General features: G+C 40.3%; 3 protein-coding genes across 4 annotated transcripts in view; 2 read left to right on the top strand and 1 right to left on the bottom strand.

Annotated features, from left to right (window-relative positions):
• Positions 1-21,574: 21,574 nt before the first annotated feature.
• LOC113009308 (E3 SUMO-protein ligase ZBED1-like) lies at positions 21,575-23,528 on the top strand. The gene is made up of 3 exons (XM_026147562.2): positions 21,575-22,202; positions 22,480-22,630; positions 22,736-23,528. The coding sequence occupies exons 1-3, from the start codon at positions 21,646-21,648 to the stop codon at positions 23,180-23,182; spliced, it is 1,155 nt and encodes a 384-aa protein (XP_026003347.1). The 5' UTR covers positions 21,575-21,645; the 3' UTR covers positions 23,183-23,528.
• Positions 23,529-50,532: 27,004 nt separating this feature from the next.
• On the top strand, positions 50,533-57,419 carry ctsd (cathepsin D). Its single transcript, XM_026147463.2, has 9 exons — positions 50,533-50,726; positions 53,043-53,199; positions 54,374-54,497; positions 54,641-54,759; positions 54,833-55,032; positions 55,414-55,536; positions 56,254-56,398; positions 56,513-56,611; positions 56,879-57,419. Exons 1-9 carry the CDS (start codon positions 50,665-50,667, stop codon positions 57,038-57,040), a joined length of 1,191 nt encoding a protein of 396 aa, XP_026003248.1. The 5' UTR covers positions 50,533-50,664; the 3' UTR covers positions 57,041-57,419.
• A 1,016-nt stretch (positions 57,420-58,435) lies between these two features.
• cdhr5a (cadherin-related family member 5a) overlaps positions 58,436-72,089 on the bottom strand; it is a 17,527-nt gene continuing 3,873 nt past the window's right edge. The window contains exons 4-15 of one of the 2 annotated variants that reach the window (XR_003270132.2): positions 70,986-71,075; positions 70,821-70,907; positions 70,404-70,508; positions 70,139-70,324; positions 68,797-68,887; positions 67,662-67,759; positions 67,371-67,577; positions 66,372-66,485; positions 66,216-66,282; positions 65,614-65,774; positions 63,586-64,342; positions 58,436-59,862 (exon numbers count right to left, since the gene is read on the bottom strand). Coding sequence is in view for 1 of the 2 variants with exons in the window: in XM_026147311.2 (XP_026003096.1) it covers positions 63,761-64,342; positions 65,614-65,774; positions 66,216-66,282; positions 66,372-66,485; positions 67,371-67,577; positions 67,662-67,759; positions 68,797-68,887; positions 70,139-70,324; positions 70,404-70,508; positions 70,821-70,907; positions 70,986-71,075 (1,788 nt within the window). In the remaining variant the exon portion in view is untranslated. Of the gene's footprint in view, positions 64,343-65,613; positions 65,775-66,215; positions 66,283-66,371; positions 66,486-67,370; positions 67,578-67,661; positions 67,760-68,796; positions 68,888-70,138; positions 70,325-70,403; positions 70,509-70,820; positions 70,908-70,985; positions 71,076-72,089 lie in introns of both variants that reach the window. The other variant, XM_026147311.2, reaches the window with a different exon arrangement.

The following is a 72,089-nucleotide window of genomic DNA, read 5'->3' as shown; positions in this document are numbered from 1 at the left end:
CTTACTGTTTTATCCATTTGTCCTTGTCTTTGGTATATTTGTCATTTTCAGTTTCCTTTCCCAGAGCTTTCTATCATTAATCTTTCCCCCGTCACCTGTGATGGGCTAAAGCATTAAAAACAATCAAACTCTGCCATAAAACAATCTTTATAGCATATAAAAGGCCAGTGATTCCATACTAATTATACATGTGGCTTAAATGTAGCAGAAACTTAACAAACCAGTACAAATGGCTCTTAACTGATAGGATTCTGTTTCTATTCTTCTTCTATTGTACTTTTATTGTGCACTTCCTTCCTTTTACTGTATCAACCAGCTGCATAGGTACTACACCTTATTAATGCTGTTACATTATTTCTTCAATCTAGACTGTGGTTCTTTGTGCTCCAAACTTTTTGTTGTTGTTGTCTGCTAACCAACTTCCTTTCCACTCTTCATCCTCTTCATAGCTGCTTTCACTTCCTCCTTGTTAATCCTCTTCACATTCTTCATTTTTTGCCTCCACCTTCACAGCACACACTCCTCACTCATTAGTGCATTAGCATTTCTCCCCCAGTCATTCTAACCTGCTGCACATCCTTTCTAGCGCCATCACTCTGTCTGGCCAATCAATACAAGTCAATTTCTGCTTCTTTAGTGTTCAGCCTCACAGCTCACTGCAAGCATTTTCCTTTTCCTTTGCTTTTGCATAAAAAAACTGTAATTTAGACCTTCCTCAATCATGAACCAGTCAGCACTCCAAGCAGAGCAGCAGTGTGAACATGATTGCTCTTATCACACAGCTCAGTCATAGCTGAGTTTCTTAACACACTCGGCAGCACTCACCACCACTTCCAACCCTGTTAACAGAACCATGTCCTCTACAGGCAAAAGTCTGTGAGGAGCGTTTAACAACAACACACAGAACATGAAGGCAGGCTCAGAAACTCCCTGAAAAAGCCCCGCAGCATCCATCATTATAGCCCTGTAATGGACTAGCACCCTGTCCAGGTTTACCAACTCTCTTGGCCAGTGTCAAAGCTAGGCTGGCACACACACTGAGCAACACTTCTGTGAGCATGCTTTATGGCTGCAGAACTGGTGAGGTGGAAGGAACATCCTGGTATCTCATGTATGAATCATTGAGCTTTTTTGTGGAATTGAATGATGCAGCATCTTGTAATCATTCATTTTTAATGCATTTTTGCTAATGCAGATCTCTTATGCAGTTAGCAAAGTGGCTGTGTAAAGTCCCTTTCACATAGATTACAAACTAAATCCTTAAAATAATCAATGGTGATGATGGAAAGAACAAGCTTACAATTCTTAACCTTAAGACATATATTAATGTCTACAAACTAAAAGAAGAGAGCGCACAGAAAAGTAAGAGCGAGAGAGAGACAGGTCATAAAAGCGGGAATTGTGGCTGTTTGAAAGAAAAACCCAAAGCGTTTTGCACTGCCACGAAGCAAAGGTTCTTCCATCTTTACTTCACAATAACTTGAAGGTCTCTTCATTTTAAAAGCCTTAAATTATTCATACAGGCCGTCGTGGGGAGAAGCTGACAGATGAACAGTCGTAAATGCTTTTAAAATCAAAATAATTCAAGTGGATTTGATTTTTATCATCAGACCTTGCAGGACCGGATATACTATACTACTATATAAATATAGTCTATAACTCTATTTTCTTTAGCCCAGATAATTAAACGTTTCAGTTACATAAAACATGTGAAATCTGATTTTATGTACTGCATAGCCTGATAATATGATATAGTATGATAAGAATGTAGCCCAATAAGTATAAAATCCAGGAAGTTGTACAACATGGGGCGCTTCATTTGGTTAAAGTTTCATGCTCGTTTTATTAATTAGAAATAATTAAATTGTTGCTTAAATTGACAGAAAATGCCAGAAAACTGTCATGAAACATTTTTCACCAAAAATTTAAACCTAATTTTTCCTGATTTTTGGTGCTTGCGCTCTTTTTTTTGCCCTGCCCTGTTTGGTATCATTCTTTTCAGCACAATCTCACATATCTGAATTTAAAGTTAGTTTTTCGTTTTCATACACTGTATTAACACAGTTGATCTGGAATCACATACAAACCGAGTAGGTCAGTTTTACTGTGAAAACCACAAACACACTCAGGGAATTGTTTTCATACCTTGAAATGCAAATATCAATGATACATTTTAAAAACTTACGGACAAATTTTGTAAACAATAAAGTCATATACAACTATTTACCTAAAAACACAGCTACTGCATCTGCTGTTTTTTGAGAATAAAACTACAATTAGAGAACAATAGGGCGTCACAATGAGATGCCACATGCATTATTTGTGCCAGTGCAAAACATAGTTTGTCCATCACAGAGGAGAACACCACAGGCCTGACAGCAGGAGGCGTATCTGCTTTTTCCACCTGGAGACAGCGTTTACATTGCAAGCTGCCTTTGGTGGCTTTTTTGGTGACACCCACCACTGCCCTCACTGTTATGACATATTATATAATATATTATGTTATGGCACACAAAACAAAACAAACGACTGCACAACACAACACAGTAACTACACACTCCAAACACGCTAAACACCACAGATCTCTCACATCTCAAACCTCCCTGCCGATATCGCTCTCTCCTGCCGTCACTACCAAAACTTTCCCCTCTTCCTAAATGACCAAAACCCGAAATCATTTTTATTGGTTGACACAATGCACGTTTACACCAATAGGGGGGGTGGCTGTAGAGCAGGTCATCTACTGATCAGAAGGTTGGTGGTTCGATTCCTGGCTTCCCCTAGTCTGCATGCCAAATATCCTTGGGCAAGATACTAACCCCAAATTGCTCTCCGATGCATCCATCAGAGTATGAAAAAGTGCTTGGGTGAACGCACAAGTTGTGTAAAGCGCTTTGAGTGCTCAGAAGAGTAGAAAAAACAGTCCATTTACCATTCTTTTTTTCACGCTGTCCTTAGAAAACACAGTTTTTAACGTTTTCACTGCACTAAACGTGACGATTCAAAAAACAAGCATCGTGTATATTTTTGTGGTCATAACTCTGGTTTTAGTGGCTCATCAATAAAATTTAAAAACTGGGGTTGATAATTTGCAGTCCAAACTTTCAATGTTGAAATAGAGACTCAGCGTGGCTGCAGCTTGCTGCTATGAAATCTTAACTCGGTCACATGATTTGGAGGTGCGGCGTGTTAGTAACACTCACCTTCATTCCATTTCCAGACTCACAATCAACTACCTGCATTGAAATCTAAAAATGCTCATGGTGTTGATTCAAAATGTGCTCTGGCACAATCATAAGCATTGGTTGCTATGGACAACAAGAAATAAAAGTGGTCCGCACCATGGGCTGGACCATTTGTTAGTGGTGGAGGGCGGTGGGGGGGGGGGGGGGATAACACTATGTGATATATTCAGTTTTAGAATTTAGTTTCAATGTTAATTGTTGCTAGGCTCAAAGTGTTAATGCTAGCTTATTTTAATAAACAACATTGTCATATGCAAAACTAGGGTGGCCCTGGGGGTGACCACCCCTGTGAGGTGTGCTGCATGTCCTCTTATGGCTCTGACTGTGTTCAGAGTGGTGATTGTAAGCACAGCAGCACATTAGCATTTAGCATAGAGAGCTGAGGTGAAAGCACAAATATGCAATTAAAAAGTACTGTAAATGTGTTCAGTGCATCAATGTCGAAAATGTTGAAGGTTTGATGAAGTTAAATTATACAGATGGAAACTTCTCATCATCCTCGATTATCAGGAGAGCCTTTCTCTTTAAATTGAGAAAAGTTTTTGCTTTATTTAGTCAGAAATCTCCCGGGGTCGTACTCATAATGAATGAAGATCGGCCTGAACAGGTGCCCACGTGCATTTGAGATGTGCTGCTGAACCGCCTGGTCAGAGAGAAAGCTCTTCCTCTTGGATCACTCACACGACACCTGGTTCACTTGTGCATGCACTGGATGTGTGTATGCTTTCATCTGGCATGATGTACTGTTGTGAGCTGATGATAATCCAGATGATTTCTGACTACACCTGTAAGCATCAAAGATCATGAAAACTCTGAAGTTCTATACTAAGGTGATACGTTTGACTCCAGACTGACGGGCTGAGGACATTTGTGACATCTGAATAATTTGCATAAACTAATGCTCACTTAATTCTGTTGTCAGACAAAGGGCTGAATAAAGTTCAGCTGAAAATGTAAAATTAGACTAGGTTGCTTTGTATAAGCTAGTGTTGGAAAGTTCTAGGCCGGGCCCGGGAAGTGTGCAGAGTAGCAGAATTTTAAAAAATGGTTTGACAATACATGCATTGAATTGGGAATTTATGCAATTAGCTAAATTTAAAATTAAAATAAAAAATTATAAAACTGGGGAAAAAACTGTCTTACAGGAAGGGCACAGGTCAGGGGGCATCTTCTCCGCTTCTTTACTGCTAGTCCCAGATTTCCTCTTTTTCGGATTCTATATTCACATTTTCTTTAGTTCTATGCCTGCAATTCCCATGACTTCCTGTAACCTTGTAGTTACCTGCTTCCTTTTCATCTAAGTGAGACCCCATTTGCATTGGGTGATTGAAAGTGAGCAGCCAAGAAACACCCAAACACAGTAGGAAGAAAATTTAGATAATACAGACAGACACCAGGATCTGTGCAGACTGAGGGTGTTTACTTTTACGTTATATTGTCTTAAGAAAGTCCTGCATCGTGTATCTTTAGCGACTCAGCCTGATTTGGTCATTTCTCCACAGGTGGCAGGAACAGGCTGAGTCCAGTTTATCAAAGGCTACACTGAACACTTCCTGCCATATAAAACTGGCAAGTCATCACACTGATTTCAATTTGGGCTTTAATTAAGTAGATTTCTTCTAGCTAGATGGACAAGAGGCTTATTCACACTGCCTGGAATGAGCGTGTGGTATCTAATATCATGAAAGTTGGCATTATTATGTAGTAATAGTAATGTAATGTAGTAACGAAAAAAGCCTAAAATATAATTCAATTCAATTCAATTTTATTTATATAGCGCCAAATCACAACAAAAGTCGCCTCAAGGCGCTTCATAGATACAGAGAAAAACCCAACAATCATATGACCCCCTATGAGCAAGCACTTTGGCGACGGTGGGAAGGAAAAACTCCCTTTTAACAGGAAGAAACCTCCAGCAGAACCAGGCTCAGGGAGGGGCGGGGCCATCTGTTGTGATTGGTTGGGGTGAGAGAAGGAAGACAGGATAAAGACATGCTGTGGAAGAGAGACAGAGGTTAATAACAGATATGATTCAATGCAGAGAGGTCTGTTAATACATAGTGAGAGAAGAAGAAACACTCAATGCATCATGGGAATCCCCGGCAGCCTACGTCTATTGCAGCATAACTAAGGGAGGATTCAGGGTCACCTGGTCCAGCCCTAACTATATGCTTTAGCAAAAAGGAAAGTTTGAAGCCTAATCTTAAAAGTAGAGATAGTGTCTGTCTCCTGAATCCAAACTGGAAGCTGGTTCCACAGAAGAGGGGCCTGAAAACTGAAGGCTCTGCCTCCCATTCTACTTTTAAATACTCTGGGAAATATAAGTAACAGCTCTCAACCACCTCTATAGACTCTGCGAGCAGGAGGTTCTTATTCGCAGCACATCTGAAAATTTAATAATTTCGAGGGCAAAGCAGATCACCAGCTGCCCCTGCACCACATCGCCTTATGGCCAACTTCACATACACATTAAGCAACAAAAAGTAATGACCAGAATAATTATTTCTCAATCTCCATCGAATTTAATAAGGCAGCCCGATGTCTTGTTCATTTGAAAAACAGTTCCCAGGGATGCACACCGGCTCACTGGGCACGGAGCAAATCGATGACGCCAAGGAGGAATTCAGCTGTAAGGATAAATTTGACCCTGACGGACTCGTCGCAGCTGACTAGCAGTTATCCATCTCTCACATGTAAATAATGCAACTTTTTTTTAATTAGTTGAAAAGTGGGAAAATAAAAAACAGCATTTTTCCCACTATTGTTTGTGAACTGGGGATTTTCTGTGGGGGTCTGTGGTTGATGCTTATGTTAGAGAAAATGACGAGTTCACAATATTGACTTTTACACAACTTTGTTTACATCCATCACTGCGTTCTCATGACTGAACGTCTGGTTTCTGATGGGAGACTGAAGCAAGACTAGCGTGCTAGGCCAGCTAGCATCGGCTCTGATTTTAATGCTTTGAGATAAGTTAGCATCTCTTCTAGCATTAGCAAGCAAACAAAAGCACAGGTGATGCTTCCAGGGGCAGGCTCCACCAGCACTTTCAGATTAGCCTTTCTGAAAAATGTATTTTGCTAATACACCACCTTCATTTTTAGTTCCGTTATAGATACTGACAGGTAGCTGTGTCACACAGCCCTCGAGACCTGACGCGCTCCCAGACTTTGTAGTTGAGGTTGAATCAGGTGACCCCAAAACGTTATCAAAAGAGAAAGTCTGACGTCTAATCTGAAAAGTAGAGATGTCCGTCTTCTGAACCCAAACTTGGAGTAAAATATATTTTACTGAAATTGTCACTTCATGAAATGTGTGAGGTAAGCCTTTGAAGATAGTACGATTTGAAAAAACAAATTAAACATATACCAAGCCGTGCTCTCTTTACAGGAGTGCCCACGTCTGCTGCAGTCTGAGAAAGACTCAGACTCCGTTCTGAAAAGAACAATGATCTCGAGAAGGAATGAATGGAGAATGAATTTGCATTTTGATTGATCAAATCGGATTTCTGTCTGAAATCACACACACACACACACACACACACACACACACACACACACACACACACACACACACACACACACACACACAAATAACCATAGAGTTCAATATTTCCGGGCATGAAAAACACATGGCACCAATACAATGAAAGGCTAATGATAGTGAAGCACTATTCAGATTTCTGCAGCCTTCATTTAATATCTTTTTATGAGACAGGCTTCATAATTCAGCCCTCTGGGTTTCATGTTTCACTGTCCAGCACGCCAGCAGCAGTATTTAATGGAATTTCCAATTTAAGGCTATTTTTCATGGCCGTAATGGATTTTGTGAGAGAAACCTCAATAATAAGATACATTATGGTTGAGAACGGCGTGCTGCCAAGGTGAGCGCAGGCTCAGCTCTGGACTGCTGGCAGCCTCTGGGACCAAATTTACCGTCACACCGGCCTCGGTTATTAGCGCCACATTTATAACACAGTGGGAAACACTCTCATTTATGGTGGGCTCTTATTAAACTTAGATCCTTCTCCAGTAAAATACTTCTGTTACTATGCAGATGTGACTGAAGCAGTGTTATGAAAATTAGAAAACCACTATCAGTCCATAACGTAGGTATTTTGGGGTTTTTTGATCAGAGAAACTGAGGAAAAAAGGTTTGTGAACAGAGAACAATGTGAGCTCAAGGTGGAACAAAACAGTAGAGAGCATCATGAAAGGAGTAGGACGACAACAATAGATGTTCAGGACAGTATTCAGCACCGATTCTTTGGGCTTCAAAAGCACTTCTGCTTTATCAGAAGAAGAAGATAAAGGATCACACAAAGATTTTTTATTTGGTCAAACCTGATTGATGGAGTGTGTGAGTCTCACTGGTGAAAATTATTGGGTTTGGTGATAACACCTCTTTTTGTTGCTCATGAAACAGGGCCGGTTACGAATAACCCTGACTGAACAATCTACGTCCGGTTTTGTCATAATCACACAGTCGCCTCATTAAGCAAATGTTATGTAAACTCAGTTAGCTCTGACGTTGTCAAATGTCTGTTCTTGGGTTAGAGGCTTTGAAAGCATCTGATTGTAAAGTAATTCAATTTGACTAAATTCCAAGTGCTGGACGTCCGTGGATGTTGTTTCTAGGCTAATCTTGTTTGAGAAGTGAACGCTTTTCAATCTATTACAAAGACTGGGATACAACCTTATCCCACCCATCCCACTGTTCATGTTGAACATTTAGAGATGTCTAAATGTTAAAATGCCATCAAAGTTTGTTTAAATATGGTTCAAAGGTGAAAGTTTAGTAGACGAGATTCAACACGCAGAGCTTATTTGCAAGCTTCCAGTTCTGAAGCTTTAATCTCAGCCATCTGTAAAAGTCACATTTTGAAGGCTTTTTTTTGATGGGTTGAAAAACTGTTTCTAGCCACTGGATGCATCATTTTGCAGGATGAATTTGTCGCATTTATTTCTTGGATCAAACTTCAGTTTTTTGATTGCTCGCATGCAAATAAACAGATCTGACCAGTCAGACTACTGCATTTGGAAACAAATGAATATTCAATGATATGGAAATAGTAAAATAATACTATTTTACCTCAGACACAAAGCTAGGTGTTGCTCTGGGTCGGTCTCTGAAATTATTCATTCACCTACTCAGCTGTGGTCCCAGTTCTGCCATCAGGAGCTCAAACTGGCCCACTGACATCCTGCAATACAGTAGTGTGAAAATGTGTTGGTCCCCTTTCAGATTTCCCATATTTGTCACACTTACATGTTTCAGATCATCAAGCAAATTTTAATATTAGTGATTTTATTGATTAAAGGAGAAAGGTTCCAAACCTACCCAGTCTTCTGTGAAAAGTAATTGTCCCTCTTGTTAAGTGTGATCAACCACGTTTCCCTTGAAAGCTGTGTTTACTTTCACTAAACACACGCAGGCCTGATTACTGGCAGAGCTGTTGAATCAATAAATCACTTAAATAGAAACTGTCTGACAAAGTAAAGCAGGATAAAAGATCTCAAAAAGCAACACCTCACGCCACGATCTAAAGAAACACCTGAGAAACAAAGTCACTGACATCTATCAGTTTGGAAAGGGTTACTGAGCCCAACAGACACAACGGTGCAATAGAAAAGTGCAACAATGACAGTGGGTTAGTGCGAAAGACTGACCACTGTGCAAAAAGTAACTTGATGCACGAAGTTGTGTGTGTGTGAGTGTGTGTCAGTTACCGAGTGTTCAGGAGTCTGACGGCTTGGGAGAAGAAACCGTTCGACCCGAATGCTCCAATGCTTGCCAGAAGGCAGTAGGGTGAAGAGTGTGTGTGAGGGGTGTGTGGGGTACTCCACACCGCTGGTGGCTTTGCGGATGCAGTGGGTGCTATTGGTGTTGGTGATGGAGGGAAGAGAGGCTCCAGTTAAGGTCAAAGTTTATGATTCAACAATAAGAAAGAGACTGAAAAATGTCATCCATGGGAGAGCTCAAGAAGAAAACCACTGCTGAACAAAAGAACACAAAGTGTCATCTTGTGGACGTACGTAAGGACCCAGCGAGACCACCACATGATGGTATTTCATGTCGTCCGATGAAATGCCACAAAGTCCTTACGTACGTCCCGTTTGGTTCTTTTGCCATCAGAATTATTGTCTGAAGGCCAAGAAAGATACCGGATTTACTTTACCAAGTGGATCATCTTGCCGTACTGGTCCATTTGATTGACCTTTGTTTTTATTGATTATTTATTTTCTTTTATTTTCAGTTGTTACAGACAGGACAGACATGACTGGGGGAACGAAAGAGAGGGAGGGAAAGAAAAACAGCGGGGAAGAGGAACGGTGACAAAGGGGAGAAAACAAAAAGAAAAAAAAGGGGGGGGGGGCAAAAAATAGTGTGTGTGAGCACCCGTGTGTACACCTGTGAGCATGGACGCGCTTGTTTTTAAAAGGTTCCTTCATGTAATGATCTGCTAGAGGGTGTGGGGGGGCCACTGCCCCGTCCTCCAGGGCATGAAGCAGGTATGGAGGAGATCAAAACTCCAGACATCCAGAAGCCCCCAGAACACAAGAGACCAAGGAAGACCAACAGAGGGGCAGCCGCGCCGCTGTCCCAGAAAGAGCTGAGGAGAGTTCCAGATGAGGGGTCACTCAGCCGCGGAGCAGAAGCCAGGGGGAGTTGCAGTGACGCGCCCGTGAGCTCTGCCGGCAGCCAGCTGTGCCAGAGTGACCGAGCCCCAGGCCGAGAGGCTGAGGGCACCCCACCCCCTAAGGGGCCCGAGCGAGCCCCAGGCTCCAGGCCCCCGACAAGCAGCCACCAAGGAGTGAGCCGGCGTGTACCTGGACGCCCATCCCCGGACACAAAGACCCACCAACGCACCGATGTCTGAGGGCGTCTGCCACCGGCAGGGGAAGTGGTGGGGGGAGATAGGCGGCCATACCTTGGAGGGCCTGAGATGTCCCCAGAGAGGTGGCGTCTGATACCCGACCTGACATACAGACACAGACATACAGGCACACACAGATACAAACATCCATTCCCACCCTCATGCTCTCATATGCAATTACTCAACACTCACCCAACGTGGAGACAGACATAAATATACACTGTACACACGATCACACTCCCCAAGCGTACTCTAAGCCCCAGGTCTAGGTAACCTTGCCCCTAGAGGGGGAAACTGCACCCAGACCCAGGAGGTGTTACCCTTTCCCCTGTTGTGGGGACAAGCAGACCGCCCCGACTCCGCAGTAGCAGCATGTCCTGGGTGTGCCCCAGGGCCTCCTCCCAGGGCAGCCACCATGATAAGCATAGCATAGCATAGCATCTTTATTTATAACGCACTTTACATCCAACTATGTTGACCAAAGTGCTACAAATATAAAACAGAGAGGAAACAGTTTAAATTACATATAAAATATCTTAAAATTAAAAGTAATATAATTAATAAGAAACGTATTAAGAGACATCAACAAGTCCTGCTGTGCTAAAAGCCAAGGTAAATAAATATGTTTTAAGACGTGATTTAAAAACAGATAAGGAAGGTGCCTGTCTAACATGTAAAGGCAACTCATTCCACAATTTTGGTGCTGCCACAGCAAACGCCCGATCCCCTCTGAGCTTACGATTAGTCCTGGGCATACTCAGGAGGAGCTGGTCTGCCGACCTGAGGGACCGGGAAGGTATGTATGGATGAAGAAGCTCAGAGAGATACACAGGGGCAGCATTGGACAAACATTTAAAAACAAATAAAAGCAGCTTAAAATGGATCCTAAAATGCACGGGCAGCCAATGAAGTGAATATAAAACTGGGGTGATATGCTCGTATCTATGAGTGCCAGTTAAAAGGCGTGCAGCAGCATTCTGGACTAACTGCAGTCGAAAAACAGAAGATCGACTCACCCCAAAAGGACTCACCCACACAGGAAAACATTACAGCCACGTCATCCTTCTGTCTCTGCCACAGAGTCAGCTCAGTCCTGCTTATTCACAATAACATCTCTTGTCAATAAATATTTCATTTGCCAAGACTCTCTCATGGCTCACAATGTTGATTCATTTATTTTTATTAAAACAGACTCTTGGAGTAATCCTGATAAATGTGCTCCCCTCACCCTCCACCCACACTCACACACTGAGTATTTAATTCTTTACTAGCCATGAGTGATGGGACCCTGGGGATGACCTTGCACTGATACACAGGAATAATTGTGTCTGTTCCTCATACCTCACTTGGCTGTTTTCCCACATTTGAGTGTCTTTTATTTTTTAAAGACAACGTGTCAATCCTGATAAACCAGTCCTCTCAGCTTACGTCTGGTTTTTCAGTCCTTAATCTGATGTTATGTTAAAATGTGGTTTCTCATTCCGGGTGATTTAAATATCTGTGGTTGTTGCCTCCCTTCCTGCTCATTTACTTCAGATTCTATCAAACCTGCAAGCAACCCAATCATGACAGAGGACATGTACATACTTGACTTTGTGCTCCCCATGGTTTCTGTATGGATAATTTTAGTTCAATAAAAACACTCCACTCATCTCTGCTGACTTCCAAACCTCGGACACTGATCGCTCCGTTCCACTAAATTCACTCTCAGTTTTTGAACCACAAAGAAACTTCTTGATGTTTTGAATCACTCCAGCACAAAAACATGTAGATCCTGCAGCCAAAGTTTAATGAAGAATTAAGAAGTTTAAAGAGACAGCAAGAAAGCAGGAGGTAGAAAAAAGGACAAACTCCGTTAACTAATATAGTCTAATCAACATTCAGAAATCCATAAGCTATGCCACTGTTCCTCCACTTACCCTGCCATTTCAGTACAAACCAGAGAGATGTGAGGATTTTTAAAATGACTTTTGTAATAAAATAGCAGATTTAATTCCAAACTTAGGTACTTAGACTTGGTCTAGATAAACTCATTTTACTGGAAACTCTGTTAAAAATATGGACCAGGTGAGGATGGGGAAGCAGAGGCAGAAGAGCCATAAATGAGTATTCTTTCTAAAAGTCCAAAGGTGATGACTCCCCTGGCTGCAATAAGTCAACTGGTCACTGAATTTATAACCTGAGAATCAGTTTATGGTCTAGAGAGAAACTATAATTCAGGCCACCACTTTGTCTCCACCGAGTCAGCATCCACATCTGTACCAAAGTAGACTGTCATGGTTAGCTGCACCGATGGTGGACTAATCTTGCAGACCCAAGTATTTAATGCTGATTATTCAGGGGAATTTATAAAGTCCAAAAATTCAGAGTGAATAAAGAGGGAGTCAGTCCATATCAGAAGAATCCCTGGAAATACAGAGTGAGGGAACACAAAGCTTACACAGATGAGTCGACACGGAGCGAAGGAAGACTAACAAAATATCCCAGGAAGCGGATTCTGCATCAGGATACAGCATTTTCAGTGGGAGAAATGTTGCATCACTCAGTCAAATGACGGATAAACAAAATCATCTTCTGGAATTTCCTTACCCGGATGACTGAAAGTGGACAATATATACAAGATGTAGTGGCAAATTTCTGTCCCAAGCTTTGAAAAAATAATTCGTCCACTTCTTAATGTGAGCTGTCCAGATGTATTTCTGACTCGTACATACAAACAAACGATGTCAAAAAACTATTTGCTGCTACAGCGCACATTTCCATTGCTGTCCTGCTAACCTGCTACCACACGTGCTGTAATGTTTTCTTACCCGACACAAATTAAACGCGCAGCATTTATTCTCTAACAACATATTATATAAAATCAAACATGTAACATAATAACTGAAACAGTATCAAAAATATTTCTCTATAGATTGGCTCTAACACAAGAGGTAGAGAAGAAACAGATGGCAAACTGACATTAGACTTATACTTACCAAGGAGGACAAGACAAAGGAAGTAAAACCAAATACAAAGTACAAAACACTACCAAAATAAGCAACACGTTCTCACTCCTGAGGCGTAATATTTTACGCTAGTTGACAAATCGTCAACATGTTACGCTTCCGGGCACGAGGGAACATGAGAACTGTTTGGAAACAACACACACATGTTCGTTCATATTCCTGAAATCGCTTTGGAAAACACTATTTAACGTCATTAAAGTGCTGCCTAAGGTTAGGGATAAGGTTATGCTTAGGGCTGGAATACATGGCTGGAAAGCGTTCTACCGCGGGACCGTAATTCTACTCTATTTCACCCATAACCCAGCACGTACCATAAGAACACCGAAAGTCACCTTTCGCGTTCCTCAGGAACGCCGCAGGACGTGACAAATCGTCAGGATGTCACACCTCGGGAGTGAGAACGGGCTGAAATAAAACAGGAACTAACTCAACTAAACAGGGGAAACGGATTAACGTGATTCTCGGGAACACTGAAAGATGAAAAACAACACTAAGATGAGACTGGATCAGAATGCAACGCAAAAGGGAACTGATGAAACACAAGGGGGACCTAAAGAGAAATAACAAGTAAATAACAAGGCTAGAAAATCAACCATAATGAACCCATGCAAAACATGAGATCAAGAAGACTTTTAAACACATGAGTTTCCATGTTTCAATATTAAAAACTAAACAAGGCTACAAAACTCAAAAATCATTGATTCCCCAAAACAAAAAGGAATCATCACTTCACAAAATCTCAGAACACTGCTTCCAAGACCAGGGTTTTATCTGTAACACATGATTGGCATGAACATTTTTAAACCACAGTTATCTTCAGTACCAGACTAAAGCTCTATCCCCAACGAAGGGGTTGAGTTTGTTCATACAGACTGAAAGTTATCCAGATTATACATGTGTGGTAATCTGGTACTTCCCTTGTACTTGTTTTCGAATGTAGAACTCTAAAAGCTCAGAGGTAAATATAACTATAACTTACTTGGAATCACATATTCCAAGTTGCACTTTAATGCTCAGGTCACTAAAGTGATGCGTTCCCATTTTGACCATCTGCTCTGACAGTGCTTGACAGACAGACCAACACCAGGTTTCACAACCTGAGATGAGAATCTCAGTTAATTACAGCTGAAATATCTGAGTGGCTATTTTCATCAGGAGACAGACACAAGTTGTTATTAATCTCTGTCTCTCCTCCACAGCATGTCTTTATCCTGTCTTCCTTCTCTCACCCCAACCAATCACAGCAGATGGCCCCGCCCCTCCCTGAGCCTAGTTCTGCTGGAGGTTTCTTCCTGTTAAAAGGGAGTTTTTCCTTCCCACTGTCACCAAAGTGCTTTCTCATAGGGGGTCATATGATTGTTGGGTTTTTCTCTGTATGTATTATTGTAGGGTCTACGTTACAATATAAAGCACCTTGAGGCGACTGTTGTTGTGATTTGGTGCTGTATAAATAAAATTGAAATTGAAATGAATTGAAATCTGTTTGCATTTCAAAGAGCCACACACACACACACACACACACACACACACACACACACACACACACACACGCGCGCGCGCACACACACACACACACACACACACACACACACACCAGTCCAATTCAGAAGAGCTGACTGGTTTCAACTGGAAAAGAAATTTGATCTGAACAAGGATTGCTTTTCACTGGGTTGCCATGGAAACAAGGTATGGATTTTCGTGTCTGCATCTCCATTTGCAGCTTGTGTATAAATGTATACATACTGCGTTTCTACCAGTCACTTTCCAGTGTAATCCCTCAGCATTCTGATGAATTTACCAATTTACCCAGTCAGGGTGTAAAGCTGTTTCCCACTGCCTGCCTGTTTGTGCCGCAGAGCTGAAGAGTGTTTGGATTACTCAGCACCTCTTGTAGAAATGAGAGCTGACTCTTCACAGATGAGCTGCAGGTTGAAAGTTAATAAAAAAGCATCATGTTAAATAAATAGAATTTATCTTATTTATACACTCACTGTTTCCCAGCCGATATTCATTCAGGCTCCTCTTCATCTCTATGAAGAAAAATGTCTGGAAACTTTTTACATTTGACATAATCATTTCTGTAACCTGCTGTGTACATGTGGGTGTCTCAATCTGCAAACTTTATGAAGTCAATCATTATAGCCTAAGGCTCAGAGTTAGGATTTTTCACACTACGATATGATATCATAACACTTACAGGGAAATACCACTTAATTTATGAGATTCTCATAATCCCATTGGCTCCAGACTGTCATACTCAATAAAAGTTTGTGGAAAAAAACATCTTTATCGCAGTGAAACATCTGAGAACAAAGCCTTTTTCCATGATGTCATCAACTATTGGCAGAGACTAAACTGACTGATGTGATTTATCGCCTTTTGTATGATGAAATCTGGGGGAAGAACTACAGAAGGGCAGCAGTCTTTGCTTCTGCCAGTCTGCCATATACCATAATCCCAACTCCAGTGACTGGATTTTTAATGAAGCTGCAGAGAGATCCATCCATTCTGCACACAAGTCCATCTCTTGGATGAAGCCAGTAGTGATACACCGGGTTCAGTCAGTTGCTCTCTGACAGTAATGTTATCAGACAAAAGGTGACTCGTCTTGCTTCTTGTTACTTGTCTGCTGTGTGCAGCCACGGTGAAAAGAAAGCACACAGTCTGCCAATCCTGCGTTTCACATATCAGGAAATAACAGAAAACGATCTGATTACCAGGTAATAAAATGAAGGAAGAACAATTTCAGATGACCAAGACATATACTTTGTGCCATTATTTAACAAAAATGAATCCAAAGTGTGAAGCAGTGTGGAAACTAAATACGCTTTGAGAACCACCAGAAGGAAAAACTAAATTTTTCTGTGTGACTTTTCGCATCTTTGTTTGGGCCGACTCGTCTTTATAACGTTGCTTCAGCTCGTTGAGGTTTGCAGATTCATGCACAGCTTTCAGCACCCCGCAGCAACAGGCTGAAGTCTGAAGCTGCTGCATGACCCAGTTTCACTCAAGCTTTAGCTCGCAGGCAGATGGCGTTGCATTTGATTACATGTAGCCAAATGTTTGGTCTATATATTCAAGTTTTGTATTTAAATATGAATATACACGGTTTAAGAAACAGTAAAAGGGATTATAATAGATCACAAACCTTAATTATTTCTTTGATAATTAATGTATGAACACTAAGTAACCAACACATACATACTGGAAATAAAGAATTTTAAATTCCAAACATTTTGCCCCATATTTCTGTCTTTGCCACCGTCACCCAAACTACCAGCCTACTTCAGATTAATAATTTTGTTATAGTAATTACAAATGTTTTCTGTGTTTGGCCAGTCAAATAACTCTTGTAGATACGAGGTAGGGTGACTGTAGGTAGCACGCGTGCATAAATCAGAAGTCTGCTGGTTCATTTTCTTGGCTCTTTATCCATCAAGTCAGAGTGTGGATGTATGTGATTGTTAGATAGAAAGCACTTAAACACAGAACAAGAGCTCATGTGTCAGGAATAGCCAGAGCCTTGACTTTAACTCCATGCACTCTGTGTTTAAGACTTACGTTTTGTGTCTGCTGTGGACAAAACTATGTAAATATGTAACCAAATTACTTGTATAGGGCAAAGGTCAGTGTTGATAAAACCTTCAGTTTATGCAGTGCTTCGGGAGTCGTTTATGTTCTGTGTACAGTGTTGGGAAGGTTACTTTTAAAATGTATTCCACTACAGATTACAGATTACATGCCCCAAAATGTATTTTGTAACATATTCCGTTACGTTACTGAATGACAGTAACGTATTCTGAATACTTTGGATTACTTAATATATTATCATGCTTTTTACAACTACATGAATGTACTATTGCTGTGTGATTTATTACTATTACTGAAGGCTACTCGTCATACCAACTTGATGTTTAAATCTTAATATAAATGAGTAACAGTAGGTGGACATTAGGTAAAGCTGCACTTTCTGCAGCGATCTCGTATAGAAAACGATTCGTCGCGAATATAAAACAGGTCCGCGGCTCCGAACCGTAGTAAAGGGACCTCTGGCTAATACGTCGGGTTCGTGTCGGGCTCGTAGCTGAAAACTAGCTTTACTTTGTTGTCTGGGTCAACTTTGCTAGCGAGAGACAGAGAGAGGCTGAAAGGCTGCTCCAACTGAACTTATTGTTTCAGAGGAAAACACGAACACAGTGTACAGTCGAGTCTTAATAGCTTACTTACAGCTGGGCTCGTCAGGCTCTCTTTTTGGCTGCAGTGGTTATTATTATATTTACATGCTTCCAGCTCCCGTTTCTGCTCGGTGACAGCTCGTACTTTTCCTTTTTCTCCCTCCCTCGCTCACAGACACTTCACGGGTATGACAGTCCATTTTCGCTGCAGCACGGACTACACTGCCCATCAGGCTACATGCTTTAGGGCGATGCCTGTAACACTCTGCATGTTACCTTCATATTAAATAATTTTTGTGAATAATTTTTTTAAATATTTCTTCACATCATTATGCTGCTGCAAGTAGAGGTGACATGGGCCACGAGACTGAGACACAGACATCAGAGCCTCTTAATGCGTGTTTGTTTGGGTTTCCACCGGCGTGGAATTACCAAAAACAGAGAGCATAGCCGAACATATGAAACAGGAAAAGACCGCCGTGTAATCCATTTATTTCAACAAAGTAACTGTATTCTGAATACCACCTTTTTAAACGGTAACTGTAACAGAATACAGTTACTTATATTTTGTATTTTAAATATGTAACAGCGGTACATGTACTCTGTTAGTCCCCAACACTGTCTGTGTTTGACGTTAACATAACTTGACGAGTCGGGTCCAGGGATGGCTGCATGTTCTGCCAGTCTGGTTTCATATTTAGATTCGAGCTGTTTGAGAGTTCTGCCCTCCACAGTCAGGAGATAACGGCTTCCAGGATGAATTATGCAAGATTGAATTTAACATATTGTGACCACCAATCTACTGGGGCTGCTCAGAGCTGTATGAAATGGGTCTATAGAGAGGTAAGGCACATTATTGTACAGAGTTGGATATGAAAATAAACTAAATAAATAAATAAAAGAACAATGTGCTGGTAGATTGAGATGTTAATGGAAGGTTGTGTTTAAATGCAGAGACCTTAAAGTTGTTAGGTGGCACAATCAGTCTCACACAACTGTTATTAGGTTTTCGGGGAGGTCTGGGTACAATAACAATAAAGGAACCCACCATTTAAGAAGTGCTTTGCTGTCTTTACTCTGGTTATTCTTGTCTGATTCTGTTGTCTAATATTAAAATTTGTTTGATGATCTGAAAGTGAAAAATTTGCCAAAAAAGGAAAGAGAAATCAGGAAGGGTGCAAACACTTTTTTGCAGCCCTGCAAAAATGCAGTCAGGATGTTTGACTTCGATAAACAATACCCCTGTGCTTAGTTAACCTACCGCCCATGTATATACTGCATGCTACACAGAGCTGCATGCTACACAGAGCAGGAACAGGTTTAAAAGATGAAACACTTTCCCATCATCACTCTTACATCTCTATGTGTAAATAACATATTGTTATAATTACACAAAATGTGTTCTAGACCCCGAACCGTTCCTTTTCCTGACTCCTGACTGTTCATTATCAGTTAGAGCCCCTCCTCATTCTTCTTCTTTGGTGCAACCCTATAAATACGGGGTACCCCTTTGGCCCCTGTGGGAGAGGTTGGTGCCATTTCTTTTCCAGCACTGTACAACACAAATATACTGTATATTTAGCCACCATGATGATTTTGATTGTGTGTTTTCAGGTCAGTTATTGTCATCATGTCACGACCTGCGGGGTCGGCAAGGCACTGATCAGCAATCTCTCTCCCCCTCCCCTGTTTTGCCGGGGCGGAACTCATGGCGGGTTCACGCCCTCGGCCCACGTCCTCCCGGATCATGCACACCTGGGCATCATCAGACCAGCTGGTATATCAGAAGGAGGAGATCAGCTGTTCAACGCTGGATTGTTGTGAAGACTCCTGTCAGTACACGTCGAGCCCTAGTTTCCCACACTTCCGCCTCAGAAAGTAACATTTGTCTCTCTGTTCTAGATTCCCCGGACCCGTCCCCGTGTTTCCCCGTGTGGAGCGTGTAAGAGGTGGCTGGTCACTAGCGGAGAGAGATTTGCGTGAGCGTGTGTGTGATCCCCTTGTTTTCCCTGGAGCCCTGGAACCCGTCCTCGCACATCTTGTATATAGCACTGTCCTCGCACTGCCTGTAAATACACTTGTGAAGATTTTTGTGAATAAACTGTCTCTGTTACAACACACTCCGGAGTCCTGCGAGTGGATCCTCAGAGCAACCCGTGACACATCATTATGCTTGTCTTTGCTAGATGCCGTAACGGTGTGTTCACACCGAACGCGATAGACGCGACCAGAGCGTCAGGTTTACATGTAAAGTCAATGGAGGACCACGATGAAGCGCGACTGGGGTCCCGTGAAAATTCAGAAGCAGATTTGAAGCAGAAAGCAGAAAGCACTGATTACTATCAAATATTGTTCACAAATCTGTCTAAATCTGTGTTAGTGAGAACTTCTCCTTTGCCAAGATCATCCATCCCACCTCACAGGTGTGGCATATCAAGGTGCTGATTAGACAGCATGATTATTGCACAGGTGTGCCTTAGACTGCCCACAATAAAAGGCCACTCTGAAATATGCAGTTTGATCACACAGCAGAATGCTACAGATGTCACAAAACCACTCAGTATGTGGTGTGGCCACCATTTGCCTCACGCAGTGCAACACATCTCCACTGCATAGAGCTGATCAGGTTGTTGATTGTGGGCTGTGGAATATTGGTCCACTCTTCTTCTGTGCAAAATTGCTAAATATTGGCAGGAACTGGAACACACTGTCATATAAGCCGAGTGTCCCAAACATGCTCAATGGGTGACATGTCTGGTGAGTATGCTGGCGATGCAAGAACTAGGATGTTTTCAGCTTCCAGCTGTACAGATCCTTGCAATATGGGGCCGTGCATTATCATGCTGGAACATGAGGTTGTGGTCATGGATAAATGGCACAACAATGGTCCTCAGGATCTCAACACGGTATCTTCAAAATGCCAACAATAAAATGCACTCATGTCCTTAACCCCACTGCCACCATGGGCACTCAATCCACAACGTTGACGTCAGCAAACCGCTCATCCACACGACGCCACTGAACAGTAAAAACATCTGTCAACAGAACACCTCTCCAACGTGCCAGACGCCATCGAACATGAGCATTTGCCCACTGAAGTTGCTTACAACAACGAACTGCAGTCAGGTCCAGACCCCGATGAGGACAACGAGCATGCAGATGAGCTTCCTTGAGACGGTTTTTGACAGTTTTTGCAGAAATTCTTTGGTTATGCAAACCGACTGTTGCTGCAGCTGGTGGCTGGTCTCCACCTGGTCAACCATCCTGGAGGTGAACATGCTGGATGTGGAGGTCCTGGGCTGGTGTGGTTACATGTGGTCTGTGATTGTGAGGCCGGTTGGATGTACTGCCAAATTCTCTGAAGATGGCTTATGGCAGAGAAATGAACATTCATTTCACATCAACAGTTCCGGTAGACATTCCTGCAGTCAGCATGCCAATTAGGGGTGGGTTTAAAAAAATCGATTCATTGATTAAAATCGATTCTAACTGGAATAAAACGATATCGATTCATTAAATCCTGAAATCGATTTTTTTTTATACATATGTAGTTTGCCGCGTATGAAACAAGCGCTTAACATGAGGAAGTCACGCGAGAGTTAAGTGACCTGGACGCATGAACCATCATGGCTACTCCCGGGAATGTGCCACCGAGCCTAAAGGCAGATGTCTGGCAACACTTTGGATTTAAGAACTGTGAAGACAGTGAAGAGCCGGACAAAAGCAAAGCCGTATGTAAGATGTGCAAAATGGAGGTAAAGCACTGTGGAAATACCACAAATCTCAGAAATCATTTAACGAGGCATCATCCAGATATCCTGCTAGCAAAAACGGCCGACACCAAGCAACGCTCACTCGAAAAGGCATTTGCAGTGAAGTTTGAATCCACTTCTCCACGTGCCCAAAAGATAACCCAGTCTGTGGCAACTTTCATATGTAAAGATATACGTCCGTACAGCGTTGTTGAAAATGATGGCTTCCAAAACCTCATTAATACGCTAGAACCACGCTATGTTTTACCAACACGCAAACATTTGAGTGAAGTGGTAATCCCAAACATGTATGAAAAAGTGAAACACGATGTTACAGCCTCTCTCAAGTCAGCAGAGAGAGTCGCTATAACCTGTGACAGCTGGACATCCAGAGGAACAGATAACTACCTGACTATCACCTCACACCATATCGACCAGGAGTGGAGACTCGTGTCTCATGTCTTACAGACAAGAACGACTGAAGCAAGCCACACAGCAGCTAATTTATCTCAAATTATGTTCAAAGCAATCGAAGAATGGGAGCTTACAAACAAAAATCCAGTCATCGTAACTGACAATGCTGCAAATATGGTGCGAGCTGTGGAAATAACGGGCTGGTTGCACATTGGTTGTTTTGCCCACACACTCAATTTAGCTTCACAAGCAGGACTGAAAGTTCCAGCTGTTGCTCAGCTGCTTGGCCGAGTGAGACGCATAGCATCCTTTTTTCATCGCAGCACTGTTGCAAGTCGCAAGCTTAAAGAGAAGCAAAAGATACTGAATCTACCTGCCCATAAGCTGGTGAATGATGGGGTGACCAGATGGAACAGCACATTGGAGATGCTGGAACGCTTCCTAGAGCAACAACCAGCAATCTCTGCAGCTCTACTCTCACCTGAAGTGAGGAGAAATGACAGTAATCTCTGTAGTCTTACAGAGGCTGACATAACTGATGGAGAAGATATAGTGAAAGCTTTGAAGCCGCTGAAAGCAGCCACACTGGTTATGTCTGAAGAAAAGTCCCCGACCCTTTCCATCATTGCACCTCTGCATGCACAGCTGCTGGAGAAGATGATCAGTGTCTCTCACGACTCCTCACTGATTAAAGACCTCAAGACTGCTGTATACGACAACTTGAAGTCAAGGTATGTTTATGAATTGTGTGTATATGCCATGAATGAGTGTAACTGTATGGATGCATGTATTACATGAAAATTCTTATTATAGTGAAAAAATATATATATTATAAAAATGTTAGTTAAGCCCTCTTGTCTAGTAATAGGCCTTTTGATTTTATATCTATCTATCTATAGATGTTTATATATAAATTATGGAAACAAAGTCGTATATTAATGTTTCTGATCTTGCACATGTATATCCAACATAATAAACTGAGTTAAATGTGCAAAATCTCTTTTCAAGATATGTGGCCCTAAAGGACAAGCTGTACATTGCATCAGCATTAGATCCTCGCTTTAAGGCCCTGCCATTCTTGTCCAAAGAGACCTGTAACAACACATTCTCTCAGTTGGTGTTGGAAGCAGCAGGTTTGGAGAACGTGGACACAGCTATTGTGAGTTACAGAAACAAAAACAAAAAATTATTGGTTTTTTTGCACTACTCGAGTTAGAATATAAATAGTAATTTCTTTATTAATTAAGTTTTCATTTTTCTACAGCGACAGTCTGATGGTGACACATCTGAGGAAACTGTCCCTGACATCTCTCTTGGTGGTGTTGATGAAGTGGATTATGCCCCTCCAATTAAGAGGTCAAAGGACTCTGCATTAATTTTTCTCCTTGGGCCAGCCTACTCAACAAAAACCACAGCACCACAGAAAACACCAACTCAGAAGGCAAAGGAAGAAGTGAATCGATACAGGGACGTTGTGCCTGTTGCACTTTCTGAGGATCCTTTGATCTGGTGGAGGGACCATGAAAGGGAGTATCCTCTCTTGGCTCTACAAGCAAAGCAGTATCTTTCCATACCTGGGACCAGTGTTCCTTCTGAACGAGTGTTTTCAACTGCTGGTGACATTGTTACCGCACAAAGGAGCTGCCTGACTCCACAACATGTAGACCAGCTTCTCTTCTTGCAGAAAAACCTTACAGTCTCAAAGAAGTGAGAGGGTAGTTGTAAATAAGGCTAAATTGCATTAGTTTCACAGAGGTTTTACAATACTGTTCAGTATGTTTTCATTTTTTGAAGTATTTTAAAAGGCAGTTTTTCATTTTCTGATTGGTCAGTTTCTGTCAGTTCACTTGTACACGCTGTGTTATCCTGTGTGTCTCCAAAACACAATAGTGGATTTCAGAAAAGCTGTGTGAGACACTAACAGCAAAACTATTTCTCTGAGGTTTTACTGATGTTTACAAAAGATGTGTTCTATTTGCACTGGATCCCTGATCCACTTGAAATGTATGTATGAAAAAATATATATACTAATGTTAATTAAAAATTACATTATTTAACTGCTTTAGTATCTGTTCTTAGTTTTGAAATTTATGTAATTCATTCACAAGGCTTAGAGGGTTCTTTTGACAGTACATATACAAGGTGAATTATCATAATTTTATATATACCCATATGGAAAAGATATATATAAATCTTATAAAGTTTTTATCTGTCTTGTATGAAACTTGTATGAAAAGCATACAAGAGTGAAAACACATATATCCCTTGAAAAATTATATAATGAAACTTGTATGTTTTGTATACTTACTAAAAAATATATGAAAGTAATGAGAAAGTGGCCACTTTCATGAGTAAATCATGTATGTTTTTACTATTTCTTTTCCATATGGGTATTATGGTTCATATAATAATATTTCGGACTGATTCAAAATCGAATCGAATCGAATCGATTCGGGACCTTGTGAATCGGAATCGAATCGATTCTAGAAATCAGTGACGATACCCAGCCCTAATGCCAATTGCACGCTCCCTCAAAAGCTGCAACATCTGTAGCATTGGGCTGTGTGATCAAACTGCATATTTCAGAGTGGCCTTTTATTGTGGGCAGTCCAAGGCACACCTGTGCAATAATCATGCTGTCTAATCAGCACCTTGACATGCCACACCTGTGAGGTGGGATGGATGATCTCGGCAAAGGAGAAGTTCTCACTAACACAGATTTACACAGATTTGTGAACAATATTTGAGAGTAATGGGTCCTTTGTGTTTGTAGAAAATGTTTCAGATCTTTAAGTTCAGCTCATGAAAAATGGGAGCAAAAACAAAAGTGTTGAGTTTATATTTTTGTTCAGTGTATATTTCGACTTTAAGCTGGTTTCTCTGCACCTCTGCATATACTTTCAGTGTCTGCTGATATGATTTGAATCTGCACACATCAGCTTCATGGACTTCATGGAAGACAGTTTTTTGTGATGCATTTGCTTTATTTCCCTCTTGTTTTGAATGCTTCTATTTTTGTTTATTTTCAAGTTGGTTTACAAATGAGTCTTCATATGAAAACACAAATACTGTGTTTACAGTGAAACTGTTACTGGATGCTGTGTTTGTAGGAGCTTTCTTTATCTTTCCTTTAGGAATGGTAATGACTGTTAGTTCACCTGTTGCCTGCTGTCTGGTGGTCCTCTATATAAAGGTCATTATAGCTGGTAACACAACCCTAACACTACTACAACCATGGATTGTGGGCAAAAGCAAACAAAATCTTTTTTTTTTTGTTCTTTTAAATTGTGATATTTGCCCATTAGATTATTTTCTTTGTTTTCCGATTGCCAAGAATTAGAAGAACAATCAATAAAGAAAAAATAATTTGCCTATGATTGCTTATGTTTAATTCATTAATAATAACGGACTGGGCTTCTCCTGGATGAGACAAGCTGTCTGTCCTACTCTCACTATTCTGGATACAAGAGGACTGAAGGCAGCTTTAACAAAAATCTGTACCAAAGCAAAATGTGCTCGACTCACCCACAGGTGGACGGACTCACACAGTTTAAATTTACTTTGTTTTAATAATTCCTCGTAACTTGTTTTAGGAAAGTGAATATATGTACATGTGTCACAACATCCGTAATGTTATTAATTATTCATAATTTACACACAGTCACAGTTTTACAGTGGAACTATTTGTTACACAGTAGCAGATCTTCACACTTGTCAAGATAGTTTCATTTAAAACTTTAAGTCATTACTGAAGTCAAAAAAACTTTTCCTGTGAGGCTGGTGATGTAATCCAATTACAAAAACAGAGTTGAAACTGTAAAATGTGACTGAAAAAATTGAGAAAATAAGAAAAATATATGGAAAAAAATAAGTAAACGCTAACTTTAGTCTAAATGCTTACTTTGACACCTGCAACACGTTGGGAAAATAACGTCCCATTCTTATCTCATATTGATACCGTCCTGGATCTTCTATTTTCAATTTGAAATTTGCTCAAATTTTTCCAAATGTTTGGTCAAAGGTGTAGACCTGACACCAGCTGCTGGAATAACAGCGGTGTATAGTTTAGCAGTGTGTTGGTGAAGTATTCAAGGTCATCCCTGAAAAGGACATTATCTAGGTCCACATGTTGCTTTAAAAGCTGCATATGTCTTTCAAAATTAATGACGCCTTTCTAGATGTGCAAGGCTGCCATAGGCACTGATGCACAACCATAACATCAGAGCACTGGTAACAACCCAGATGGTCCTTCTCCTCATGGTCACATGTAGTTTTGATTTTCAGCCACAGACATTTCTCCAGATTTTCTGAAACTTTTCTGATCTTTTATATACTGTGGATAAAAAAGTATACAAATGCTTTACATACTTATTTATATACATATATATATTTAATGGTATACCTTGTGTTGTGTGTGTGTGGGGGGGGGGGGGGGGGGAGTTGTGTGTGTGTGTTTCTTGTCTTGTTTTTATGGACATGTAGTCTGCCAATAAAGATTGAATTGAATTGAATTGAATTGAATTGAATTGAATTACACTGTTTCTGAAATGTATATGATTGACAGAAACTTGTTTCAAAGTTTGTAGACAGTTTTGTTTTCCAAATTGATGAACCGCTGCTCGTCGATTTTTCAATAAGGAGAGATTATTAGAAGGAACTGACCATGATTTATTGATATACAGAATTCAGTTATGCTTAGACTGGCCCATCACAGCAGAACGGAAACCCTGCCGTGACAGAAATTCGCCCAGTACCCTCCAGAATCTAGATGCTGGTGGTGGAGAACGATGATTGGACTAGACCAGTGATGTCAGCCATGAGCTTGACAGTGTGGGAAAGTGGAAGTGATGTAAAGCTTAGATTAGCCAGCAAACACCTGGGAAGCAGACAGATGTGTGATTACAGATCTTCTTTATTAAGCGTCCTGTCTGAGATTCTCTTTCTTTAAGCAGTCATGTTACTGACCTGCAACCAGTTTAACCTAATGAACTGAAAAATGTTTCATTATACTTTTACAGCTTTTTTTATTTAAAGGGCCATTTCACCTGATTATATACTGGACGTTGACAGACTTCAAGTGACACATTATAATAACATGAGGTTCATTTGTCTCCACAGTTCAGTCACGATTGAGGTCAGTAATCAGCCAATATAAGATAACTTTGCACCAACGGTTGGTCATCTTCCTGTCACCAGCTCCCACTATAGGTACCAAAAAAAACTTCATTTCATTTCAAAAGTGCTAAAAATTGCTATAAAGCTGGTGATTTGTTCATACATCTTTAAAACTCTCCTTTTATGCACAACCTCTCAGATAAACACAGGAATAATAATTTATCTGTCCATCACATTTCCTCTCATGGGGATTATGCTGCTGTACTACTAAAAACACAAACTTTTAATCAACCCCAACATTTTTCCTCCACTGTGGATAATAAGGATGTCATCATTTGTATTTATCACAGTGTATCTTGTCAACTCACTCGGGAAATCAGACTCCTCGAGTACCCCTCCACATGTCCTTCTTAGCCATTAGGAATATGAGTCATCCATATAAATGGCCACCTAATAGACCGTCTTCTATTAAAAGGCAACAGAGCAAAGGTTGGGGGATAATCAGCCAAACATGCTGCTGCCAAACAGCGTCGTATTGCAAAGCCATTAAGGAGGAAACTAGCCCATCTGGGACATGGACACAGAGGCAGCTGTAGTTACCTTTGATTATTAGAATCACTGAACTGATGTTCTGCACTTTCCTTAGTTCTTTCTCAGAACACCTTGTTCAGTTTATTTGTTTGTTCAATGCACAGATACTATACGGCTCATCTGCCTCAGTGTGTGCTTCAGCACAGAGCACTCATACCCACTTTGGCTAAGAGAAACGTTTGGCCCTGATTTAAAAAGGCCAACTCTGCATTTTAAGTTCATTAGATTGAAGAGTTAGATTATATGCATGAGATATTTCTGCCTTCTCTTCTTTTTGTGTAAAACGTCACATTTTCCATGGTCGGCTGATCACGCAGATTTATAAATACTGAAATTCTTGCTCATTAGGCCTTTTGGTTTCTCTCACAAAAAACGGCACAAAACAGTTACATGTGGACAGAAAGCTTCTTCTTTTAAAGCTCAAACCAAAAATACTATTTTTAAGCTTTTATAACTCGAACAGAAGATGCAGTCAGATGTTATTTTTACCCCGTCTCTAAATGTAGCCAAAAAGCTGCTCATTTCCTTTCATCAGCTACAACTTGGAACAAAAATCATCAGTTCCAGGAAACTACAATGGGTGCTTCTACTCGGAGCTTATTCACTGCTGAAAAGATAATTTATTTACTTCTTACATCAAATGAAATGAGCCTGCAGACGCATGCCAAGCTTCACTGTTCTAACAGTAAATGTGTTATTTCCTGATTTAAAATGTGTAAGAATGTTTTAGTAATGGTGGTTAATTGTTCTACATCACAAAACTACCAGGAAGCACAGAACTGTGGCACAGAAGGGCTGCTGTGAAAACAACAGTATCTCTGGGGACTGAAAAACAAAGCAGTTCACGTGACGCTCGCGCCAGAAGTGAGTTAGTTCTTTTAAAACTGGATGACTAAACAGCATTAAAAAAAAAAAATTATAGCCTGGTACAAAGAACAGTTTTCCACTTTCATTCAACTCCACAAAGATTTAAATAACTAGCCCATCTGGGACATGGACACAGAGGCAGCTGTTGTTACCTTTGATTATTAGAATCACTGAACTGAGCTTCTCTGTTGTAAGCTACAAAAACATGTCCTGAAGACAGAAATTTGGTGAGTTTAGTTTGTTATTCAGCATTAATTACCCGTACAGTTTGCTAACCATGCCTGCTAGCATTAGCAGATAATATGGTCATTTCTGGATTCCAGGAGCTAGCATCGCTTAAAAATACCAGAACCATTGTGAGCATCACAGTGGCTCTATTCAGTCTACCTACAGTCTGTGGATGGCACTGAGTTGCTTTGTAGTGATGTGCGAATCATGAACAAATCGTTCAATTGACCCTGTGCACGAGAAAATGCTAACTTCCTGGTTTGAGACTGGATGTAGGGTTGTACATTTCCGGTAGCTTTACTTTGCGGTCAATCGCTACTGCGAAGATATGCTCCAAAATCATGTCCAAAACTCGAAAACGGAAAGATCACGTTAAGTTATAAAGAGCAGAAGGTGGGAACACTCACCACTGCTGTGTCATAAGAAATCTAATGATCAATTTTGACGTTTAAAGCGTTTAGATCGATCAGTTGTTTACATCACTCAACACAAGCAGAACTGCATCACTGCAGCAGAAGACACATCGTCCACATTCAGAAGTATCTCTGTATAGTGACTGGTCTTATGATTTAAGCAGGCAAATGTTCAGCATTCAAACTGCAGGTGAAGAATAGTCAAACCAGATGTTTCCCCTGTTATGTCGATATCAGCTAGTCAAGTACACACCTACACAGCATGTTAACAAACCGTGAAAAAAGCCACACAAAAAATGAATGATTGCTGGTAAGGGTTTCTATACATTAGTATTTACGAAGGGTATGTTGTGACTTACCTTCAAAATTACAGCGGTCCTTCATTATAACACGGTTCACCTTTCACCTCGCTGTTTCGCAGATTCTTTTAGTGCAGGTTTGCATGCTTTTTTTTTTTACGTCACATTGTGTCCTGCGTCCTGATCGCTGCAGACGATCTCCTCCGTCACGTCTCTCCTGTACAGTACAGAATCGCTGCATCGATCGTTAGCAGTGTGACTCTGAAGTGCAGTACTGTATGTCCACGATGTCCACGAAACGTTTTGCACCGTCAAAAAATAAAATTGGCTATTTGATTTCACCTATCGCTGGCTATTTTTAGAACATAACAACCGCAATAAACGAGGGACAGCTGAGAAATATAACATTTGAATCCCTTTTCTCTTTTGCTCTGAGGAAAAATATCGACAAGTCGATGAACATCATTTACAGATATATTGGGTAAATGCCCAAGACATCTATAGAAATGTAAATCGCCGCTTGATTCATTCATTTGCTTAACTTATTTTGGACGGTAAACAGAGCGTGAATAGGACACCGGAAACAAATCTCCCAACAGAAGTTTCCGCACCGGAAGTAGCATATGCTAACGTGCACGTAGTCAATACTTGAGAATCACTTTACTGACTCGTGAATCATGATTCACAAGCCCAACTGACTCACTGACTCATCACTGTTGCTGTTAGCAAACTAATTCCATTAGTAGAAATATATCTAGCTTATAATTAAAATTGTGTGGAAAAAAACAACAGCCAGTTTCTTAACAAAAACATTTCTGCTCTGAACTGGAAGAAAAAACCCTGAGTAGAAGCTCACATCAAGACAATAGCTCCTCAGTTCACAGTAGCATCGCTCTGCTAACATGTTAACAGCACATTTGAGTTACTCACCCCCTCCCATCCTGTGCTGAATCATAGCATAAACGAATGGCCCTTTCTCAATTCTCAAATACGTGAGTACGTACTCGCACGCACTCGCACACACGGGAGTACGGACTCGCCGAGAATGCGAGTACGGACTCGCGATTTGTACAATTGGAACACCAGCATACTTGATGATGTCACAGGTCCGGAGTTTTTACTGCCGTCCCCTCTTAATTTAACTGTGAGTAATATGTTATGAAGCTTAACTTTAATCACAGCCAAACAGGTTTACTCAGGAACAAATAAAACACTGAAATAAACCAAACATTAACATTTAGAAGTGATCTAAGTGACTTATATATCATGTTTAACCTCAGTAGTGAAATCTCTATTAATAAAAATAGTGTACATGTACATACGTGTACCTACCTTAATAAAAACAAGCAGGTGAGATTTTAGAACGCTTTTTATTTTTATTTTAGTGGACACTCCATACAATAGACAGCTACTGGGGTTTGGGGTTTGTTTAACTTGAGTAGCGAAAAGACTGCGGGGGGGTTGAAAACGATGTGCCGGGAGTCCGCTGTTCTCGCCGGCTCTAATAATCCTCGACCTCGCTGTCTGCTATTGGAGCTGGCGGGTCACAGACGTCTCCGAAAACATCGGAGCGCATTTGGAAATATATGATATCTTGATAAATCGAGCAGACATTTGAAGTTTACACAGCTACATTCTCGCTTGAAAATAACTTAAAAGTTTATTTTGTGACCCAGAAAGAGTAATATTTAAAAGTTTTTAGCCCCGCTCGTCCGCCATTGCCGCGTTTGAGTTTTGGACGAAATGCATTCTGGGATATTTAGCTGTCCCAAGTCCACACAAGTCACCACCGATATGCATCGGTGGTGACTTGTGTGGATTGTGCTCGATAAAACGGGCGGAGCAAGAACAGACTTTTTCGCGTTCTCGGCTTGATGCATACTTCGAATTGGAACAATACTTGGTCTCCAACTGATGACATATCACAAGTACACGAGAACGCAAGTACGCATATTGAGAAAGGCCTACTCACTCACCCCCTCACTCCTGGCGCACAGCTTCTTCTTCTTTTTCTTGGTTGGCAGCCAATGTTAAGGCGCATTACCGCCCCCTGGCTCACAGCTCAGTGGACATTTAAATATATTTGAGGAAAATACAAATAAGATAAAATAAAAATAAATAAAATTTTCCCTTTAGAAATCTTTTTTTTTTGCTCTTTTTTTGCTCTATAAAAATAGTTATTTTTCTTTTTCAATCACTCATCTTAGCAGTAGGATTTACATGAAAAGAGAAACAAATTAAGTTTGAGTGAAAATGTAAATTTTTTGCACTCTCTGGTCAACTGACTCAGTGAATCAAATGACTCAAAAAACCCGATTCACTTTGGTGAGTGACTCATTCAAACTCGATTTAGTAAAAAGAATCGAATTTACCATCACTATTGCTTTGAGCTAAAGGCTTTAACAGGAAAAGTTCACCTCATGTCTGTGGAACATTTTAGGATGTCAACATTTATTATCAGCCCATTTATTTACTTACTGATAAACAGTGTCATGTACAGATGTCTGACTGCTGTGTTGCTGTTGGCAACGTGTCTGATGATAAACAAATTTTCAACAAATTTGTGTTTTGACTAAATGCGCTAAACATTAATGTGATTAATGTTGTCATGAATCAATATTTTTACTAAACCATTCAACAGATGTTGGGATATTAGAAGGAGTCTCAGCCTGTAGGTCTAATGTTATTTATAGTTATTTATAAATAATGTTATTTAAAAAGTATTTTTTTTAATATATCCATCATAAATGTTTCAAACTAATTATACTGTTAGGCAAGGATAACCAGAGTAAATACAAAATGCAGTTTTTAACAATTATTTAAGGAAAGGAAAAACTGTTATCAAAACTTGGCATTTTTATTACAGCATAAAACAGCTGAACCTGTGCGTAGCTAGCAGAGTGGACCCAGGGTCCTATCCTATGAAGCAAGTTCAACATACACAGGCTCTGTCTGTTATAGTTATCATTTTGAAACATGAAATGTTTCTGTTGGTCCAATAACCCACAACGTGAAGCTTTCCATTTAACATCAGTTGTTTGGCAGTTCTAAGACTGCTTAATGGCAGAAACATCTCTGTTTAATGGCATTCCAAGCCTTCTCCAAATTAAGGCAATCTTCTGGGCAGATGGGTGTCTGAACCCTCATCTGTGTGTCTGAACCCTCATCTGTGTCTTCTTATGATCTATGAACTTGATGCATAAGGAGCAGCCAGCGGCTTGATGTTACCTTCATGCATTCTGTGTTTAAGACTCACATTTTGTGTCTTTTATGAACAAAAACATCCAAACATGTATCCAAATATCCTGGATAGGGTAAAGATTGGTGATGATAAAACTTTCAGTTTTTCCAACGTAATTTATCGTGTATAAAATTAGCATAACTTGATGACTGGGGTCCAGGGATGGCTGCATGTTCCGCCAGGCTGGTCTCTTATTTAGATTTGAGCTGTCTGAGCAGAGCGCTGCCCTCCACAGTCAGTAGATAACGGCTTCCAGGCAGAATTTAAAATACTGCGACCACCAATCTACTGGGGCTGCTCAGAGCTGTATGAAATTGGTCTATTGAGACGTGTATTCTAAGGCACATTAATGCCTTAGAATACATATAAAAAGTAGACTATAAATAAATAAAAGAACAATGTGCCTGCAGACTGAAATGTTAATGGGAGGTTGTCTTTAAATGCAGAGACCCACAGGGTCATAAATGTCCTTTAGTGTGTGCATCCCTGCTGCTGGATTGCTTTGTGCAAATGTGGCATAATTTTGTACTTTTATACCTTAACTGTCATTCAGACTGACCAACGATAACTATATCATGAAGCCATTACTCTGTATAAGACTAGTGAATATGTATTTTAGTATGCTGATAATCATCTTTCATTGTTGACGTCCCTCAGTCTCTTCCCCACCTGCTATGTATACAAAATTAAATCATCAATACAGCAAAGTATTCTTTCCTTTCTTCATTTTTTCTTCCTTTTTCACAATTAAACGTTTTAGAGTCGAGTTATTTATACTTTTTTTTATGAGACATTTCAAAGATTTCAATCCTGCTACATCTGCTGTAAAACTAAACTAACATTCAGTTACATCAAAGTTTAACATTAGAGAAAGAATGCAGTTTTGAAAAAAAATATTTATTAAGGGAAACAAAGTTATCCAAATCTACCTGCTCCTTTAATTAGAACATATTAAAAAAAAAGATTTTAAATATCTTGTCACATTGATGCTCCAACCTCTCCTTTAAGGTCAACAGCTGAAGGTCAAAGTGATAACAATGCTATGCAGAGCTATTTAAAACTACAGTATGTTTCTTACTGCCAACATATATGAGGAAAAATTATATGGGGATTTTAAATATCACATCTCACATCTTTTTCAAGGTCAAATTAGGTCAAATTCTCATAAAATTAATTTTATCTTTAAAAATATGATTAAAATTGTACTGCCTTTGTTTGTATTGGTATACAGGGATGGGGATTCTAAATATTAGCATCCAAATATCATTTCACATTTCAGCTTTGATATTACCGTATTTTCTGCACTACAAGGTACACTTAAAATCCTTTAATTTTCTTAAAAATGTGCAGTGTGCCTTATGTATGAATTCTGGTTGTGCTTACTGACCTCGAACTGATTTTATGTGCTACACGGCGCTCAAAAATCTGTCAATAATGTTTTAGTGTGACTTTGCTAAGCTACGAAGCCGCACCACCTGATGGATTGTTTGAGCATTACAGCTACCATAGTCAGGAGCCTCGCAGAGTAGTCTGGGTCCTAAACTCCGTCGGCTTCAGGTCCCAAAGTCAAACGAACACTGCAGCATCACTGAGAGTTAAAAACTGTCTAAATTCTTTCATCTTTAATAAAATGATCAGCGTTGCTGCTTTACCAGGTGTAACAATTAAGTTTAACATCCAGGCATCCATTAAAACAGGAGTTATTAAATTTAAAGGCGTTAGAAGTTAACAGGAAGTTAGCTCACTAGCTTCCACCTAAACATGATATAGCATGTTCTGACTGAGAGATTTCTGAAAAATTCAAACGTACAGCTCTGCTATCACTTCCAACATAAATGAAGACAGAAAACTAAATAGCAGTGATGTTTGTAGGGTTACTGAGGTTAGGCTAGCTGGTATATAATGATGTGCTAGCTACACAGCTATGTTAGCATAACATAAACAGTGAAGCTGGAGGATGAACAATTAATTTTTTTCCCCTTGATAAAAGTTAACGTGAGGGTTCCTGATGGTCAGAGACAAATGCAATCACATGGCAGGATGCTGTAAACAGTCCAAACTTCAGTCAAGAGAACAACTGAGATAATCCATCCACAATACGAGGTTAGTCATTAATATACTGCAACAACAGAATGAGTAAAGTTTAACTTATCTGACTGTTTTGTTTTGCTTATGGTCTGAAAAATACAGTACTGTTATATTTCACATCTGCCAATTATTTCAGGTCTATTAAAGCAGGTTTCAACGGGACAAACAACGAGTTTGCATTTTCCACTTGTTTTTCCTGCAAACGCCTTCAAGAACATTGAAAAAGAACAAAAAAAACAAAATGAAGATTTACAAAGTACGATTCCCTTAAAAGTAAATGCTGCCAGAGAATGAGCTGCCTTGGCAGAGGTTTGCACTCTCTGAGTACTTCTTGTTGCTCCTGAAATGCAGACATTAGAGAAAAAGGTCAGGCAGAGAAAGAAAAGGGGGCTGAACAAGTGGCAAATTGCACTGTGGCCTGTAACGTCGCCTCAAAGGAAACATCCTTCTGATTTCAGCTTTGTTTTAAAGCAGTTTCTGTTGTCAATATGGTCCCAGATTGAGAGTGAGATCCCATTGAGCCCATGCTTCTTATGGAATCGGTGAAAAGCAATTTAAGTCACATGCAAGACCAAAACAAGACAAATATGGTTTCAGTGCATTATAGAATGGTTGTCATGGAGACATTTAAAGAGAGAGAATGAACGACAGACATTTGTGAGTACACTTATACCATCATATTAAAGTTTGTTTTACTGGCCTTTATTAGTCGCTAAATGACTACACTACAGGTGTAACAGTGAGAGCAGGAGGCAAAGAAAGGTTTGTGTAAACCAAACAAACCAGACTTAAAACATGCACAGTCTCAAATAGCATCAAATAGACTGGAACATTTTCAAGTACCAGCTGTGGTGCTTTGCTTTGTGTTAAAGCAGATGCAGTCAGGAGAGGAGAATTTATAACCAGAGGGACAGAAAATGCACTTTAATTTAAACTGTTCACATGTAATCTTTCTGCTTTTAATGCTTCTCATGCATAATCTCGGAGTCTTAACTTTGAATCAGTGAGCGAGGGTGTTCAATCAGTCAGTGTGGAAAGTTCTGCACAATGTTCAGGACAACAACAGATCTACATCTAAATGCAATCCATTCTGTATGTACAGGGGAACCTGAGTGACAGAAACCATGGCTGAAATGCAAGAAGCTGTCAACATGTCAGAGAATCTCTCTGATCCAAAAGCAACAAGCAAAGCTACCACAGAAGGTGAGGGTCAGCTCACTTTGCACTAAGAAATCCAAATGTCACACCAAAGACAGACCAGCATGCACCAGAGTCTGCCCAAGAGTATTACAGTAATTCTCTGTGGACCAGGAGTCACTTCAGTCAGGTGGGAAAGGCGACAGTCACAGAGACACATTGTAACAATTCTTACTTTGTTACACATTAAATACATATCTATAAGTAATATTAATGCACGACTGTTAAATGCTTGGCTGGTCACGTCTTTTTGTACTCTCCAGGGTTCCTTTGCAGAGTCTGCGACTTGGGTGCTGTCAGCTGTAGCAGATTCCTGCCTCTATGGATCAGCCATTTCCTCCATTGGGCGTCATTACTGTTTTTAGAACAACTGACTGGAGCTTGAAACCTGGATGGGCATGCATTTTTACACTGTGTTTGTACATCCTCCAATAATGTCTCAAATAGCAACACATGTTTTACAGTAATAATTATCAACCAGTATTATCCTTATACTTTACCTGCATCTGGCACGTAGCTTAAAGAATATGCACATGTGCACCTTTATTGTTCGACATATCATAAATAAGCTGATTTCAGGCTTTTCACCAGAGCTTAACTGCAGGGCTTTGGCTCAGAAAAGCTACAAGAGCATTAAGTTGTCCGTATGTTCTGAATGATAGGCTTGTCCAGTGGACGCGTGGATGCTTTACTGAGCTGTCAGCCTGCAGAGGATTCAGATATCTGTGTTTACAATCCCCCCCTCTTCATTCTCGATCCGATAACAAATACGTTTTCAAGAAGAGATTTGGCCATCTGGAAATGTTGATAGCTGTATCTAGGAAGTCACAGCATTGATATAAAAAAAATAATAGTGCAATACTCTCTGACAACACATGTCACTCTTCCCTCCTGTAATACTATGAATCTTGTAATTGTGTGAATTAATTTTGTGGTTACATCGATGCCCTCAAAGCTCTTGGTTAAGAAACATGGCGTGTTTAGCGATCATGAGTTGATTGCTGATTTTGATAGAGAAAAACTCAAAAGTGACATAAAACGAAATCACTTTGTAGTTCACGTGTTTTTGATAAACTTTGACAGGGTCATTAATTGGTTTGCCTGGTGCTCTTAATCAAAGGGGGGGGGGGGGGGGGTGCACTTAAAGAAACTCGTCCTCATTATTAAGCAGTCAATATGCGATCATCGAACCATGAACGATTTGCGGCTGGATCTACTCAGTCAGATAAAAGCTTATTAAATTTCTGTCAGAAATTCAGCAAGTGATGCTGTTAAAAGGAGAGCTATTTGAAAAAGGCCGGTGTTGAGCAGCACATAGTAAAGCTGCTGCTGTATCTAGAAAAGAGTACCTATTGAAATATAACTGGTTTAATTCTTTTGGGGGGGGGGGGGGGGGTATCCTATCCATCATACCCCATGAAAGCTTTTATTCGAGCCATCCCAGTTTGTATAGCCATCCAAAGACCTGACTTGATAGTTTACTTCAGTCATATTGAACCTTTCCAGTCTTTGAATTGAGAACATTTCAAAGTGATGGATGTGTTCAGGTCAAGTTTTCTGTGCAGACCAAACTGTTCCAAATCAAAATGAGGTGCTGGTTATGTTTTCAGAGTAGGTTCAGACATTCTAGGTCATTTTGCTCCCCACGCCAGGGGCCACAGTTGAAGTCCTGCTTTCTTTCTTTTACATGTACGTTTTCTAATTTTTAATTCATTGTTTGAAACCAAAAGATGAGTGATTCATATGAACATTATCAAACCTTTTGATGAGGTCTGTGCAATTAAACGACTTGTTTGGGAATCAAAACAGGCTCTGATAGGTTTAGACACCAACTACTTCTTGGTTACATTTAAAAAATGACTCAGTTAGGTTTAGTCAGTTAAATCATTTGGATTGCTTGATTGATGGTGTTTAGGCTCCAGAAACCACTTACCTGGATTCATCCATTTTTTAAACTTCCAACTGAAATGCATTAGAGTTGACCTCAAAGACTTCTTCCAGCCAATCAACACAGATCAGGCTGCGTCACAGGTAGGGATGGGTATTGATAAGATTTTCACGATTCCAATTCCATTTTCGATTCTGTTTAACGATTCGATTCTTTATCGATTCTCTTATCAATTCTTTGTAAAAAAGGAGAACACTAAGTTCGATTATCTTAGAACTTTGTTTTATATCTGCTTTTTGAACAAGATAGAAATTTAGGAGTAACATGGCCTAACAAACCCAACAGTGAGATCTTAAGAGATCCACAGCCTACGGCTTTTCAATGGGGTGTCACAGGGTCCCCTGGAAAAGAAATTGTAAATGTAAAATAATAAAATAAATATTCTTCTGTAGCAATAACAAAGTATAGCATAAATTATTCTGTAGCAATTACACAAGAATATCCAGTAATGTCCCTGCCTACAATTAAACACATTCACTTACCGAAAATCGGGGGCATCTGCTGTGGCAAATGGGTTCAAGCCTTTTACCACAAACTTAGTCACTGCTCCGTGACATTCGTCTATCCTGGCCTGAAAGGAGACGCTACCGGTAGACTGCAGCAAGAACTGCCAGCATCTGAGCCAGACTCTGTCTGTCTCTCTCATCATGGTCACCTAAACGCACAGTAATGGCAGGTTTTGTAATAAAGCAGATCGCGCTAACATAATATGCACTGTTAGTTGATTATTTACCTGCTGCATTAACGGGAGAGGACGTGCAAATCAGGGGCAATTTTAGCCCATTTTCGGGGGTGCTTTGATTCATTTTGGGGGTGCTTCAGCACCCCCAAAGATTACTTACTTTTTTTGACAATATTTGCTGTTTGTGGGACACACTACTAAAAATATAAAAAACATACAGTACGTAATTGAGATGGAACATTTTAACAACAAAAGTATAGATAACCCCTCCCCCCCTCCCAAAGTGGTTTGTTCCAGCTCGCCTCTCCCCTACTCTGGCTCTAGCGCCCTTTCTGCCAGAGCTATAGTGGCTGAGACGCAGCAGAGCGGAGGTGTGAGCGGCTGCCTTAACCTTCAGTTACTCTTATATAGTTAGGTAGGAGTCAGGCCATGTTTCTTTTTAGCTGAAAAACATTACACCAGGTAACCTGCAGTGTTGAAAACTTGTTTCCCGACTATGTTTGCTACCCTACAATCCGTCCTGCTCTGTAGTAACATCAGCGACATTTGACCGTCCTGTTGCTCCCATTTAAATGTATACAGCCTATTTAAAATCTAAAACTTAACATTGTCTGTAGCCTGCTGTTGTTGCCACTGTCCTGTTTGAAATGGAAAGAGAGAAGCTGGTTATTTTGTCCTATTTGCCGATATTGAACCCAAGGTACTAACTAGCTAACTGGTTGGATGCCCATTAACCTTATAACTCCTGGTGTGTGTGTGTGTGTGTGTGTGTGTGTGTGTGTGTGTGTGTGTGTGTGTGTGTGTGCAGAGAGACAGCCAGGTTCATAATGGATATGAAGAAGTTTTTTCAATAAAAGAAGCCACATTTAGGTAAAAGTGTAAAATCAAATGATCCATCATTAAAGGATAATGTTGGATCACTGTTTCAATATTTATATCCTTTATTAGATGTAAATGTGGTTTGGTTATTTGCCTTTTGGTTGAAAGTACATTGAGAGAGGACTTTTTTTATTATTAATCTTAATAGTATTTTTTTATCTAATTGAATACAATCTATTTGTGTGCGATTGTCAGTCCAAAGAGGGAGAGAGGAAAGAGGGGAGCATGAGGAGAAAGTACAAGGTCAGGAAGAACCAGGTAAGAAAACAGACAGGGAGTACTATCAGGCACAACAGAAACTTTTAAACTGGCAAAGAAAAAAAACTAATTTTACTCGTACAATCTGGAGGTTGTGTTCTCCCTATATTAAAGCTGCTATACACAGTCTGCAAAACAAACTGGGTTGTCAGCCCTGGCACTGCATTACCATGTTGAGCTTCAGTCAGAGGAAGTCACGGTTGCCAAAGACTTTTTGAAGCTCAAGAGTGAGGCTGGTGCCATTCCAGATATGTTAACATTGTACAATCTTCTGGATAATTAGATCTTCCCCAAACTGAAAACTGTTATTCAGGTTGACCTAACAAACCCAGTTAGCAGCTGTAGCTGTGAAAGGTCTTTTAGTGTCTTTCATCAGCTCCATACCTGGCTGAGAAGGACAATGGGTGTTATGTGACGGCTGTGTGCAGGCAGGAGAAGGACCCAAAGTGCAGACTCCGGAGACAGAAGGTAACTCAAAACAGCAATCAGGGAATGGGTAACAGGAGGGAAACACAGCTGGGGCAAATCAGGCCTAACGAGACAAGGGGAAGCAAAACCAGATACATTAACCTCAGACAAGGACCTTCAAAATAAAACAGGAAACATGACACAGACTGAACTAAAGACACAGACTCGCACGCACTGCAACAGAGGGAACAGAGACGTGGGACCAGGGCAGACACAGACACTGACGGGGATATAGCAACTAAGGATACACAGAGACGCGAACTAGACAAGGGGATACAGGTGACAGGGGAGACAGAGCAACTAGAGAAGACAGAGACATAAACCATAAGACAGAACTCAAAGAATCCAAAGACTAGAAAGTATAAATAATATAATAAACTCAAAAACCCTGGGTCAACGACCCAGGCATCCTAACAATGGGTCAAAGCAGACTCCAGCACCTGGCTGTGATGTCAGTTGAGAAAGAGATGCTTGAGAGACTTGACCACCAAAAAGTGACAGACAGATTTGCCAACCTCAAGCTGAGGCGACATAGGATAAAAGAAAAAATCTGCAGAGCCATAGTAGTATGTGCAGTGAAGATCTTTTCATACATTGTACCATAGGCAAAGGTGTCTCAATGTTTTTTAATTTTGTAATAATATTTTGTACATTTCAAGGACTCTATTTTTGGAGTGTATTTTTATGTATCTGCATTATATTATACATACACATTAAAAGTGAATCTCTGTCCAAAAAATGCACTCAGTTTACTTTTTACTCACTATGAGCATCATTCATTATTCTCCCGCAGTAATTAAGGTTAGGATATGTATTTTTTTTTATTCCAATCCATTCTTCTTCTGCAGCATTTAAATAACCTTTATCAGATTTGATGGTTTTGTTACAGACTTTAAAAAACAGTGTTTTGCTTTTCTTTCACAAATATGGGATTAAATTGTGTTAAAATGTACAAAACAGTGATGTCATGTTTTGTGATGAGGACCCAGGCACAGAGAGACTTGATGAATTTAAGAATGTTATGATTTAATAAAGAAATTTGCAGACTTGCACAGAGATGGTAAAATGATGATGACTGATAATGGAGATGAAGACAACAGACGATGAGGACAGGGAGGAACAGGGGTTTAAATGCACCAAGGAGACAGTCAGAGGGAACTCAGGAGACATTTAAGGATGCAGGGACTGACAGAGACGGGGAAGAAGTCTCATCGTGACGAGTAAAGTTTATCTTGCCTGGCTGGGCAGCTCTCTGGGTGCTCAGCACCCCCAAAGCTCTGATCCTAGAATCGCCCCTGGTGCAAACGTTACCGCTGCTGCTGGGTTGAGATTCACGAGTCCGGAGCAGAATTAAAAACACGACATTCATTTAAGGTCATCGTGTGTTTTGTGAGCAAATGCTTTTGAATATTCGTAGTGTTTCCTCCCTTAAATGAAATATCTACTTTGCAAGTATTGCAAGTTGCCCTGTTGTCATCCGTTCTCGTAAAGTATAATCAAACTTTTGAGCGTTTGAGCCGCCATGTTTCCTGCCAGGTAAATGACGCTCCGCAATGTGGTGACGTCATTCGGGGCAACTGGAATCGATAAGGGAATCGGTTGCAAAAATGGCAAACAATTCCAAGGAATTCAAACAGTGCGAACGGTTCTCAACAAGAACCGGTTTTAAATACCCATCCCTAATCACAGGTAGGAACATCATTACATCTGACTAATCGGCCTCGGGCATTTTAAACTTTTGGGTTTTAGTGCAGTTTGGGAAATTGGGTTTTGAGCACTTACCTGCCCCAAGACTTACAGTCATAATATCCAAACTAACAATGATAACCTTATTCTGGGTGCCACTGTAGCTCAGTGCCTGAGTAGGCGACCCAAGTGCATCTGTCCAACCCTCAGCACTTATATTCTTTCTCTCTTCCTGCTCCACTGTCCATAAGAAATGTGTGGCATCATATTTGATCATACATAATGTTCACCTAAGTGATGGTGAGGGTTTTTTTTTAATATTTTTAGATGAGCTTGATGTACCCAGTAATGGGTAGTTCTGTTTTTCTTACAAATAGCATTTTATAATGTAAGACATTAGAATTGTGTAGTGCAGTGAATATTTCCACAGGATTGTGTAACATCATTAAGTCATGAATTCACCCATTTAAAGAGATTTTCAAGCTATAAATTGTAAAGATATGTGTCATTTTGGCCAGTTTTATAAATTTATAACAGTTTTTATTATACTTACATGACATATTTATTTTTAATGTAAATCTTATTACTGTTAAAGCTGGATTACTAATTCAATATTTGTGATTTACAGCTGTAATCAGTGCCACATTTTTTTTTACCACTTTTTATGTATTTCCTGTTTTTATGCCAGAATTTATATGCTTTGTCCTCAGTAGGTCTTAACTGTTACTGAGCTTACATTGTTGAAGCTAAGCATATATGTTTAGTCACTTTGTCTTGTTGGAGACTATTATTTTCTGAATCTTCAGTTATGCTGATGTTACAGCAGCACCACTGGATAAGTCTGACTGGACTGGACGTTGATAAGTGTTGCAGATTTATAATTGTATTTGTATCGAAGTGTCAGTCTCTGTACTTTGAATTAGAAATGTTTCCAAACAGATGTTCCTTTAAGTTTACATGTATTCGTCTTTTTATTTATTTATATATTTAAATATGATTTGAAAGACAAAAGTCCTGTAATGTCCTCCAATAAATGTTTAACCTCCTGAGGCCTAAGTGGCCATCTGTGACGACCCCGGCCTTCAAACTAGTTTTTTTCATTTTTGTGTTTATTATGCAAGATAGATATGCAAAACACGGATGACAGAAGTTTTCCAAAAATGGTCCTAAACAGACCCACCACATTTCAAAACATACTAATCATAGCCTAAACTTAGACTTAAACTCACTTAAAAAGGTTCACAAACAATCCAAAAAAGTCTAAAGTTTTGACCTTATGTCTGCATTATGGAGTCATTCTTGGATTACAGGAGACAGTGGGACGGCCTAAATCCACAACAGATGTGTCTTACTAGGTGTTGGAACAAGTTGTCTGCCAGATACCTCGAAGTATCCAGGAGCGCTGGTGCTGCTTTAAAGGCAAAAGATCTCTAGTCAAATATTAATTCCACAACGTTTTCTGTTTACTTCACAGTAAAAGATAATCCTTGCATTATTTATGAAAGCATTCTCACTTTTCTTTTAGTGCCTATAGCATTTTCACTGTGCAAACATTCTGTGTGTATTTATAGGTTGTTGTCCCAGATCCCAGCCACTGAATGTTTGACTCCACAGCCAAACTTCCTCTGTTCCACTCAGTTGTGCTTCATTACTCAGTCACTCCGTCTCTGGCCAGTTCACTTCGTTTTCTGCCCATCTGCTGGCAGATTTGTTTTTATGTGATGACTAAAATAAAGAATTGAGAGCTTGCCACTGTGAGACCCACTCATAGAACAGAGCCTTCTAGAAGCTGTTATCACATCTCTGTGAACTGTAACTACATGCTGCAGCATTAACACGTCTTTAAACTGGAGCAAAGCAGCCAACGCTCTGGTTTGGCTGCAGGCACCGAAGGCCTTGCCTTGGTAAAAAAGTTTGTTGATGTGTGAATCAGTTTGTGTGCACTCTGTGCGTACTTACTTTTACGTATTAGCCACAAGCAGAGTGACTCAGGTCAATCAGCAGTTAAGCACAAGCATGCTGTTGCAATCATGTTTGTTCACAGAGTCTCATGCATGTTGGTTAGTTTCAACTTAAGACCCACGTTCCTCTTTGTTGCTTTGTTTTATCACGTTTTCTCGTGATTTTCCAGACCTTTCCCTCAACCCTGAGAACAGGAAGTAATTTTTGCAGTTTGGAATCACATGATTTGCCTGCGTGGAACATTCAAAAATGCTGACAATATTAAACAGTCTTTGTTGCAAGTTTCAGTGATGACTCGTTCCATTTAAAAGGTTTCTCTTTGGTCTCTGTCTGACTTTGTCTACTTCACATATACAGTGGCTTGCAAAAGTATTCGACCCCCTTGAACTTTTCCATATTTTGTCACATTACAGCCACAAACATGAATCAACTTTATTGGAATTCCAGGTGAAAGACCAACACAAAGTGGTGCACACGGGAGAAGTGGAACAAAATCATACATGATTCCAAACATTTTTTACAAATAAATAACTGCAAAGTGGGGTGTGCGTAATTATTCAGCCCCCTGAGTCAATACTTTGTAGAACCACCTTTTGCTGCAATTCCAGCTGCCAGTCTTTTAGGGTCTGTCTCTACCAGCTTTGCACATCTACAGACTGAATCTTTGCCCATTCTTCTTTGCAAAACAGCTCCAGCTCAGTCAGATTAGATGTACAGCATTTGTGAACAGCAGTTTTCAGATCTTGCCACAGATTCTCGATTGGATTTAGATCTGGACTTTGACTGGGCCATTCTAACACATGGATGTGTTTTGTTTTAAACCATCCCATTGTTTCCTGGCTTTATGTTTAGGGTCGTTGTCCTGCTGGAAGGTGAACCTCCGCCCCAGTCTCAAGTCTTTTGCAGACTCCAAGAGGTTTTCTTCCAAGATTGCCCTGTATTTGGCTCCATCCATCTTCCCATCAACTCTGACCAGCTTCCCTGTCCCTGCTGAAGAGAAGCCCCCCCAGAGCATGATGCTGCCACCACCATATTTGACAGTGGGGATGGTGCGTTCAGAGTGATGTGCAGTGTTAGTTTTCCACCACACATAGCGTTTTGCATTTTAGCCAAAAAGTTCCATTTTGGTCTCATCTGACCAGAGCACCTTCTTCCACATGTTTGCTGTGTCCCCCACATGGTTTGTGGCAAACTGCAAACGGGACTTTTTATGGTTTTCTGTTAACAATGGCTTTCTTCTTGCCACTCTTCCATAAAGGCCAACTTTGTGCAGTGCACGACTAATAGTTGTCCTACGGACAGATTCCCCCACCTGAGCTGTAGATCTCTGCAGCTCGTCCAGAGTCACCATGGGCCTCTTGGCTGCATTTCTGATCAGCGCTCTCCCTGTTCGGCCTGTGAGTTTAGGTGGACGGCCTTGTCTTTGTAGATTTGCAGTTGTGCCAGACTCCTTCCATTTCTGAATGATTGCTTTTTGTAGCCTAAGCCTGCTTTAGATTTCTCAATAACTTTATCCCTGACCAGTCTGGTGTGTTCTTTGGACTTCATGGTGTTGTTGCTCCCAATATTCTCTTAGACAACCTCTGAGGCCGTCACAGAGCAGCTGTATCTGTACTGACATTAGGTTACACACAGGTGCACTCTATTTAGTCATTAGCACTCATCAGGCAACGTCTATGTGCAACTGACTGCACTCAGTCCAAAGGGGTTGAATAATTACGCACACCCCACTGTTAAGTTATTTATTTGTAAAAAAATGTTTGGAATCATGTATGATTTTCGTTCCACTTCTCACGTGTGCACCACTTTGTGTTGGTCTTTCACGTGGAATTCCAATAAAATTGATTCATGTTTGTGGCTGTAACGTGACAAAATGTGGAAAAGTTCAAGGGGGCCGAATACTTTTGTAAGCCACTGTATATGATGAACTCACCATTCCCAAAGTCAAGCGTGCTGCAGCCCACTTAAAGAACAGAACATCCCACAGGGCCCACCCAATCTTAAATCTTCAAGTTAAAGTGGGGTATTTCCCCATGCATTTTACTGAAAAAACACAAATAACACAGCCTGTTGGGTGTAAATGCGACCCCATGAAAGTGTTAAGGCCAATGTGTCAGCGAGTACATTTATCAGTCATGTTCAGTCATCACGATTATTATAGACATGCAGCTCCCCTGAAGTAACTCCACAATATCTTGGAAATAGATGCTGACATCTCGTGCTGATGCTGAAATCTGCAATCACAGTCAGTGTAGTAGAAACGTTTCTTTCACATTCTTGGAAGTGCCACTGTGTTTGAAGTTCCAAGAATTTAAAAAAAAAAAGTTTTAATGCTGTTTAACCACAAAGACAACACAAAAACTTGGCCTTGGCTCAGAAATACATAAACAGCATAATATTTACAATTGAGCAGTATGCTAAACATCAGCAGGAAGATGGCACTTGATAGTCTGGTGTAAATTATTGGATTGAGGACCCCTGCTGAGGGTGTCTTTATGGCATCTGGCAGACACTCGCTGCCATGACATTTAAAGAACAAAGTCTCCGATAGCAGATTGGTTTAATTCAGGAAAATGTCCATTGCTCTGGGTGAAAAACATCTGTTTTTAGACATGCTATAAAGAAGCAAAGGATCAAAATCAGAACCACTAAACCTCCGTTAGACTAGAGAAAATTGTATAACTACAGGTCTTAGGCTAAAGGGGGAAAAGGAGAGGTGTGCCAAGCAGGGTTTCCAAGAAGTGTGGAATCAGGGCCTGGATACTGCCAGCATTGCAAAATAGTATCAGCATAATTGACAAAAGGCTAGACCCATAACTGACTGCTACAGCAGAGACTACGTTCTGGCAAAGATGAGGCGGTGGGGCAGAACAATTCAAAGAGAATTGATTGTAAAAGTAGCTGCCACTGCTGCTGTTCAGGCTGTAGTGCACACCTACAATCCTGTAATCAAGCACAGACCAAGATAGAAAGAAAGAAAAGGAAACTGCAGGAACGGCACGAGAGGAGATATAAGAGTTATGCACCAGTGGTCTATTGTATTGTGAATGACTTCAGCCCAATCTAAATGATTGATATAGATTGAAAGCACAAAACCATAAGAGCTGAAACACTGAAGGATCCAGCTGTCATACAACAACACAGCAGCAGTACTTCCTTACTTTGTAACAACAGTGTTCATAGCAAAATGGTAACATGGTAACATTCCAAATAGAGACCAAAGCAGACGTACAGCACAACTGTTGTGCTGCTCTGACTGCACAACAGCTGTGCTGTTATTAAATGTTTACAGTATAATACCAGCGTAACGCTCTGCAGACTGTCGCATGCAAAATGCAAGACACATGCGCAGGACAACTCAGACTTGTGTCTGAATCCGTTTGTTTTTTTCAAACTCGGATAAAAAGTCATTTCAAAATGAAGTTTTACATTTGTTTATAAATGAAGGATTTGGTGTATAAAATGTTGGGAGTAATGCAGTTACAGTTTCTCTCAAGTGCTCTCCAGCTGCTCTAACAAATGAAGAAATCTTCATTTGTTAGAAATCGTCATCTTACTCTGGGGTGACATGCCACTGAAATCCTCCCATTTGAGAAGCGAGTCGTGTTATCAGTTAAAAATTATAGTTCACAGAATTTTTCGTTATTTCTGTTTGACCTTTAATATCATCTAACATTATTTACAGGAGTTCTGAAACATTCACAGATTTTATGTAGATTACATCTTGCATTGCAAAAGACTATTTTTCAATTCAGTTCAATTACATATAGACAGCGCCAACTCACAACAACAGTCGCCTCAAGGTGCTTTATATTGTAAGGGAGACCCTACAATAATAAGACTACTTCTTATAGTTGATGTAGTATGATAATGTCGTAAGATCTTCCTAGCAGCTTTATTAAATGAGAAGGACACAGTGTTGGTTATGATAAATAAGGCTCACTATGTGCTGTAACATTTTCTACATGTTGGATTTTCTTTGTTACTATGTGCTGCAACTATGTTAGACAAGAAGAAAGAGCCTGTCTGTGTCTGTGTGATCTTAAAATAGCTCATCAGCAAGGTTTGATTTCACACAGAGGGAGAGCAGACGCTGGATGGTCTGTGATTTGTGGGGAGAGGAAGCCACTAGCTGCCAAACGTCGGCATTACAGGAATCCCACTAAGCCCCTATTCTCCAGCTGACACAACAATGACCTTCAGTAAAGGATTTAATGTGTCACGTCTCAAGCTACAGACTGAGACCGAGGATAAAATGATTTGCAAGGCAGAAAAATGTATAAGTGTTTGTGCCAGTGTCCAATAGATTTCTATTATTACAAAAGAATAAATAAATTATAACAAAAGCCTTCAGAAATGTCAGTCCTGTAATAAACTATGAAAAAAATATTTCACTTTATTGTCCAGCTATAAATAAACTAAGAAATTAAAGAGAGTGATGCATTTGGAGATAAAATTGAGAAAAATTAATTTTTCCAATATATAATTTATTTGTGAAGGATTATTTGGGGTTGTGCAGAATGTAAAAATCTGATACCAGCGTAATTTACTTGTTGCCTGTCTGAACTGTAGTGAAAACAAAATACATTTACTATGATTAATATGACTATGAAATAATGTAAAAGTGATAAAAAAAACTTTGATGCTGCTTCATACTTTTATTACAGTATGATGATGTCAGCCTGTTATTGTGAAACTGTGATGTCGTAGGGAGTCATGCAGAAAAAATAAAAATTGTGTTGTACAGCCCGCTTCATGTTCTTTCATATGACATATTATTTAATAAGCTTTCTTGATTTTTTTTTCCAAGGTCAACTTTGACCCTGGGCACTAACAGTGAAGGTCAAGGTCAAATGCTTAGCCAGCCTGGGTACTTATGCCCCCCACGGCCTAGTATACTGTTTGAAGACAATTAATAACAAACTGTGGGTAACATAAAGTTTTTACTAATTTTCATATTTAATGTGACCTTGACCTCACCAGAATTAAATCAACTTGAGCTGTCATTGCTATTATTGTTGTTATCTGCTATCACACAAGATTTGAAATATCTTGAAAACTGGACACTGGATTGCTAACAAACAGACAAACATACGAAACCGATAACACACTCACACCCTTGGGAAAAATTCACTCATTTAAATCTTTATTGATGAAAGACTGGAAAAGAAAAACACATATGGTCAACTGTACAACTGATGGATGGAAATGATTCAATATGTGAATGGAATAATTAATTTGGAAAAAATGAACAACTTTGTTTCAGCAGGATCTTTGTTACAAACTTGTTGAATCTTTTCAGAAATTCTGCAAATAATTTTGTAAATGTTTTGTACAATTAGAAGACAGCCATGTGAAGTTGGCAATCCTGCATTGCATGTGCTGAACACTGCGTTTTAAATAGTATATTGTAATATGTAGTGTGTAAATGAATGCTCAGTAGTGTTAGTTTTACTAGCTGTGTGGAGGCAGTGACACCACCAAGTGCTTTTGAGCACAAAACAGTTTTGATTTGTTTTCAAAGGTTTTGCCAAAAGAGATTTTTTGTGATTGTAGATTGAAACAAAAAACTATTAGCATGTGACTTCCAAGAGTACTGTTCATATCACTTTTTATATAAAAGCACCTTAACACATTTTTGAGGGAAAAACAATGCCGACTCTACAACACATATGCAGAAGTGGTTTCATGTTGGGTCTTGTGACACGTTCCAACAGTCAGAGGACTGGTTCATGGTCTGATTGCTCAAAAAGCAGTGATTGACCATCAGCATTCACAAACTGTAAAACCTTTTGTTTGAAAGTAAAGGTCTGATTATTTCTTAATGTTTGAATGGCTTCTGTAAAGATGTGAACTGATATGCTTAAAAGGACTAGCACAATGTAAGGTTAAATTACAATTTTTTGTAAAATTGTGCTTAATGAGTAATTAACACCAAAAAGTCAATATATTACACTCGGCTAATCCTTTCAGTACTTACTAGTGATGTGTCGGTCGCGAACGAAACGGCTCTTAGAGCTGACTCTTTGAAGTGAATGACACGAGCCGGCTCCTTATCAAGAGCCATGGGGTTTTTTTTCTCTTTCTCTCACCCTCTCTCTCACTTTTTTCCCCGCTTCACTCCGCACGCGAGCCTTCTGCTTTGCGCTGAGCAGAGGGGGGAGGGGCGGTAGTTACACTCGCAGTAGCATAGGAACAGAGCGGGAGGGAGAGAGAGAGCCAGGGTCAACAATGTCACATTAGAAAGGTATAGTAATCATCCACAACTATTTTCAGTTGCAGATGATAAAGGATTCAGAAAGTTTATTCATGCAGGCCCATATGACAGAGAATGTGCATCTTCTTTTTGTTTTCATATTTTTTCATATTTATATTTAATTGTGTTCTGGTTTGCAGTGTTTTGTGTTGTTTCACTTTAAATTTGTTTAAAAGGAAAAAGCTGAAATTTTTAATACTTAAAAGTTGAACTGTGAATAGTTGGTTTTTGTATTATATGATTTATTTATTACATTTTATGTGGAGTGAATAAATAAAAGTATATTTACGGTGGCCCCTAGAGACAAAACACGTACAAACTCCGAAACACGTACAAACTCCAAAACACATACAAACTCCAAAACACGTACAAACTCCAAAACACGTAGTAACACAACAGAAGTGCAGGATGCTAGGGGCAGTTTTGAGCTTTTGTTACCTAGTGGCTACACAAGCCAGGACGTACCAACGACCGGATTTGGTGTGTGGTAATAACAGGTAAATGAACATTTACATTTTTTTTAATTATTTGAATATACATGAGTGCTTGTGTATAAATACACAAACAACACACATATGCTTCCAACTGTGTAATTTAAGGGATCTAGGCAGCTGTTTTGGAAGTTCAGTTAACACTAGAAATGTGTTTTTGAGTTTGTACGTGTTTTGTCTCTAGGGACCACTGTATATATTTAGATATAAACATATATAAATAAAACCACGGGTTTTTTTTTTACATTAGTAATTCCTTTTGTGCATAATTTTATATTATTGTTAATAATTAATTAATTAAAGCAACAAAACAACCTGAAGAGCCGGTTTGGAGCCGAAAGAGCCGGTTCTCTAAAAATTAAAACTTTCTACTTCCGCTGACAAGCCGGAAAAAAACCGGATGTGACTTCATTTTTGGACAGGTGACTACCGTCAGCTGATTAAAGTCGGCTGTTTGTGGTCAACAAGGCGAAGTGCTCAGTCATTGTTGTGGAGTGTGTTTCTGTGATTTTCCAGCCGTTACAATGAGGTCCTTATTCCTGTTTGTCATCGCAGCGTTAGCCTTGACTAACGACGCCTTGGTGCGGTAAGGGAAATATTCCGTTTGTTAGCCTCCTGTTATTTCGGCTGGACTCACTGCTAGCTCGTCTGTAATGCAACTTACCATGAATAACACTGCAATACGCGACAGTCAGGCTGTGCTTCATAGGAGCTGTTTTTGGTAGCAGGCAGCCAGCTTTATTCTTACATTTATTCAGCTTGTTTTAGCTAACAAGCCCGCATCGTCTCCCGTGTGCTCATGGTATTCTCTTTGTCTGTTGGTCTTGTGACTTGTGCCCCCCGTCGTCCAAACACACAGCTGTTTATCAGCGGAAAGCAAAGACGCTTCCAGAAAATCCAGACGTAATTAATCATTTATTATGGCTCACTTTCGTCGGGTAAAGTAAACTAGGTTGGCCGGTAGAACAACATGGCGTGTAGAAGGCTCTCAAATTGAAAACAGCTGTAATTAATACACCTGAGCTTTATCTGCACTAACATGTCAAAACGCCTACTGTGCGGACTGTGCCTGTTACAGGTGTTTTTCTTCCTGCCTGGGAGCCGTTAAAAGCGCCACAGTGAAGCTAAATGTCTTTGTGTTTACTTTGGGTCTAATAATAATAAGTGTATAAGTGCTGAACAGACATGCGCAGACAGACACGAAAACTATATTTATAACACAAACAGATCTATAGATGAATATATAGGGAGGGAGGTGCCGGTATGAAGGAATGCTGAAAGAAATATATTTACAATCCTATTCAGTAACAACTACTGCCATAAAATCATGATCCCAGACGTGAGTTGAAGAACAAAGTAAGCCCACTAGTTCAGTATTAAAACAGGTTTTGGTATTTATGAAAATCGAATTTCTCGGTCCCTCCTTTATACTTACTACCACATCTATTACTGCTACTAATATTAGTACCATTGTCGTTAATAGTAATAAATGTAGGAATAATAATAATAAGACATTATTACTGAGTGTGAATTTAGACCTAAATTAGGGCTAACATGGAAGAATTATATGTGATAGGTGAAGTCACATGTATTTAATACGTAGTATAAAGGAATATTTGGAATATTTAGATTGAGAAGAATGACTTTTATCCATTTTAAATTATACATTAAATTAAGCAGGGCTCAGATTCTGAGTAGAGTTAATCGACAGCCTGTTTTCTGACTTTCTCAGATTTTCTGTTGTTGGTAATTAATTGTCAGATGAACATTAAAAACTCAGTATGGGATTTTGTTGTACGTCTTGGTTTTAAGCGTAGCAGTAAGATGGTGATTAGTGTTTCCTGAAGCCTTTGGGTCACATGTTTGTTTCCTGCATAGCTACAGTAAAATAGAGGGACTTTCAGTAGAAGGGTTTACGCCTAGTTTACATTTACAGAAGCAATGAACCCTACTAGCATTTTCATTTCAAGAGGACAGAAGAAATATTTTTTTAAAGTTGATCATGTCATGCTTGCCTTATGGGTGGTGCACATTTTTGCAGCCCTGTTGCAGAACATTTTGTAGATAAGATGTGGCCCACTTGCTACTTCCTTATCTGCGAGGCGTTAGTATTAAAATGTGTTAATATTTCACAAAGGAAACTCAGTGGACTGAAGATTTTCTCTTTTTTTCCCCGTGGTTTAAACTTGATAGAAGACGTACTTTTAAAATTGTCACTGGGCAGGTTGTTTGTGGTTGTGCAGTGTGAGCAGAGAAGGTTGAGCTTCACTGTTAAAAGTGAACGCAACATCGACCTGAGGGTGGGGTCGATGTTGTGTTCGACCCCACACAACATCGACTGTACATCAGTACAGTCGTGTTGTACTGATGTAACTCTCTCTGGTAATTAACGCTAAGTAATGGATTAATAGTTGAACTAATATCGCTCACCAAAACTGAAGCACAGAGTTTCCATGAAAATGTAGAAAATACTCCAAGAGCACAAATACAGGCAACAGGTGCAGTTCAGGGGCTTGAATTTGCAGAGGTGAGGCCACAGCACACAGTTACTGGCTACAGCTTATAGTGCTGGCACTGGGGAAAGTGGCTTCACCCCTAATGTTAGTAATTAACAGAATCATAATGAGTGATTTATTCTTTTGATTTAAAAAAAGGAACTTATGTAAATCTTTTGTGAAGGCAGAAACTGGAGTTTTTCAGGAGGCCCAGGAGGTAGCTGCCTTCACGGCTAAGCTCACAGGGAGGCTAAAGCTTTGGTGTGCTTCTAAACGTGTCGCCACACTTTCTGAACCAACTGAACACGAAATGTTACATTTCTGCAGATCACAGATCTAGGCATTCAGACTTGTGTTATGTCACTGCAAATGAACAGAGCAGTCTAATTTTGTTTTCCTCTTTTCAGAATTCCCTTAAAGAAATTCCGTTCCATCAGACGTGAATTGACCGACTCGGGGAAAGGAATCAAGGAGCTTGTGGCTGACAAACACTCCCTTAAGTACAACTTTGGCTTCCCCTCGAGTAACGGACCCACTCCAGAAACCCTTAAGAACTACCTTGATGTAAGCGTCACTCTCCAACCTTAAAGTCTTCACTTTCCTTAATGCACTTTTCACAAGTTTAAAACCCTCGCAGGGAGAGCCACAACAAAGGTCTTCTTGTGCTGTGGCTGCCTCAGCCTTCCTCTGTAAATCCTCCAGCAGTTTGGAAAAATAGGCTCGTCTGTCAGGCAGAGTCATTCCCAGCAAACACATTATATTTTTTAACAAGGCTGATTCACAGTGAGAGACTGAGAGACACAAGAGGAACAGGGACTATCTGACAGCTGACTCATTGATCTGGAAGCTGCAGGATCCTAATGAGCCTACAGAAGACTGGTTAGCACTGTTTTACTCAACACATCGTGGAATCAGTTCTTTTGTCTTCAAATACTCAGTCAGCTTTTATAGGTTATAAAGAGACACAAAAACCAGACTTACAATTTTGAGTAGACCAAAAACATCAAGGTTTAAACAAAAACTAAAGCTAATAATAACCGTTATAACAGGACGAATCTATAACATGACAGTTGCTCTGTATTAGTTTCAGCCTAATCTACCCAGAAAACAGGGAGGTTTAAATGGTTTTTCTTTTATATAATCAAACCAAAAGTGAAATTATTAATTGTCTTCTTGTTATCTATCATAAGAAAACTGCTGCTTGCTGTCTGCTCATGAGTTTTAGTATTCCTGCTGCTTTTCCATCATAGTTTGACATTTGTGTCCCTGCAAGGCTGAAACGTGAGATTCTTCACAGACAAACCTAAACTGTGAACAGCCAAAATCAATCACTGGAGCAATCAAAGGAACGTGACTTCTACATTTTGCTCAGAAAAAGGAAGCGTTGTGTGACCGCAGTGACTGGGCAGAAATGTCGACACTATTTTGCAATGAAGGTTTCGATCTGAGAGATTTTGTGTCACATGAAATGGAAGTTTGCTTCATGTCCTGAATTTATGGGGTAGTCATTTCTTTTGTGTAGCAGCTGATTTACTGCTATGACTCACTTCTTATTTGACCTGCGTCCTAATAACATGTGCTGATACTGACAGACGTAAAAACAGGCTGGCTCACTTTTACATGTACGATGAGACTTTGTTGTAGACCTGGTCCTCTTTAGGTTACTATAACAGAAGATCAGCTGCGTAGTTCTTCTTTCAGCTCAGCTAACTGATCGATTTCTTCCTTTTCCATCCAGGCCCAGTATTATGGCGAGATTACCCTGGGAACGCCTCCTCAGAAGTTTACCGTGGTGTTTGACACGGGTTCCTCCAACCTATGGGTGCCCTCTGTTCACTGCTCTTTCTTCGACATAGCATGCTGTAAGTTATCAGCTCCAAAACACAAGGCGTTCATGGCGTTGCCGTGCAGAATCAGATTACCTGTGATCACACAAGAAGATTTGTTTGAACAAACAAAGCACAGATTACAGAGACGGATTAAAATGTGTGTTTTTGTTTCTCAGGGCTTCACCACAAATATAATTCTGCAAAATCCAGCACATATGTGAAGAATGGAACTTCCTTTGCCATTCAGTATGGATCTGGCAGTTTGTCGGGCTACCTCAGTCAGGATACATGCACTGTAAGTTTCAGCGGTCCCACATTAGTGTATAGTCGGAGTCAGTTCCTTCTAATTATTCGTCCTGCTCTTTCAGATTGGAGACATATCAATAGAAAAACAGATCTTTGGAGAGGCCATCAAGCAACCCGGCGTCGCTTTCATCGCAGCAAAGTTCGACGGGATCCTCGGCATGGCCTACCCGCGCATCTCCGTGGATGGGGTGGTTCCGGTGTTTGACAACATCATGAACCAGAAGAAGGTGGAGAAGAACGTCTTTTCCTTCTACCTGAACAGGTGAGAGCAGCCGTTTCTAAGCTCAAGCTCAGAGTGTTGGGCTGCAGAGTGACCTGCTCAGAGTTCATGTTTTCTAACCTTATGTTGACGTGTTGCTGGTTAGTGTGAACGGGACACAGCTGTAAAAGACCAAGATGGACAAACAAGTGTTTTTAGTGAAGCAGTGAGCCTTGTGGGTAATGTCAGTGCCAGGTTTTTGGTACTTTTGCTATTTGTTTTATATTTGCTGTGTTTAACTGAGTGTTTTGTATGCTGCTGAAGGTCTGAATGGATAATCTCTTACATAACAAGAAAATCACACGACTGTTTCTCCCTTTAAGATTAAGTGTTTTCAGACAAACACTTGGGCAGGTGCTAATATCAAAGCTTGCTGTTCATCAGGAACCCTGACACAGAACCTGGTGGTGAGCTGCTCCTGGGAGGGACCGACCCCAAATACTACGACGGTGACTTCCACTATGCCAACATCAGCCGGCAGGCCTACTGGCAGGTCCACATGGATGGGTAAAGGCTCAGATATCGTACTCATACGTGCTTAATTTCTGAAGCGATGCATAAAACATTCACCTGAAAAATGTTTATCGAGTGTTTAACAAACTTATCAGACCACCTGTCGTTAAAAACAAGAAAACCGTGTTTAAAAACTACTGAAATTCATGTTTTCATATGTGGCACATTGGACTGCTTCCAGATGTCAGAAATGAATCAAGCGTAACATTCAAGTACTAAAACATAATTCTATTTTAGCATCAGTTAGCACATGTGGGGGGATTAACCATTACAACACTGTTTAATTTAGGCACTGCTAAGCAAGCATTTCTGGTCTCATGTCTGAAGATTCACTGCTTTGCTTTGTTTTGCATCATCATCATCAGAAGTTTAATCTTTGATTTTTAGTTCTTGTTTGGACAGAACGAGATATCTGGTGGCCCAGCTTGATCACCAAAAACCCACCGAAATTGAAATTAACTTTCATGTAAGCTATGACAGAGTTTAGCCCCCTGCATCCCGTATTGAATTAATGGTTATTAAAACAGTTGCATCAGTACCTGAAGTCTGAAATATGTTGGACAGCAAATGAACACAAATTGGTCAAACAGGTCAGTCTGAAGGAGTTTCAGTCAGTACGTGTTTGAATCACTTCTTCCAAAGTGATTAAAATTTAGGACATTTAGTTGAGTGTCTTCGTGTAGCGTGAATGTTTTTGTATGTGTTTGACAGGATGACAGTTGGCAGCCAGCTGAGTCTGTGCAAGAGCGGCTGTGAGGCCATCGTAGACACTGGGACCTCTCTAATCACTGGCCCCGCTGCCGAGGTCAAGGCCCTGCAGAAGGCCATCGGAGCCATCCCGCTCATCCAGGGAGAGGTGAGAGCAGTCCTCACCTTTAATCTGCTGAATAACACTGTGATATAAAATCCTTCAAACATCACTCACACAAATACAATACAAAACAAAGTGTTGTTGAAATTTGTGTTTTAGTACTTGGTGAACTGCAGTAAGATCCCATCGCTGCCTGTCATCACCTTCAACGTAGGCGGACAGAGCTACACTCTGACTGGAGAGCAGTATGTCCTCCAGGTGAGACTGTTTCCAGCAGAGGGCGGCAGAGCGTCCCCATCTGATGTGACAAAACAACACTGTGACTGTGTTTCGCGTCATTAAAGTCCAAACAAATGCAGTTTTGTTGGATTTAGCACAACCGGCAGAGGGCTGGCTTCGTGTCTGAGGAGGGATCAGTTTGTTTTCCTCGTTCCTGCTCACGAGCGCTTCAGATTCTCTGAATTATGTAAAAGATGGTCGTTTCATGTTCACCTGTTCTTGACTTTATCTTTCTCTTCCTATTAGGAGAGTCAGGCTGGGAAGACTATTTGTCTAAGTGGCTTCATGGGATTGGACATCCCTCCACCTGCTGGGCCCCTATGGATTCTGGGAGACGTTTTCATTGGCCAGTACTACACAGTCTTCGATCGTGACAACAACAGGGTGGGCTTTGCTAAATCCAAATGAGCCCATCCTGCACTTTTGAGGAGCATGTCCAAGTGCAACGCTACAAATCTAAGCTGCACACGTTTTCTGTTGCTTTGCAATCAAACGGTATAGAGCAATAGATTTTATGGAATAGACTAAATGCACTGATCTGAACAATATGTAAGATTTCCAAGAGCAGGAGAAGCAGATAGGATACTTCGTGAGTTGTGTGATAAGTGTCTAAGAGCAGTCGATTATAAATTTCCTGCCCATTCAAGTGATCCTTTTTCTTTTTTAATCAGGGATTTGTTTTAAAAAGAACTTTTGAATTTGTATTTTTGGGAGGAAGATGGTATCTACTACTGATAGGTGTGTCTTTTAATCTGACTAGCTTCAATAAACAATTTTTAAAATATGATCCGTTTTGTGTTTTGAGTGAATTGATTTTGGGTGGTTCTTTTAAAGACACAGTCTCTGTAAGTTTTAGAAAAGTACACATTTCCACCTGTTGTCTAAAAGTCTGTTTTGAAAAGTGTTACGTCATCAGATCAGAGTTAGGGCGTTTGTGGATGCTAACTGTAAGCCATCGCCAGTGGTGCTTCACCATGAGTCATCATGACAATGGCTAAGTATGAAGCAAAGCCTCCAGTTTAATCCACTGAGGAATTTGGTGATATGCAGGGGGTGAGCTGTTGAAGCTCAAACTTTGAGCACTATTGTCTATTGTACATTTCAAAATTGTTTAAGAGCATTTTATTGAATCCTAGCTTGGAACACATCCAGACTAATCAAAGAGTCAAATTAAACTACATTTAGTACAGCTTTCTTTACCATTTGACACCGATCTTCACTGTCAAACGTTCACATCTTCTCAAACAACATGTCAGGAGTGTGAGGTGTTTTCCCATTAAAGGTTCATCAGTGTTTGTCCATAAGCCTTGTTTTATTAACTGAGTCCTACAGTATAGTATAGTAAATATTCCAGCGCGTGGATGAGGCTGACAGCTGTAGTTTGAGTTAACGGTTGGCAAATATGTTAAATATAAAAATCATCTAAATTATATTATGTTTGTAAAGACACACATTTCCACAGATTAATAAAACTGTTGCTTTGATATTAACTGAATAAGAAACTGCAAAATGTCAGTCAGTTGCCTGAAGGAGGGCAGGAATCAGAGGAACCTGTCAAATAAAAGCTGCCAGTACGTAGCTTAGGTTTACAGAGTCTATTACCCAGATAGATGACTCGGAGTTTAGCTTAACTCTCTTTCTGAAACAGAACATATATATTTTCCCTCAGCTCACAGTTGACAAACCCAGAATTACCACTCCTTCAACTCTCTGGACCCCAGATCTCCATTAAGGACCTCTTAAAACCACTTCCCTGTACAGGAAGATGGTTTTATAGTATGTGAATAAAAATGTGCGACAACCAACAAGACTCAAACTTTATTATTCCCTCAAGTGCTTTACATCAATCACTATAATGTACAAAATATCAGCTATACATAAACCATAGATTTCCCCATAAAAGTAGTTATTTTAACCAACATTCTCAATAAATACATATAAATACTAGTGCTTTCAGCATTAATCTCCTTAAAATAACGTTAACGCCACGTGGGGCTGCACGGCGTCAACGCGTTAGCACAGTTAGCTCGTTAAAGTGTTAGCGCCATGCAGCCCCACGCATGGGGTGAGATTTGCCGCGTTAATGCGGTTATAGCGTTAACGTCATTTTAATGAGATTAACACTGACAGCAGTAATAAATACACATATAAAATCTTTACAGCTGTTTAGTACTCAGTAGATAAAGTTTTACCATCAAATCATTTTCTCAACCTGGAATCACAACAAAACCGCTTTAGTTTCATAAAGTTCATAAACACTGTATGTGGAAATGATGACAGCTCTACACAAAGAAGTTACTCACTGCTGCTAAAAGCAGAACCAGGCAACACTTTGGGGTGTCTGGTGTTTAGCATGGGTAATTTGTGTTGCAATGTGGGGTTGAGTTCCTGAAATTTCAATGTTGAAACCATACAAATACATGATAATCAAGTGAATACTGATAACTAACCCCCAACCCATTAATGCACCCCCCCCCCCCCCCCAAAAAAAAAAACAAAACAAAACAAAAAAACAAAGAAAAACCTCACATTACCATTTTCTAATAAGGCACCACTTATCAGTGGGTTTATTTAGTGTCAATAAATCTTTTGCTAATGGCTTATAGAAAAATGAAGCACACAAAGGCAGACTGCAGTAGGCACATAGTGTGAAGGCACTTTACTGGATAGAAGATAATCTTTAAGGTCTCCGCTGTTTAAGTAGAATCACATTTTACTAACATCAGGCAGGAAGAAGTAGCAGGTACTGCTAGTTAGCAAAGCTAGGCTACATAGCCCTTAGCACCACTCCTATCTGCTCCTGTGGCATAGCTAATGTTTGGTGCGCTTGTTGCGAGGCGATATCAAGAGCCTACCTTCTGCTAACCGTCACAACATTTTTGACATGGACAAAAAAAGCACATAGGTGAAAGACAAACACATGCACAGGAAGTTTATTTCTCATTTTAAGCATAAAGATATAAAAAATGTAAACATTAGCCTAGCTTAATATTTATGTTTCTTAGCTTAAATAGCTGCTATGTTTCCTGCATTCTATTGTGAATAAAATACAGGCTCATTTACGTTTTAAATAGTGTCCAAACTTTCTTAGAACTTTGGTTGTATATGATGTTGTAATATTTATGACACACCATGCAGAAACCATGGTCTCTCTCACTTTTTTTCCGCTTCACTCCGCATGCGAGCCTTCTGCTTTGCGCTGAGCAGAGGAGGGAGGGGCGGTAGTTACACTTGCAGTAGCACAGGAACAGAGCGGGAGGGAGAGAGAAAGAGAGCCAGGGACAACAACGTCACATTAGAAAGGTATAGTAATCATCCACAACTATTTTCAGTTGCAGATGATAAAGGATTCAGAAAGTTTATTCATGCAGGTCCATATGACAGAGAATGTGCATGTTCTTTTTGTTTTCATAGTTTAATTTATATTTAATTGCGTTGTGGTTTGTAGTGTTTTGTGTTTTTTCACTTTAAAAATTTTAAAGGAAAAAGCTGAAAATTTAAATAGTTAAAAGTTGAACTGTGAATAGTTGTTTTTTGTATTATATGATTTATTTATTACATTTTATGTGGAGTGAATAAATAAAAGTATATTTACAGTGGCCCCTACAGACAAAGCACGTAAAAACTCCAAAACACGTAAAAACTCCAAAACACGTAAAAACTCAGAAGCACATAAAAACTCAAAACACGTACAAAAGACAACAGAAGTGCTCCAGAATGCTAGGGTGCAGTTTTGAGCTTTTGTTACCTAGTGGCTACACAAGCCAGGAAGTACCAACGACTGGATTTGGTGTGTGGTAATAACAGGTAAATAAACATTTTTTTAAAATTATTTGAATATATATGAGTGCTTGTGTATAAATACACAAACAATACACATATGCTTTCAGTTGTGTAATTTAAGTGATCTGGTAGCTCTGTTTTGGAAGTTCAGTTCATGCTAGAAATGTGTTTTGGAGTTTGTACGCGTTTTGTCTCTAGGGGCCACCGTAAATATTTATATATAAACATATATAAGTAAAACCACTTTGTTTTTACATTAGTAATTCCTTTTGTGCATAATTTTATATTATTGTTAATAATAAATTAATTAAAGCAACAAAACAACCTGAAGAGCCGGTTCAGAGCCGAAAGTGCCGGCTCTTTTTAGTGAGCCGAACCGAAAGAGCCGGTTCTCTAAAAAGAGCCGGAAATCCCATCACTAATGCAAATGGTATTCATTTGTAGGCTACAAGAAGCTGTGAATCGACCACAATCCACACCCCGTTACAGCCCAAAGACAGAAAAGCTGCTAGCATCACCAGCGGGGGAGGTTTTTCTTGCTGTCTGACATAAATGATAGTGTCGATGGGATCTCCCTCCCACATCCAAGAGGTTTGCTGGGACAATGATGGAAGATGAGTTCTTTATTTGCAGTTTATGCATGAGAAACTACTTGATAAATTACATTTTACAGATGTAGCTTTGAGAGATATTTGCAGACAGTGAATGTTGGAATGTTCAGTTGTTCTTGATTGTGTCATTGCTTGACTGTTGTTGTCTCAGTCGGAGGTTTTGGCCAGTGTCTCCCATGCTGCGTCACGTTTATATTGCAAGGTAAGATGTCAAAGAGCCGCAGCCGAGAATTAACTGGACTTAGCCCAAAACTAGAATGAATGCATTTTAGTTTTGTAGCTCTAACACCATCAAAGCTTCTACAGCTGCAAAATGAATGGTCTGTTTTATGATAATGATTATACATTCAAACTTATAGTTGCTGATGGATTCAGTATGAATTCAGTCAATGAAGACAGAATGAATTACCAATGACATAAAAGGGTTTGTTGACTACCACTTATACCTCTGTATAAATGGTGCCTTTTAGAAAGTGGAGCCAGTCACTTTACGATAATGAAAATGGTTTATTAGTAATACTTTGTGATTTGCTTTTGTAGTTTGTACCATGATTTCTAATGCTAATGACAATATAACCTGAAGTGAATCTTATACCACCTGAAAGCCTGTTTATTTGTTGCCACATTTGTACAGAAAGTGCATTTGTGGGTTGAGCAGCAGAGTTCAGTATGTGGGTTGTGCCCATGAAAAACTTGCTAAATCTTCTCTTCCAATGCCAAACAAATTATTCTGCTGACTGATGTTTGATGTTGTGTATCGAATTGGATGACTGAAGTGTGAAGAGACAAGACATATTTGCAATTTAGGAAGCAGGGGCCTCAGTAACATGTGGAAGCACCATACACAACCACAACAGCCGGTCACTTCCTTCTCATGCGGGTCATTAGCTTGGTCACCCACTGCTGTGGGATGAGATCGCATTCTTCAAGTTACATTTGTTGCAAGTCAGCCAATGTCAAATTGTTTTTCAGCATGAAAAACAAGTTGATCTCACAAGTGTTCAGTGGGGTTGAAGTCAGGACTGCAGGCAGGCCATCCTCAACAAATCCACTCAAATTCTGGAGGCAGTCTCTCTGTGATCTCGGAGGATAGAGTTAGCTACTTGGCTGTGGAGATAAGGGAATGCCAGCTGTTTCAGGATCTCATCTCGATATCTCTGCATCCAATGATGACATTTTTCCAGTGAGGATAATACCGCCCCACAACATAACAACGCCTCCACCAAAAGCAGTCAGCATAGCATTCTCCATGCACACTTCGACCTAAGTGTTATAGGAAGAATCTGGACTCACTGCTGAATATAACTCTACATCTTCAGGTTCCAGTGCACAAGTTGCCAAAATCAACTCGAATAGGTCTGATGGTGAAGAGCAGATATTAAAGCCCTATGCAGCAGGAGATGCATTTCTGTATTTCTGTAGAAGACCACTTCCTACGTGCTGACAGGGCGAGGAAACAGTTTTCTTGCGGTGTCGTCTTCTTGGAACGCACACATAGCAGCTTTTCTTTGACATCCCCTGTTATATGGAACTTGGCCTTCAATTTGGAGATTGTACTTGGACTTACTCAAAATAATGCTGCAGCTTGGTTTTGCGGAACACCAGATTGAAGTTGCCCTATGGTATGGGTCCTATTCAGATCAGTCAAATGTGGCTTAAGTGACACTAACTGACCCTGGCAGCCGGGTCCATGGTGCTGCAGATCACCACCAACTGAGCACCTAGGGCAGCAGAAGCTCAAAACAAGAGTCAATAATAGAAAAGGCTGTTTGGCATTGGGAGAGAGGATTTGGCAAGTTTTTCTTGAGTGCACCCAGTAAACTCAAATCTGCTGCACAACTCACAGAAGCAGTTTCCTAACAAATATGGCACCATTTGTTAGGAAATAAACAGGCTTTCTAAAGGTATAAGATTTACTTTACAACAAATACATTTGAAAACAAAAATGTGTCTTTTTTGTGATAAGCTTAGTTAACAGTTTGAAAACTGAAGTTTTTGGCCTGTGGAGGTGGTGTTCCCTCACAAAAGTTCAGTGGGGCAAGAAACTCAAAGAGTCAGAACAGATTATTTGGATTGGCGGGTCCATATAGGAGGTTTCTATGAGTCCAAAGAGGGTCTGATGTTTTTTTAATGATGATGTCTTTAAAAAAGAAATTAATTTCTCAGGTAAACGTTGGAAAGGTTTCCTTAAAAACCTTTCCAACGTTTAGAAGGGGAAAACGTTGCTCTTTGATCACCTGTTCGGTGCTGTGTTGCTACATTTATATGCAAACTGTTACACACCGCACAGACTGTAAAGCATCGGATCTCAACCTCGCCTAGTGAAACACTGACTGCTCGTGTTTTTTGCCCCGCTGGACTTGAGGTCATGCTGGCACTGTGATCTCTACAATTCCTGTAATGGGGACTGTAATAGTCTAATGGGCACAATTATAAACCAAAAATGTGTTAGTGTTATTGGAAGACCTTATCTCATCTGTAATACTTGGCCCACACTGGTTCCAAGTGTATGTTTGGTATCCAGTTAATTCCGCTGGAACTGTAGTGTAGTATACTCACAGTAGAAGACAAATACTTCTGGATGCTTGAGTCAGTTCTTTGAGGTTGGGCAGTAGTCCACAGATGTTAAGCGTGCCATTGTCCACTGCTGAGACTTTGACTGTAGGCATCCAGGAAAGCAAACAGCATTCTGCTCAGTCCTTTCAGACTCCAGTTTGACCTCTGACCTCTACTGTCAGTGCTCCCGCTCCTGGCTTCCTTCCTGTTTTTCTGAACTAGCGTTCTCTGGGTACTGTTCGTTGGTCTCCTGCCCATCATCAGCCTCTCTTAAAGGGGCTGCCGGGTCTCTGACAACACTTTCCATCTCTACCTCCCCCTCCAGCTCCTCCTCTGTCTCCTCCTCCACCCGGCCCACAGTGTCTGGGATGATCTCCACCTCAATGTCTGACGAATCTTCACTCTCCTTGAACCACACAGTCTTCTGGCCCTCCTTCCTCCGCTGCTTGGTCAGGATTGACCTTGCACTATATTCATCCTCATCTTCTCTGCCCCTCCTGGAGGGTCTCACTGAGGGACTCCCCTTAGGGATGTGGTTAGTATAGATGCCACATGAAGAACAGTGGTGGCTCCGCCTCTCTAGGGGTATGACGCGGCCCCGGGCCTGGGGGAAGGTGCTCCTTCTGGGGAGAACATTGTTCCAGCGTCTGGCTCCCCGACGGCTCAGGTCCCCCTCATTCTGGAAGCCATCATTGGTGTACTGCAGGGAGTCTCTGTGGCCACTTCGGGGCTGGCCGGACTGCAAACATGGGCTCAGGCACTACAGTCAGGAGAGAGGTTCCTCATTAATAAAGCAGTTAATGCATGAGGTACTGCCAATGCACTACCTTCAGTCTGTCTCTGAAGTCTAAACAATGGAGGTGTCTATTTATACTTTATCATATAGCCAATAAAGGCTTCGTAGGCTTTCACTTGATCTATGAATAAGTCGGCCAAGCAGAAATGCAGTTTATCTAGTCTCCAATAATGAATTCCATGTTATTATATTACATATGTACAAAAATAACCACTATTTACTTTAATAGTGTAATGTGCAGTAACAATGTTACCACTTTTAAAAGCTTAGTTTCAGGCTGAGCCAAATTCTTTCTTTGTCACAGTCACAAATTATCCAAAATGTTTGTGTTTCAGTTTTGCTGAATGAAATCCTGGTATTTTATGAGAAACTACATATTCAGTTGAAACGACTGTACGGGTGGTTAATGAGTCAGCCAGTTTGCTAATGTCTGAAAACCAAACTCACTCTCATCTGAGAAGCAGTTGGTTCAAATCATTATAAAAAACCCAGAAGCCACTAAGTCATAGGACCTACACTGGCTACACCAACTGTTTTTTACCTTATCATTGACTGAGACACTGCCATCCAAGAAAGAAGATCCTGCTTCAACATCTTCAATCTTGACTAAAGTTTGTAACTGACTACACTGACAAAGAAAATATGTTTTAGAGGGAAAATAGAGTTGTTTTACTGCAATTAGGAAAGGAGAGACCTGCAATGCAAAGAAAACTGTAACAACTGTTAAACATGGTGAAGGCAGCATCGGGCTCTGAGGCCAGTTTGCTGTCAGTAGAACTGGTATATTTTAGGTGGACTAGCACACAATTCATCAGCATAGCCTCAAACCATCTGTTGAAACTTACTTGAAACTCACATCACAAGCCTTTGAAATGTATTTGGACTTTTTTTTAAAATCAGCTCCTATAGTAACCACTCCACCTGACAGTTAAATATCTGATGAAAATTATACCCAAAGCTTGTTGTCAAGGTTGATTCTTGCTAAGGGACATTTTTTACAGTATATGTATACTGCAAATGTTAACTTTGACACTTTGTTTACTTTAGAAAACAATAAATCATTTGTATGATGTGTGCTGTGAGATCAGAAAGAAGGAAAGACTGAAAGCCTGATATTGTCTGTTACACTCATTTACATGATGTCCAAGATGGAAAGCAGTGAGGAAGGATTAAAGATTTGTAAACTTATCATCTTTTCACCGGTTTAAAATATTTCCATTGCCAAACCGACTAACCTCACATAGTTTGTCCACACCCGTATTTCCCTTCCACAAGTGGGAAACTAAGAAGCCAATAACAATCAGGCAAAGGATCAGCAGAGCTGCCATGATCAAGCCCAGAAGCGCCATGTCACCTGGACGATAGCCGATGTTTGAGGGAGATGGGCTGGCTAAATCTGCACAGGAAGAAAAGCAAAGGACTTAAGGTTAAAGGAATGATTATTATTAAAGCTATGATTTCCTTTAACTTTGATTAAAAATGAACAATTAACACAGTGCCCATTTTGAATTTCACTGAAATGTTCAGGAGGACCCAAATGGGCTCCCAGCCTCAGTATGAAGTAATATTTCTGGCTTACATTTGACTTTGTTTTACAATATTACAAATAAAGAATAACAGCAAGCCCTTTAATTTTGAAGAATAAACACAGTTTTGTGTTCCCTCCTTGAGAGGTAATAATATATCATATTTTAGGTTCATTTGAAATCATTAGTATAAAAACTGTTTTTTTTTATAAAGATTTAGTAATGTTTTTAGTGATTTCGTTTTTACTGATATGACATGAAATTAGAAACAGGAGAAATAAGGTGAAAGTTTTTCCAGTCCGAAGTCTCACCAGGTATGACCTGAACTGAGAGGGCTGCAGTTCCAAACTCCCCTGTTGTCACATCCACTGCTCGGAGCTGCAGAAAGTAAAAGTTTAACAGCTTACAAAGTGTCAAGAACCAGGAAGTCTTTGCTCTCATTGTGCCATGACGTTTTAAAAAGTCACCTGAAGAGCGAAGGACTCTGTCTTCACAACTCTTTTCAGTATCACGAAACCATCAGAGGTCACATTGACGTAGCTGCTGTACTGAACCTCGTATTTGACATCTGGATTCACACCCTGACAAACAAAGATTTTATCTTGTTAGTTTAGCATTAGTTGTGCATTTAAAGCTGCTTTAAGTGATTTCTAACCAGCAGGAGGTAGAAAATAATGACCAGCAACAGCTTGCACAATAAACGTAATTGTGATCGTGTACCTTTTTAACTGTACAGGGGTTAATCATCATTAGCTCCGGCATGCAAAATAAACACCTGCACATTTTTACAAGTACTCTAGTACTCCTGTACATTTAAATCTGTATAATCTACTACACTAGAAACAGATTTAGTATGTTCTTCCTGTAAGCAGTTCTTTCAGCCAGGGTTAAATAAGAGCAAGAACTTTAAGTTATTCTTCTCTGTATGACTTTATCAGGCTCTGACATGGTTGTGGAGGAATTTTGCCCCACTTTTCTCTACTTGTTGTTTCAGGTCACTGAGGCTTTAATTTCACACAGTGCTCTTAAGGTCCTGCTGAATTCCAATCAGCTAAAAGTCCGGCCTGGAATGTGGCACTGCAACACCTCGATTCTTCCATGTTCAGCCATTCTGTTGTCCTGTTACATGACCTAGACTGTAGTCTAATATATAGCTGTTCTATTATTATTACACGCTTTATGCTTGGGATGAAATTACCGACACTTTGGGTTAGCATCCACCTGAATGGCCCAGACCAGCAAAATGCCAAAACAAATGATTTCCTCGTAGCACGTGTACCTGACAGTCGGTCGGTCTCTACAACCCTTCCATGTGTAAATCAGCAGCATCCATAGCTGACCTTTTCAGTTAACTCAGTAGGGTGTTACTAATGGTTTTGCTTATTGTAGCTACAACCAGCCAAACATCAGGGTTAGGCTTATAACATATACTATAATATTTAGCTTTGATTTCAAAGAGCGCTCACACTGGCGAAGTCTTCGTCCCGTGCTCGGACCCTGAAGGGTCGGTTGGTGTTTCGGTCTCGGAGGATCATGGTCTCAGGCACAGAGTTGCTGTAGATAAATCCTTCATATCGCTCCCTTTCAAAACGAGGAGGACTCCTGCTCTTCTTCATCACATCAATGGTAACCTGTGTCACTGCAAACTGATCTCTGTTGGTCACCTGTGATGCCTGATAGTAAAACCAAATATCTAATTCCTGAAAATCTGTATTTTCTTTATATTATTTGACAAATGTATATAATATTTGTTTTACCAGGATAGTGAGAGTTATTGGACCAACAATATCAGCAGCTTTGGTCATTGTGATGTTCCCCGTTTCTTCATCAATCTGAAATATATTTCCTTCGTTTCCTACAGATAAAGGAAAAAAACACATAAAGACAAATAAGAGCATTTTCTTTATGCTGCCCTACAAACCAGCAGAATAAGCTTACTTTATTATTTAACCACGACCTGAATCTGACTTATTGAAATTCGACCTCATTAACAGAATGGTGCCATGAGAGCGTGTACAAAAACAAACTAAGCAGCAGTGATTGCAAAGTGGGTGCAATCACTTGGTCGTTGCTAGCCTCTAAATGGCACCAGGTAACGATGATTTACTTATTTTTTTCTTCTGAGCTTCTTATATCACACGATTAGATGAACAATTAAAAATAAATGGAAAGGATTAAAAGCATTTTGATAACTACTTTTAGTAGTAGAGCCTTCAAACTTCTATCAGTTCAATTCAATTTTATTCATACAGCGCCAAATCACAACAACAGTCGCCTCAAGGTTCTTTATATTGTAAGGTAGACCCTACAATAATACATACAGATGATACCAAGTAAGACTGGTTTCTGAGTTTTACACAAGGCTAAGCATCAGGCTTTCAAATGAATTAAAAGTCTGTCTGGGTCTTTGGTTGATTAATAGGCTGGTGTGAAAAATTGCTGCCACACCGCCCCCTCGGCCTGTGCTTCGAGGTTTCTGGTAGTTAGAATGACTCGGGGATGTTGATTCATTTAAACTAACATAATCATCCTGCTGCAACCAGGTTTCTGTAAGGCAGAGTAAATTGATTTGTTGATCAATTATTAAGTTTAATAATCCACATTTCACTGTTTTACTCTTTGGTTCAGATGTGGATACTGTATTGTTCTTTCTTTGTGATTGTTTATGTTTAAGTTGTTTGTTGCTGGTTTTTAGTTTGTTTTTTGTCTGTTTGGAAGCTGACACAGTCTCTATGGAGATGGATTTTGGGGGGGGGGGGGGTAGCAGGAGGAGAGAAGCTGCAGAGAGGCGTGTAAGACTGTCTGTCTATATGTGATAATCAGTTTAATAAGCACACCAAACTGAAACTGTTGAGTGTAAAACTCGGGTCCTCCAAAGGTTTTTTATCCGACCTCGTAATATTCTGTAGCTGATCTGCTCGCTCTTGTTCTTGTCTCCATCCTTGGCAAACACAGGTCCAGGTTCCAGCACCAGCGGGCCTTCCTGAAGGTGAAAATCAGTATGTATTCATTTCAATTCAATTCAATTCAATTCAATTTTATTTATATAGCGCCAAATCACAACAAAAGTCACCTCAAGGCGCTTCATAGATACAGAGAAAAACCCAAAAACGCAACAATCATATGACCCCCTATGAGCAAGCACTTTGGCGACAGTGGGAAGGAAAAACTCCCTTTTAACAGGAAGAAACCTCCGGCAGACCCAGGCTCAGGGAGGGGCGGGGCCATCTGCTGCGACCGGTTAGCTGTTATCGTGTGTCCTCCACACTGATTGATTTCACAAGTCATTACCGTTAATATTGCTATCACTGAATAAATACTGGCAAACACAACATGTAAAAATCACCAAAATTTGCATCGTCCCCATGTCATTGGATCTCGTTGCAGGTTTTAGCCTGTAATGTTTGGCCCTACAGTGGAACCTGAGCAAGTGTCCTCCCTCACAGATAAACCAGTGCTGAGGTTTCCCTGAAAGGCTGAGATGTCATGATGCTGGTATCTTAGGATCACTATGATCACCAACACACGCAAGCACTGCTCTGATGATAATTTTATTACCCTGAAATTTTCTTTGCACACCTGTGTGGTGTTTTGGTGCCCAGCACAGAAGTGCACACCTGCCATGGTCTGTCAAATAAAGCAGCTCGAAGCTGATAGTTCTTATTTCATAGAAACTGTGTGACAGACTGCTGCCGCTGCAGTGATGAACATCAGAACGAACCCTCAGAGCTTCGATGGAAACATTTCTGAAAATGTTTAATCATTTACATTATTCACTCCCCAGATAACAAATGTATTTAAAACGGCATGAAGGTTATTGTGACCCTCAAATGTCTGTGCAGCGTACAGACTTAAGACACTTTGTCCTGTTTCCTGTGTATTTGATTTTTCTGTGTAGCAGCTAAAGTAACAGTGTTTGCCTGGATGTGCACACTCTTTGTCCAAAGTAGCACAGACTGGTATACATTTCATATAGTCGTAAAACTGTACTTGGTTAAATAAAGAATATGTTTTATACAGAAAACCAGTTTTTTAGATGATAAATGTGTTTTCATGACATCATATCAAATATGAACTTCCCCTGTATAATAAGGTTTTTATGAGCTAGAATAGCACGATGGCTCTTGCATAATTAAAATAAGGCCCAGAGATGTCAGCCATGTGAGCGACTTCCTGTTCAGGTGAAGCGCATTTCTTTTCTTGCTGTGATGTAAACGCCAGAGTCAGACCCCACCTGTTTCTCTGTGAGGTTGACTTTGCCTCTGTAGCCGCTGCTCACACACAGTTTAGCATTTCCTAAGTTTGTCCTCGTGCATGGCTGAAACCACGGGGGCCGGTTGTCCACATCCTTCACACGCACTGTGATGGTGGCCACAGAGGTGAAGAAGGGCTTGTTGGAAGCTGAACCGTTGAACGTGTCCTGTAAGAAGCAGACTTCAGACTGGTTTTTACAGAAAAAGCAGAGCCTTGCAGGATGTTTTCATAAGTCATTACTGTACCTGCACGTGTAAGACCAGCGAGATCTTTTGTACAACATCGTAGTCCAGGATGGTTTTCACAAGAATCTTTGGAGTATTGACGTTTTCCAAGCGGAAATACTTGTCCTGAGGAAAACCGACAGAGACAGATCAGCTGATCTCACTTGGATTTTGTGGCCTGAAGCCTGAACAAAGGCTATGCTCAAAGGTCCATCAGAGGTTAGCAATTGAGGGAACCTTTACACTTTTCTTCCCGTTGTTAATAATGAAGCTTTAGTCATAGACATAATTTTGTCCAAGAGAAGTTGATTCATGTGGAGCCTGGGCCTCACAGATCAGTGTGATGTAAACAAACAGCAGATGCATGTATTCCATTCATTTGTCTAAATGCGTCCGAACTTCATCATAGTCATTTGGACATAGTTTGTCTTGTCTTACTGTTGTTGTCTCCAAGCGATAATACAGCGGCTGTGAATCAACATCTGTGGCTTCTATCAGACCAATACTGGAGTTGACCGGAATGAGCTGCAGGACATAAAATGGTTCAAAGAGGAAACACAAACACATGTTGTTCTACAAGCATGAAAGAGCAGTGCAGCCCACCTCATTCACATCCAGCACATAGTGGTTCTGAGCAAAGTTGGGGGGGTTATCGTTCACGTTTTCAACCAAAACCTCGACGGACTCGTTCACCTTGAGGAGAGAGAATCAGCTCAGCTTCAGTCAAACAGTGAGAACACAACAACACATCGAGGCACTGCTCCTAACAACACAACGACACAACAGCACTCAAGCCTTATAAACATGCTCTGTGGGCGGAGTGAAACTAGGAGACAGATTTAGAGTGTGACACGCATTTTCTGTTTAACTTGTTATATAATAATACAATATAATTTTTACATTTATAGACACAACTTACAGCAATGATAAACATTTTTAAAAAGTAAAAAATAACTGTTCATTTCCATTTTTATATTCATCTAGTTTTTCTTGCCAAAGTCACACGGGGTGACTGGTGATGGGGCAAAAAGAGCCGGTGCAGCTCTGGAGCTGAAGAACCCTGACAGGTGGAGTCCCTTACATGAGAACATACCGTATTTTCACGACCATAAGACGCACTGTGCTAAAAGGCGCAGTCTCAGTTATGTGTGCCATTACTGTATTTAACACACACATAAGGCGCACTGGATCATAGGGCGCATACAAGTACCGTATGCGTATTTAAAAATAAAGCGGGAGCAAACCTGAGTTCGGTACCTTACTCACATTTTTATTACCAGTAATCGTCATCATCAACAACACACAAGCATACAAGTGTGCGTATTTAAAAATAAAGCAGGAGCAAAACAAAGTTTGGTACTCACATTTTTATCATCAATCAAACCCATCGAAGTCCTCATCCTCTGTGTCTGAATTGAACAGCTGCGCTAAATCTTCATCAAACATGCCAGGTTCACTTTCTTCACTGTCAGAGTCACTTTCCGTGCCGTGCGGCTCCTCGGAAATGATGCCGGCTTTTGCGAAAGCTCGAACAACAGTGCCAGCAGACATGTTAGCCCAAGCATCTACAATCCATTGGCAAATTGTGGCGTAACTCGCCCGGCGCTGGTTTCCACTCTTGGTTAAATTGTGGTCTCCATCGGTCATCCATCGCTGGATGTGTTTGTCGCCGATGTGTTTGCTGCAGTAGGAGCGGAAGATGGCCAG

This window comes from Astatotilapia calliptera, chromosome 1 (assembly GCF_964374335.1).
Source record: "Astatotilapia calliptera chromosome 1, fAstCal68.1, whole genome shotgun sequence".
NCBI classification, from domain to species: Eukaryota; Metazoa; Chordata; class Actinopteri; order Cichliformes; family Cichlidae; genus Astatotilapia; species Astatotilapia calliptera.
This window is presented reverse-complemented; position numbering and strand designations above follow the sequence as displayed.

Bases quoted from the DNA above. Each gene is read 5' to 3' on its own strand.
- LOC113009308 (XM_026147562.2), top strand. From the start codon at position 21,646: ATGGTGCGAGCTGTGGAAATAACGGGCTGGTTGCACATTGGTTGTTTT. The intron at 22,203-22,479 runs GTATGTTTATGA...TCTCTTTTCAAG, and splicing joins TACGACAACTTGAAGTCAAG to ATATGTGGCCCTAAAGGACA. The intron at 22,631-22,735 runs GTGAGTTACAGA...ATTTTTCTACAG, and splicing joins AGAACGTGGACACAGCTATT to CGACAGTCTGATGGTGACAC.
- ctsd (XM_026147463.2), top strand. From the start codon at position 50,665: ATGAGGTCCTTATTCCTGTTTGTCATCGCAGCGTTAGCCTTGACTAAC. The intron at 55,033-55,413 runs GTGAGAGCAGCC...GCTGTTCATCAG, and splicing joins TTTTCCTTCTACCTGAACAG to GAACCCTGACACAGAACCTG. The intron at 56,612-56,878 runs GTGAGACTGTTT...TCTTCCTATTAG, and splicing joins GAGAGCAGTATGTCCTCCAG to GAGAGTCAGGCTGGGAAGAC.